General features: G+C 36.0%; 1 protein-coding gene across 1 annotated transcript; it reads right to left on the minus strand.

Annotated features, from left to right (window-relative positions):
- Positions 1-41,180: 41,180 nt before the first annotated feature.
- LOC112800962 (eukaryotic translation initiation factor 2 subunit gamma) lies at positions 41,181-46,367 on the minus strand. Its single transcript, XM_025843427.3, has 9 exons — positions 46,137-46,367; positions 44,670-44,839; positions 44,455-44,516; positions 43,860-43,972; positions 43,672-43,774; positions 43,217-43,444; positions 42,900-43,118; positions 42,127-42,387; positions 41,181-41,788 (listed from the first exon to the last, which is right to left on the minus strand). Exons 2-9 carry the CDS (start codon positions 44,773-44,775, stop codon positions 41,477-41,479), a joined length of 1,404 nt encoding a protein of 467 aa, XP_025699212.1. The 5' UTR covers positions 44,776-44,839; positions 46,137-46,367; the 3' UTR covers positions 41,181-41,476.
- Between the last annotated feature and the right edge of the window lie 25,722 nt (positions 46,368-72,089).

Genomic DNA, 72,089 nt, shown 5'->3' on the forward strand with positions numbered 1-72,089 from the left:
GAAGAGAGATTAACCTAAACCTAATCCTAATTCTAGAGAGAAGTGAGAGCTTCTCTCTCTAAAACTAACTCTAAACTAAACTATGACTAATGATAACTAACTTCTAATGTCTTCCCCTTAAACCCTCATCCTTTTATTCCTTTCTCCTAGCAATTGGCGCCAAAAATGGGTTCAGAAACCCTCTCAAATTGCCAGGCACGTGTTGCTTTAATGAAGTCATGTGCGGTCATCGACGCGTGCGCGCACGGTACGCGTGCGCGTCCCTGGTCGATTCTGCAATGTGCGCGCGAGCGCCTTGTGCGCGTGCACGTGCTTGGCCGAGATCAATTCTTTTGCCTTTTTGTGTTTCTCTCCATTTGCATGCTTCCTTCCTTGCTCCTTTGATCCATGCCTAGCCTATTTCAATCCTGGAATTACTAGCAAACACATCAAGGCATCTTATGGAATCAAGGAGAAATTAGAATTCATCAAAATAAGGCTTAAAAAGCATGTTTTTACATTTAAGCACAAATATGGGAGAGATAACAAAACCATGCTAATTCATAGGCTAAATGTGACAAAAGGTTATCAAAACACTCTAAATTCAATACAAGATAAACCTTAAAAATGGGGTTTATCAGCCAGCTGAGTAAGAAAGTCATTGAAACTCCCCCCAGTATTCTCCCAAGCAATACAGAAGAGAATCCAAAAGGAGAGTGCAAGGCCATTGATGTAATCAATATGGCCGAATGCACAAGGGAGGCGGAGGACGAAAATCCTAGTGAGAAAGACCTCCTAGGACGTCCCTCAAGCAAGAAGGAGTTTCCTATTAAGGATCCACAGGAATCTGAGGCTCATATAGAGACCATAGAGTTTCCATTAAATCTCCTTCTGCCATTCATGAACTCTGAAGACTATTCTTCCTCTGAAGAGGATGAAGATGTGACTGGAGAGCAAGTTGCTCAATATTTAGGAGCTATCATGAAGCTGAATGCCAAGTTGTTTGGTAATGAGACTTGGGAAAGTGAACCTCCCTTGCTCATTAGTGAACTGGATACCTGGATTCAGCAAATTTTACCTCAAAAGAAACAAGATCCTGACAAGTTTTTGATACCTTGTACCATAGGCTCCATGACCTTTGCAAAAGCTCTGTGTGATATGGGGTCAGGGATAAATCTTATGCCACTCTCTGTAATGGAGAAGCTGGGGATCATTGAGGTACAGCCTGCCTTGTTCTCATTACAATTGGCAGACAAGTCAGTAAGACAACCTTATGGATTAGTAGAGGACGTGTTAGTGAAGGTTGAAGGCCTTTACATCCCTGCTGATTTCATAATCTTAGACACTAGGAAGGAAGAGGATGAATGCATCATCCTTGGAAGACCTTTCCTAGCCACAGCAGGAGCTGTGATAGATGTCAACAGAGGTGAATTAGTCCTTCAATTGAATGAGGACTACCTTGTGTTTAAGGCACATGGTCATCCCTTTGTGACAAAAGAGAGTAAGCATGAAGAGCTTCTCTCAATTCAGAGTCAAGAAGAGCCCCACAGTCAAACTCTAATTTTGGTGTTGGGAGGCCATAATGAAACTCTAAGTTTGGTGTCAAGATCCCATATCCTAACTCTAAGTTTGGTGTTGGGACTATACAACATTGACCTGATCACCTTTGTGGCTCCATGAGAGCCACTGTCAAGCTATTGACACTAAAGAAGCGCTTGTTGGGGGGCAACCCAATTTTATTTATCTAATTTTTATTTTATTTTATTGTTATTTTGTGTTTTATTAGGTACATGATCATGTGGAGTCACGAAAAAAATAGAAAAATTAAAAACAGAATCAAAAACAGCAGAAGAAAAATCACACCTTGGAGGAAGCACAAGCTGGCGTTCAACGCCAGTAAGGAGCATCTGGCTGGCGTTCAACACCAGAATAGAGCATGAATCTGGCGTTCAACGCCAGAAACAAGCAACATTCTGGCGCTGAACGCCAGGAATGTGCCTAGAGGAAAAGCTGGCGCTGAACGCCAGCAACAAGCATGAAACTGGCGTTCAACGCCAGAAACATGTTACATGTGGGCGTTGAACGCCCATAATGTGCACCACTCGGCATTTAAACGCCAGAATGGTGTGCAAAGGCATTTTACATGCCTATTTGGTGAAGGGATGGAATTCCTTGACACCTCAGGATCTGTGGACCCCACAGGATCCCCACCTACTATATTCCCACCTTACCTCCTAATCCTATTTTACTCCTCCCCATGTCACACTTCCCAAAAACCCTTCACCAATCACCTCAATCTCTCTTCCCTATCACATATTCACCACTCACATCCATCCACTCTTCCCCATAAACCCCACCTACCTTCCAAATTCAAAAACATTTTCCCACCCAATCCCACCCTACATGGCCGAACCTACCCTCTCCCCTCTCCCTATATAAACCCCTCCATTCCACCCCATTTTCACATAACACTACCCCCTCTACTATACCTTGGCCGAATCCATCTCCCATCACTCTCCTCCATTTTCTTCTTCTTCTTCTTCTCTTCTTTCTTCTCTTGCTCGAGGGCGAGCAATATTTTAAGTTTGGTGTGGTAAAAGCATAAGCTTTTTGTGTTTCCATCACCATCAATGGCACCTAAGGCCAGAGAATCCTCTAGAAAAGGAAAAGGGAAGACAAAAGCTTCCACCTCCGAGTCATGGGAGATGGAAAGATTCATCTCCAAGAGCCATCAAGACCACTTCTATGATGTTGTGGAAAAGAAGAAGGTGATCCCTGAGGTCCCTTTCAAGCTCAAGAAAAATGAGTATCCGGAGATCCGACATGAAATCCGAAGAAGAGGTTGGGAAGTCCTAACCAACCCCATGCAACAAGTCAGAATCTTAATGGTTCAAGAGTTCTATGCCAATGCATGGATAACTAGGAACCATGATCAAAGTATGAACCCGAGTTCAAAGAATTATCTCACAATGGTTCGGGGGAAATTCTTAGATTTTAGTCCGGAAAATGTGAGGTTGGCGTTTCACTTGCCCATGATGCAAGAAGATGTACGCCCTTATACTAGAAGGGTCAACTTTAATTAAAGGTTGGACCAAGTCCTTATGGACATATGTGTGGAAGGAGCTCAATGGAAGAGAGACTCCAAAGGCAAGCCAGTCCAACTAAGAAGACTGGACCTCAAGCCTGTGGCTAGAGGATGGTTGGAGTTCATTCAACGCTCCATCATTCCCACTAGCAACCGATCTGAAGTTACTGTGGATCGGGCCATCATGATCCATAGCATCATGATTGGAGAGGAAGTAGAAGTTCATGAGGTCATCTCCAATGAATTCTACAAAATAGCCGAAAAGCCCTCCACCATGGCAAGGCTAGCTTTTCCTCACCTTGTTTGCCATCTATGTTACTCAACTGGAGTTATCATAGAAGGAGACATCCCCATTGAAGAGGATAAGCCCATCACCAAGAAGAGGATGGAGCAAGCAAGAGAGACCCCCCACGGGTCTCAAGAGATGCATGAGAAAGCTCATCATCAAGAAATCCCTGAGATGCCTCAAGGGATGCACTTTCCTCCCAACAACTATTAGGAACAACTCAACACTTCCTTAGAAGATTTGAGCCACAACGTGAAACAATTAAGGGTGGAACATCATGAGCACTCCATCATTCTCCATGAAATAAGAGAAGATCAAAGAGCAATGAGGGAGGAGCAACAAAGGCAAGGAAGGGACATAGAAGAGCTTAAGGACATTGTTGGTCCTTTAAGAAGAAGACGCCACTAAAGGTGGATTCATTCCTTGTTCTTATTTCTTTCTGTTTTTTGGTTTCTATGTTATGTTTATCTATATTTTGTGTCTCTACTTCATGATCATTAGTATGTAGTAACTATGTCTTAAAGCTATGAATAAATTCTATAAATCCTTCACCTTTCTTAAATGAAAAATGTTTTACTTCAAAAGAACAAGAAGTACATGAATTTCGAATTTATCCTTGAATTTGGTTTAATTATATTGATGTGGTGACAATACTTTTTGTTTTCTGAATGAATGCTTGAACAGTGCATATTTTTGATCTTGTTGTTTATGAATGTTAAAATTGTTGGCTCTTGAAAGAATGATGAACAAAGAGAAATGTTATTGATGATCTAAAAAATCATGAAATTGATTCTTGAAGCAAGAAAAAGCAGTGAAAAAGAAAGCTTGCAAAAAAAAATATGGCGAAAAAAAATAGAAAGAAAAAGAAAAAGCAAGCAGAAAAAGCCAATAGCCCTTAAAACCAAAAGGCAAGGGTAAAAAGGATCCAAGGCTTTGAGCATCAATGGATAGGAGGGCCCAAGAAAATAAAATCGAGGCCTAAGCGGCTAAATCAAGCTGTCCCTAACCATGTACTTGTGTCATGAAAGTCCAAGTGAAAAGCTTGAGAATGAGTGGTTAAAGTCATGATACAAAGTAAAAGAGTGTGCTTAAGAGCTCTGGACACCTCTAACTGGGGACTCTAGCAAAGCTGAGTCACAATCTGAAAAGGTTCACCCAGTCATGTGTCTGTGGCATTTATGTATCCGGTGGTAATACTGGAAAACAAAGTGCTTAGAGCCACGGCCAAGACTCATAAGTAGCTGTGTTCAAAAATCAACATACTTAACTAGGAAAGTCAATAACACTATCCGAAATTCTAAGTTCCTAGAGAAGCCAATCATTCTAAACTTTAAAAAAAAAAATGAGATGCCAAAACTGTTCAGAAGCAAAAAGCTACAAGTCCCGCTCATCTAATTATAATTAATATTCATTGATATTCTGGAATTTATAGTATATTCTCTTCTTTTTATCCTAATTGATTTTCAGTTGCTTGGGGACAAGCAACAAGTTAAGTTTGGTGTTGTGATGAGCGGATAATTTATACGCTTTTTGGCATTGTTTTTAGGTATTTTTTAGTAAGTTTAAGCTACTTTCAGGGATGTTTTCATTAGTTTTTATGTTAAATTCACATTTCTGGACTTTACTATTAGTTTGTGTGTTTTTCTGTGATTTCAGGTAATTTCTGGCTGAAATTGAGGGACTTGAGCAAAACTCTGATAGGAGGCTGACAAAGGACTGTTGATGCTGTTGGAATCTGACCTCCCTGCACTCAAAATGGATTTTCTGGAGCCACAGAACTCCAAATGGTGCGCTCTCGACAGCGTTGGAACGTAGATATCCAGAGCTTTCCAGCAATATATAATAGTCTATACTTTATTCGGGAATTGACGATGTAAAGTGGCGCTCAATGCCAAGTACATGCTGCTGTCTGGAGTTAAACGCCAGAAACACGTCACAACCCGGAGTTGAACGCCCAAAACACGTTATAACTTGGCGTTCAACTCCAAGAGAAGCCTCAGCTCGTGGATAGATCAAGCTCAGCCCAAACATACACCAAGTGGACCCCAGAAGTGAATTTATGCATCAATTACTTACTCATGTAAACCCTAGTAGCTAGTCTAGTATATATAGGACATTTAACTATTGTATTAGACATCTTTGATCACTTTAGATCTAAGGAACATCTGGGGGCGCATAGTCCTTAGGCCATGGGGGCTGGCCATTCGGCCATGCCTGAACCTCTCACTTATGTATTTTCAACGGTGGAGTTTCTGCACACCATAGATTAAGGGTGTGGAGCTCTGGTGTACCTCAAGTTTCAATACAATTATTATTACTTTCTATTCAATTCTCTTTTATTCTTATTCCAAGATATACGTTGCACAATACTTTGATGAATGTGATGATCCGTGACACTCATCATCATTCTCACCTATGAACGCGCGTGACTGACAACCATTTCCGTTCTACCTTAGGCCGGGCGCATATCTCTTAGATTCCCCAACAGAATCTTCGTGGTATAAGCTAGATAGATGGCGGCATTCATGGGGATCCGGAAAGTCTAACCTTGTCTGTGGTATTCCGAGTAGGATTCCGGGAATCTGGAAAGTCTAACCTTGTCTGTGGTATTCCGAGTAAGATTCCGGTATTGAATGACTGTGACGAGCTTCAAACTCCTGAAGGCTGGGCGTGATGACAAACGCAAAAGAATCAATGGATTCTACTCCAACCTGATTGAGAACCGACAGATGATTAGCCGTGCTGTGACAGAGCATTTGGACCATTTTCACTGAGAGGATGGGATGTAGCTATCAACAAGGGTGATGCCTCCAGACGATTAGCCGTGCAGTGACAGCGCATAGGACCATTTTCCCGAGAGGATTAAAAGTAGCCATTGATGATGGTGATGCCCTACATACAGCTTGCCATGGAAAGGAGTAAGAAGGATTGGATGAGAGCAATAAGAAAGTAGAGATTCGAAAGGATCCTAGCATCTCCACACGCCTATCTGAAATTCCCACTATTGATTTACATAAGTATTTCTATCCCTTTTTATTTTATTTATCTTTTAAATTATCTAATCCAATTACATTTGACCCTATGAATCCACTTAACTGAGATTTACAAGGTGACCATAGCTTGCTTCATACCAACAATCTCTGTGGGATCGACCCTTACTCACGTAAGGTATTACTTGGATGACCCAGTACACTTGCTGGTAAAGTTGAATGAAGTTGTGATCATAAATTCCAATGGAGCCAATTTTTAAATCTCATGCAAATACAAAGAGGATCACATTTTCGTCCACCAGTTTATAAAGGATTTTTCAAAAATTGCCAAACCTCTGAGCAACCTGCTAGTTGCTGACACGCCATTTGTCTTTGATAAGGAGTGTCTGCAGGCATTTGAGACTCTGAAAGCTAAATTGGTCACAGCACCAATCATTTCTGCACCAGACTGGACATTACCATTTGAACTAATGTGTGATGCCAGTGACCATGCCATTGGTGCAGTGTTGGGACAAAGGCATGACAAGCTTCTGCACGTTATTTACTATACCAGTCGTGTTCTAAATGATGCACAGAAGAACTACACAACCACAAAGAAAGAGTTACTTGCAGTGGTTTACGCCATTGACAAGTTTAGATCCTATTTAGTAGGATCAAAAGTGATTGTGTACACTGACCATGCTGCTCTTAGGTATCTACTCACAAAGCAGGATTCTAAACCCAGACTCATAAAATGGGTGTTGCTTCTGCAAGAGTTTGATATAGAAATAAGAGGCAGAAAAGGGACAGAGAATCAGGTAGCAGACCACCTGTCCCGAATAGAACCTGTAGAAGGGGCGTCCCTCCCTCTTACTGAAATCTCTAAAAACTTTCCAGATGAGCAACTCTTTGCCATTCAGGAAGTGCCATGGTTTGCAGACATTGCAGACATTGTTAATAGACAAAGAGTTAAACTTTATCTTGAAAGCAATTTTGAGCAAGAATGCTCAAAACTGAGACTTGATTAGAGCTCAGTAATAGTCCAGCTAAAGACAATAAAGAAGCGCTTGCTGGGAGGCAACCCAGCCATTTACAAAATTTAATTTCATTTGTTTTTGTTAATTTTTGCAGGTATGTGTCAAAGTATCTTCAAAAGGTAAAATAGCAATTGCTTGAATTCACAGAGTTACAGGGGAATTTGGAAGCTCACTGGCGTGAAAAAGCCAGTAAGAAACGTTTTGGGCGTTGAACGCCCAAAAGAAGCATCCACTGGGTGTTCAACGCCAGTAAGGATAGCCATCTGGGCGTTGAACGCCAGAAAGGAGCATCTTCTGGGCGTTAAACGCCAGAAAGAAGTTCCTTCTGGGCGGTTAACGCCAGAATTACAGCATCCTGGGCGTTTATAAAAACGCCAAGTGACAAAGGACTTCCTGGCGTTCAACGCCAAAAAGAAGCAACAGTTGGGTGTTGAACGCCCAGGAGAAGCAGCAATTGGGCGTTAAACGCCCAAAACATGCAGCATTTGGGCATTTAACGCCAGGATGGTGGGGAGGAGGTAAAATTCATTTTTCTTCACAAATTTTCTAAATTTTTATGTTTCAATTCATGATTTCTTGCATAAACATGTTTCAAAATGTCATCCTTTAAAAAAATTTTAATCCTAATTTCTAAAATCCCTTTTTCAAAAATATCAAATATATCTTAATCCATAAACACAAATCTTTTTCCAATCCAACTCTTTTTCAAATCTTTTTCAAACTCATCATATCTTTTGAATTTCGAAATTGCCTCTCCCTCTATTCCTCTCCTATCCTTTCTTTTGCTTGAGGACAAGCAAACCTCTAAGTTTGGTGTGATTTGCCATGATCACTGAGCTAAAACTCATCAAGATCATGGCACCTAAGGAAACAGGAAGAGCAAGGATGTGACTTGAAGGAACTGAAGCGTCAGAAATTATATCTTGAAGGACCAAGCACCCCACAGACTAGAGGAACATCCACTTAGAAGTTATATATTAGTAGTAGTAATTAGTATCTCTACTTTGATTTTAATTCCAATTAAGTTATAATTTATTTTTCTCATCATCATCAAACATGAATAAAATAGTAGATTTTTAGAATAAAGAGGCAATATTTTTTTCGAGTTCTTAATAAGAAAAATTCTAACTATTTATATGTGGTGGCAATACTTTTTGTCTTCTGAATGAATGCTTGAACAGTGCATATTTTTGATCTTGTTGTTTATGAATGTTAAAATTGTTGGCTCTTGAAAGAATGATGAAAAAGAGAAATGTTATTGATGATCTAAAAAATCAAAAGAAATTGATTCTTGAAGCAAGAAAAAGCAGTGAAAAAAAATTTTTGAAAAAAAAAAGAGAGAAAGAAAAAGTAAGCAAAAAAAGCCAATAGCCCTTAAAACCAAAAGGCAAGGGTAAAAAGGATCCAAGGCTTTGAGCATTAATGGATAGGAGGGCCCAAGGAAATAAATCCAGGCCTAAGCGGCTAAATCAAGCTGTCCCTAACCATGTGCTTGTGGCATGCAGGTCCAAGTGAAAAGCTTGAGACTGAGTGGTTAAAGTCGTGATCCAAAGGAAAAAGAGTGTGCTTAAGAACTCTGGACACCTCTAATTGGGGACTTTAGCAAAGCTAAGTCACAATCTGAAAAGGTTCACCCAGTTATGTGTCTGTGGCATTTATGTATCCGGTGGTAATACTGGAAAACAAAATGCTTAGGGCCACGGCCAAGACTCAATAAGTAGTTGTGTTCAAGAATCAACATACTAAACTAGGAGAGTCAATAATACTATCTGAATTCTGAGTTCCTATGGATGCCAACCATTCTGAATTTCAAAGGATAAAGTGAGATGCCAAAATTGTTCAGAAGTAAAAAGCTACAAGCCCCGCTCATCTAATAAGAATCTGAGCTTCACTTAAAACTCTGAGATATTATTGCTTCTTAATTTCTTTTCATCCTATTTTATTTATCTAGTTGCTTGAGGACAAGCAACAGTTTAAGTTTGGTGTTGTGATGAGCGGATATTTTATACGCTTTTTGGGTGTAATTTCATGTAGATTTTAGTATGTTTTAATTAGTTTTTAATATAATTTTATTAGTTTTTAAGCAAAAATCATATTTCTGGACTTTACTATGAGTTTGTGTATTTTTCTGTGATTTCAGATAATTTCTGGCTGAAATTGAGGGAGCTGAGCAAAAATCTGGTTTAGGCTAAAAAAGGACTGCTGATGCTGTTGGATTCTGACCTCCCTGCACTCGAAATGGATTGTCTAGAGCTACATGAGTCCAATTGGCACGTTCTCAACGGCGTTGGAAAGTAGACATTTAGGGCTTTCCAGCAATATATAATAGTCCATACTTTGCGTGATGATAGACGACGTAAACTTGCGTTCAACGCCAATATCATGCTGCTGTCTGGCGTCCAGCGCCAGAAACAGGTTACAAGTTAGAGTTCAACGCCCAAAACACGTCACAACCTGGCGTTCAACACCAAAAACAGCCCAAGCATGTGAGAAGCTTTAGTCTCAGCCCCAGTACACACCAGGTGGGCCCCAGAAGTGGATTTATGCACCAATTATCTTAGTTCGCTTAATTTGTGTAAACCTAGGTTACTAGTTTACTATTTAAACAACTTTTAGAGGATTATCTTGTACCTCATGACATTTTCAGATCTGAATTTTGTACACTTTGACGGCATGAGTCTCTAAACTCCATTGTTGGGGTGAGGAGCTCTGCAGCGTCTCGATGAATTAATGCAAGTGTTTCTATTCCTCCATTCAAACGTGTGTGTTCCTATCTAAGATGTTCATTCGCGCTTAATTATGAAGAAGGTGATGATCCGTGACACTCATCACCTTCCTCAACCCATGATAATGTGCCTGACAAACACCTCCGTTCTATATAAGATTGAATGAGCTTCTCTTAGATTCCTTAATCAGAATCTTTGTGGTATAAGCTAGAATTGATGGTGGCCACTCTTGAGGATCCGGAAAGTCTAAACCTTGTCTGTGGTATTCCAAGTAGGATTCAAGGATTGAATGGCTGTGACGAGCTTCAAACTCACGATTGCTGGGCGTGATGACAAACGCAAAAGGATCAATGGATCCTATTCCAACATGATCGAGAACCAACAGCTGATTAGCCGTGCTGTGACAGAGCATCTGGACCGTTTTCACTGAGAGGATGGGAGGTAGCCACTGACAATGGTGACACCCTACATACAGCTTGCCATGGAGGGAACTTTGCACTTTGCCATGAATGGAATATTACATTACAGAAATTCAGAAGACAAAGCATCTCCAAAACTCCAACATATTTTCCATTATTAAAGTAACAATTATTTATTTCACGCTCTTTTATTTATCTAATAATTCCTACTGATAATTTCAATTGAGATCCTGACTAAGAATAATAAAATAAACATAGCTTGCTTCAAACCAATAATCTCCGTGGGATCGACCCTTACTCACGTAAGGTATTACTTGGACGACCCAGTGCACTTGCTGGTTAGTTGTGCGGAATTGTCAAGAATTGTGATTTTCAATTTCATGCACCAATTATTAATTTGTGAGGGCGGAACAAATTATGGGTGAGTATGATGACAATGACTCCTCAAACACGGTGGTTCCACCCTTTTAAATTTTAGAATTAGCTTATTTTTATGAATTTGTTAACAAGTGATTTTTTTGGCATTTAAAAGGAGCATAAGTGTAAGTGTAGTAGTAGTCATGGGACAATTTTGCCGATGCAGCAGAGATTTGGTCCCATAAAGAAGTTGTAGAAGTTGCTGGTGTAAGCATCCCACTTTTCTTATCATGCTTAAGTATTCTTTTTAAGTTGTCTCTTCTTTAGAATACTTTTTCTCTTTTATGATTTTGTAAAAATCAATGCTATTTAAGCGAACTTGAATATGATGAACTTCATTTCCGACGTAGACATTGATCTTTAATCCAAAACTGTGATTGTTTGTATTATTATGTGTACAAGTTTATTCGCTAGTGCATTTAATTTAAAGTGGTTTGAGGCTAACAAAACATAATCTATTAGTGTTGATGTTGTTGGTGTGCTAACATTGGCAAATGCTTGCAAAAATCATAGTCTCCCAAGGATGAATTATGCCTTTAATGGAAATTTTAAGCATAACCAAATTCTAATGTTTCTTTCTACTCTAAAACCCAAGCCAAGGTGAGTTCTAAAAATTATAAAAATCTGGGTTAGATGATTAGATGTTCGATATATTTGGTGCATCAGGACTTGATTGATTTTTGTATGTCTTTGACCCTTTTAAAATTTGGTGTTAGGTTGAAGAGCTTATAAAGGATTACGATTTATGAAAATGTATGCACCCTCAAAATTCAATTTCCAATATCCTTTGAACTTAGCAATTCACTAATAGAGAGGCTCCTACTACTAATAGGTTTGGGCTGTGTTACAAAAGGAGAGATAATTAAAGGTCAAGTAGGAGTTGTTTTAGCTGACTGATAGATTGTTAGACCCTATTACTCACTGCCTATAAATAGCTAGGTTATAGTTAGTTTAGGGGGGATTATTCCATTATGAATTCTGTTAGAAGTTGGAGAGAATCTCTCTCTCTCTCTCTGAGTTGGTAGTTCCAACTGTGTAAAATCTTCTAGAGAGAGCTAATTGGCCATCCCTGTGTATCAATAAAGCTTGATCATTCTGCTATTTCTAGTACTATCAACTGGTATCTGAGCTTGAGGATCCCGTTGCTGAATGGTGCAATCGAGATCAAGGAAAATGGAGACACGATTTGACACAATCGAGTCGCACATTGAGGAGATGTTTCGATTGATGCAGGAGACGCTGTAGTGCTTCAATTCCCGAATGGATTCATTCAAAAATTGCATGCCTAATCAAAACGAACGTGGTTCACCGGGATCACACCTGGCCACAGGTTCGTCGACCGGAAGCCGTGGTGCACTAGAGCAATGGCGAAAGATGGAACTTCCAATCTTCTGTGGAGATGATGCGGTGGTTTGGGTTGAACGCATGGAGCAATTCTTCTTGTTGCGTGTAGTGCCAGAAGAGGAATGGCTCATGGTCGCCACCTTTGCAATAGAAAGAAGGGCACTCACGTGGTGGGAGGCGACGGTGCCAGTACTGCAGTGGCAGTTCCTCAGTGCAGCGCTGCTACGACATTTTCAACCGGAACAGCTGCAGAGCCCATATCAAGCGCTGCTGAAGCTAAAACAAATGAACTCGGTACGGGACTACGTTGACCAGTTCGTGCTTCCCGCGCGTCCCCTCCGTGGAATTGCACCAAAATTGATGATGGACCTCTTCCTAAATGGGCTGAAATCAGAAGTAGGGAAAGAATGCAAATTGTTCCCATACCAATTAGTGGATGAGCTAATGGAACTGGCACCGAAGGTAGAAAACCGTAATGCTGCCTTGCGCGGGGTATCGGAACGTAGTAAGCCACTTGCTCCCAACTTTGTCGCTACCAATTCAACCTCCCCCAAAGTGGTGCACGCCGCTACAGCGTCCAACTCAGTGGCAAGCAACGGTGCGGAGTTGATGACAGATCCTTTGCGACGGCACGGATTGAGGCATCTCAGCAACGAGGAGTATTAAGGGAAGCGCGCCAGGGGGGAATGCTTCCTCTGTGATGGACCATACACCGTAGATCACATTTGCAAGAACAAGGAGTTCAAGCTTTTAATCATGGAGCCAGACTTTAAAGCGGATTGGTTACAGCATGAGGCAGTTTTGGAAATAGAGGAGCAAGGACAATTGGAACTCAAATTCATGAACTTGAGTGGACATCACAAGTCAATCAAAGCCTGGGCAGAGATAAATGGCCGTCGTGTATGCATTCTCATAGATTGTGGAGCTTCGGACAACTTCATGACACCAGAGATCATCACCGAGTTAGGCCTAAGGATTGACAACACCCCTAGGTTCCAGGTCAAGGTAGCGGATAGTAGCAATAAAGGGGGATAAGGAAGGTGCTTGGGTGTTACTCTCCAATTCAAGGAAGTGGCGATCAAAGAAGACTTCTTTATCTTCCCAACTAACGAAGCGGAGTTTGTCTTGGGACTGGCATGGCTAGATAAGTTGGGAGACGTCATCGCAAACTTCAAAAAATCATGCCTTCGATTTCAAAATAAGGACAACATGGTCACTTTGCAAGGGGACTAGGAGCTGTGCTATGGTGGCATTCACCTTCAATCTGTAGTTTTGTCCATTCAAGAAGGGGGAGAGGGATTTATGGTCCAGCTGTGGGCCATGCTCTACAAACGGCTACTTTATCGCAGGTGCCGCCAGTGATCGATTCGGTGTTAGCTTCTCATGCTAAGGTGTTTCAGACACTACCAGGGCTACCACCGCATTATCGCCATGATCATGCCATTCCATTGAGTGAAGGAGCTTCAGTCGCAAATATAAGACCGTATCGTTACTCGCATCATCAGAAATTAGTGATTGAACAAATGGTGCGAGAAATGCTAGCCTCAGGGATAATTTGGCCAAGCTCCAGCCCCTACGCTAGCCCGATATTGTTGGTGAAGAAAAAAATGGCAGCTGGAGATTTTGTGTCAATTATAGGGCGTTAAACGGTATTACGGTGCCGGATAAATTTTCTATCCCTGTCGTTGATAAGATATTCGATGAATTGGCAGGAGCTGTAGTTATCTCTAAGTTGGATTTAAAATCGGGGTACCACCAAATTCAGATGAGGGATTAAGACATCCACAATACCGCCTTCCACACTCATGAGGGCCATTATGAGTTTCTAGTCATACTCTTCAGCAGTACCAATGCCCCTAGCTCCTTCCAAGCCTTGATGAATGACATTCTTAAGCCTCTATTGCAAAAATTCGTCTTTTTTTTTATGATATCCTCATCTATAGTCAGGATATGGCGAGCCATGCCCTTCACCTCTAACAAGTTTTCCAAATTTTAATGGAGAACCAACTGGTGTTGAATGAGAAGAAATGTACATTCGTATTGAGCTTGGTGGAATACTTGGGTCATGTTGTCTCGCCACAAGGAGTCTCGGCAGATCCTAACAAAACCGCAGCAATGCTAGAGTGGTTGGTGCCTATGGACCAGTGGGCTTTATGGGGATTCTTGGGCCTTACCGGCTATTATAGGCATTTTGTGCAAGGCTATGGGGTGATCGTTGTTAACGGAGTTGACAAAGCGAAATGCGTTTGAATGGAATGACAAGGCCCAAGAGGTTTTTGAGAGATTGAAGAGGCTGATGGCAGACCTACCGACTCTAGCAGTCCCGGATTTCAATTAAGACTTTATGTTGGAAATTGATGCATCGAGTGAGTGGTTAGGTGCGGTGCTGTCCCAACAAGTCAGACCAATAGCATTCCTAAGCCAAGCACTGTCTCCAAGGGTCCGGCAAAAATCTGCATATGAGAGGGAATTGATGGCCATTGTTTTCACTGTCCAAAAGTGGCAGCATTACTTGTTGGGTCTCCATTTTATTGTTCTCACATATCAGCAAAGTCTGAAGTTCTTCATGGACCAGTGACTCATGGACCCAGTTTACTTGAAGTGGACCACTAAACTGTTAGGCTTGAATTTTGAGATCTGATACTGGCCAGGCCTTGAGAATAAGGCAACAGATGCGTTGTCACGATAAATGATGGCAAGGACAATCTTGGTGGTGCACATGAACCTCTGGGAAATGGTGAAAGAGGAGATGGCTCATGACCAAGAGCTACAAAAGATCGTGGTCACCCTACAGCAGTGTTGGATGACTATCCGGGGTATTCCCTACACAAGGGTCAGCTGTTTTATCAAGGGAGAGCAGTGTTGCCTGCAAATTCTTCTTAGATCCCACTTTTGCTTGCTGAATCCCATGATAGTGGGGCAGGTGGACATTCAGGTTTCTTTTGAACCTATAAGAGGCTGGCAGCAGCGGTTCATTGGCACAGCATGAGGCAATGAGTCAGGGATCATGTTGCGGGCTTCCATACTTGCCAGCAAAACAAGCATGTAACGATGAAACCGGCAGGGCTGTTGCAGCCCCTACTAGTCCCGAAAAGAGTTTGGGAGCATGTTATGATGGATTTTGTGGCAGCATTGCCAAAATCCAAAGGCATGGACACTATCCTGGTGGTGGTCGATCGGTTAACCAAATACGCTCACTTCATCCCTTTAGCTGATCCATTTTCAGCCAAGGAGGTGGCACTAGCCTTTATTAAGGAGGTGGTTAAACTACACGGGTTCTCCAAGTCAATCATATCAGATAGGGATAGGGTGTTCATGAGTAAGTTTTGATCTGAACTATTCGAAGCTGCAGGGAAAAATTTAAGTGTAGCACGGCATTTCGTCCTTAAACCGATGGCCAAACCGAAGTGGTGAATCATTGTTTGGAGACTTATTTGCGGTGCTTTGTGGGGCGCTACCCGAAGAAATGGTTGGAATGGCTACCATGGGTGGAGTTTTGGTTTAACACCTCCTACAATGCCTCAGCCCAGACTACTCCATTTCAAGCACTTTATGGTGTGCTAGCACTTGTTCTTTTCCGTGGAAAGACGTGTTCATCGCTTGTTGAGGAGGTGGCAGCATTGACTGCAGCCAGGGATGCGGTGTTGGTAGAGCTAAAGATGCACTTAGTGCAGGCACAGCAGCGGATGAAACAAGCAGCAGATAAGCATCGAAGGTGTAACAACCCAACTCCCGATATGCCATGGTCATACAAGAAGCCAAGTGCTACCAACGTCTTTCCTAATTATTAACTATTATTTAATATATGAGCCTGTTCCTTGTTAGAACATAGCCAATTTACGAATAACTTTGTTTTTTTACTTAACTTATATCGTTACGAGTAATGGAGTAAAATAAATAAGCATACATTGACAGAAATAATAAGGAAGCATAAAGAAACATATAACACAGCTGATAATATACATCATGTACACTATAACAAAAGAGGTAGCATTTACAAAAGATCAAGTCAGTTTACATCCTCGTCAACCTACGTAGCTAATATGTACACGACACTCCCAGGGCCTGGCCCATACAAAAAGCCGCTAAACTGGTGCCCAGGCTAGCTTAACCACTCTATATCTCCTAGCTCTCGGGTGTACTAACACAAGTGAGAGACTAACCAAAAGTCAATGTCAGACTAGAGTATCATCAAAAGAATGCCCCTACCGCTGTCAGCCTATATCTACACGTGGTCGTTCGGTAGATCGTCATGAGGCTTGTACATCTCCTTATTCTGTTCTATCTCTATCTCCGAGTCCTCCTCTTTGTCGCCGTCAGCAGCTACAGCTATACCCTCAAAACCACCAAAAGCACTACTGTCACAATGTAGAAAACCATCAATATATAATAGTTTATACTTTATTCGAGATTAGATGATGCAAACTGGCGCTCAATGCCAGTTCCATTTTGCATTCTGGAGTCAAACGTCAGAAACACGTCACGAAGCAGAGTTGAACGCCAAAAATATGTTACAACGTGGCGTTCAACTCCAAGAGAAGCCTCTTCATGTGTAAAAGCTCAAGCTCAGCCCAAGCACACACCAAGTGGGCCCCGGAAGTGGATTTCTGCATCAATTACTTACTTCTGTAAACCCTAGTAGCTAGTCTAGTATAAATAGGACATTTTACTATTGTATTAGACATCTTGGTTTTCGTCTTTTATCTTAGATCCATCTTTGGACGTTTTATTCTTAGACTTTGGGGGCTGGCTACTCGGCCATGCCTGAACCTTGATCACTTATGTATTTTCAACGGTGGAGTTTCTGCACACCATAGATTAAGCGTGTGGAGCTCTGCTGTACCTCGAGTTTTAATGCAACTACTACTATTTTCTATTCAATTCAGTTTATTCCTATTCTAAGATATTCGTTGCACTTCACCATGACGAATGTGATGATCCGTGACACTCATCATCATTCTCACCTATGAACGCGTGACTGACAACCACTTCCGTTCTACCTTAGACCGGGCGCATATCTCTTGGATTCCTTAATCAGAATTTTCGTGGTATAAGCTAGAATTGATGGCGACATTCATGAGAATCTGGAAAGTCTAAACCTTGTCTGTGGTATTCCAAGTAGGATTCAGGGATTGAATGACTGTGACGAGCTTCAAACTCACGATTGTCGGGCATGATGACAAACACAAAAGAATCAATGGATTCTATTTCGACATGATTGAGAACCAACAGATGATTAGCCGTGCGATGACAGAGCATTTGGACTATTTTCACTGAGAGAATGGGATGTAGCCATTGACAACGGTGATGCCCTACATACACCTTGCCATGGAAAGGAGTAAGAAGGATTGAAGGAAGGCACTAGGAAAGCAGAGATCCAACCGGGACAAAGCATCTCCATACACTTATCTGAAATTCTCACCAATGATTTACATAAGTATTTCTATCTTTATTTTCTATTTATTTATTGTTGTTATTCGAAAACTCCATAACCATTTATTATCCGCCTAACTGAGATTTACAAGATGACCATAGCTTGCTTCATACCAGCAATCTCCATGGATCGACCCTTACTCACGTAAGGTTTATTACTTGGACGACCTAGTGCACTTGCTGGTTAGTTGTGCGAAGTTGTGAAGAAAGTGCTGAGTTAGTAAATGCGCATACCAAGTTGAATGCCATTGTTAGAGATCATAATTTCGTGCACCAAGTTTTTGGCGCCGTTGCCGAGGATTGTTCGAGTTTGGACAACTGACGGTTTATCTTGTTGCTCAAATTAAGTAATTTTCTTTTCAAAAAGTTTTCAAAAAATCTTTCAAAAAAATTTTTCCTTTTGTTTTCGAAAATTATTCTAAATTTTTAAGAATGAATTCTAGAGTTTCATAGTAACATGTTGAAGCATGGCTGGCTGTAAACCCATATCCAAATTCTTTTGGATTGAGGCTTCCACTTGTCAACATAAAAGGCATGTATATGGAGTTGGATGAAGTATCAACTGTTGCATGCCTAATTTATATCCCAAAGCTGGCTGGCTATTAAGCCATGTCCAACTCTTGGATCGAAGCTTTAGGCTAACATTGAAAGATTCCTGGAATTCTTATTAAAAATTTTGAATTTCTTATCCTCTTTTTCCTATAAAAATTTCGGAAAAAAAACTACAAAATTTTTTTATAAAATCATAAAAAAAACAAAAAAAAATATTTTTGTGTTTCTTGTTTGAGTCTTGAGTTAATTTTTAAGTTTGGTGTCAATTGCATATTTCTAAAAATTTATGCATTTTTTCAAAAATTCATGCATGATGTTCTTCATGATCTTCAAGTTGTTCTTGGTAAGTCTTCTTGTTTGATCTTGATGTTTTCTTGTTTTGTGTCTTTTGTTGTTTTTCATGTGCATTTTTGTATTCATATTGTCTAAGCATTAAAAATTTCTAAGTTTGGTGTCTTGCATGTTTTTCTTTTCTTGAAAATTTTTCAAAAATAAGTCTTGATGTTCATCTTGATCTTCAAAGTGTTCTTGGTGTTCATCTTGACATTCATAGTGTTCTTGCATACATCATGTGTTTTGATTCATAATTTTCATGTTGTGAGTTATTTTCATATTTTTCTCTCTCTTCATTAAAAATTCAAAAAAAAATCAAAAAATATCTTCTCCTTATTTTTCTCATAAATTTCGAAAATTTGAGTTGACTTAGTGGTGGGCGAAATCGTGATTCATTCTTTTCACTTCAACAATCCAAGGTAATGGCTCCAAAGACTTGGTGCACAGAACCATGGTCCAAAATTAACTTCACAGTCTCGCTCAACTAACCAGCAAGTGCACTGGGTCGTCCAAGTAATACCTTACGTGAGTAAGGGTCGATCCCACGGAGATTGTTGGTATGAAGCAAGCTATGGTCACCTTGTAAATCCCAGTCAGGTTAAATAACTAAATTAAGAGATTATAGGATTAAATTAAATAAACTGAAAATAAAGATAAAGTTACTCATGTAATCCAATGGTGGGAATTTTAGATAGGCGTATGGAGATGCTGTGCTCCTCTTGAATCTCTATTTTCCTATTACAGTCATCCAATCCTTCCTACTCCTTTCCATGGCAAGCTGTATGTAGGGCATCACCGTTGTCAATGGCTACATCCCATCCTCTCAGTGAAAATGTTCCTATGCTCTGTCACAGCACGGCTAATCATCTGTCGGTTCTCAATCAGGTTGGAATAGAATCCCTTAATTCTTTTGCGCTTGTCATCACGCCCAGCCTTCAGGAGTTTGAAGCTTGTCACAGTCATTCAATCCCAGAATCCTACTCTGAATACCACAGACAAGGTTTAGACTTTCCGGATCCTCATGAATGCCGCCATCTATCTAGCTTATACCACGAAGATTCTGTTGGGGAATCTAAGAGATATGCGCCCGGCCTAAGGTAGAACGGAAGTGGTTGTCAGTCACGCGCGTTCATGGGTGAGAATGATGATGAGTGTCACGGATCATCACATTCATCAAGTTGAAGTGCAACGTATATCTTGGAATAAGAATAAAAGAGAATTGAATAGGAAGTAATAGTAATTGTATTGAAACTTGAGGTACAGCAGAGGTCCACACCCTTAATCTATGGTGTGCAGAAACTCCACCGTTGAAAATACATAAGTGAAAGGTTCAGGCATGGCCGAATGGCCAGCCCCCAAAACGTGATCACAGGATTCAAAATACAATCCAGGATGATAATATGATAGTAAAAAGTTCTATTTATAATAAACTAGCTCCTCGGGTTTACATGAGTAAGTAATTGATGCATAAATCCACTTCCGGGGCCCACTTGGTGTATGTTTGGGCTGAGCGTGATCTATCCACGAGCTGAGGCTTCTCTTGGAGTTGAACTCCAAGTTATAACATGTTTTGGGCGTTCAACTCCGGATCATGACGTTTTTCTGGCGTTTAACTCCAGACAGCAGCATGTACTTGGCGTTCAACGCCAAGTTACGTCGTCAATTTCCGAATAAAGTATGGACTATTATATATTGCTGGAAAGCTCTGGATGTCTACTTTCCAACGTCGTTGAGAGCGCGCCAATTGGAGTTCTGTAGCTCCAGAAAATCCATTTCGAGTGCAGGGAGGTCAGATTCCAACAGCATCAGCAGTCCTTTTGTCAGCCTTTTTCAGAGTTTTGCTCAAGTCCCTCAATTTCAGCCAGAAATTACCTGAAATCACAGAAAAACACACAAACTCATAGTAAAGTCCAGAAATGTGAATTTAACATAAAAACTAATGAAAACATCCCTAAAAGTAGCTTGAACTTACTAAAAACTACCTAAAAACAATGCCAAAAAGCGTATAAATTATCCGCTCATCACTTAGTCAAAATTTTTTTAAAATAAGCTATTTCTTATAAGTCAAGCCAAATTTTCAAGTTTAAAATCTTATCTTTTTCAAAAACTTTTTCAAAAATCAAATCTTTTTCATTTTTTTATTTATTTTTGAAAATTTAAAAATATTTTTCAAAATCTTTTTCTTAATTTTATTTCAAATTTTTTGAAACTTAACCAACAAGTAATGTGATTGATTCAAAAATTTGAAGTGTTACTTTCTTGTTAAGAAATGTTCAATCTTTAAATTCTAGAATCATATCTTTTAGTTTCTCGTTAGTCAAGTAATCAATTTTAATTTTAAAAATAAAATATTTTTCAAAATATCTTTTTAATCATATCTTTTCAAATGATATCTTTTTCAAAAATTTGATTTCAAAATATCTTTTCTAACTTCTTATCTTTTTTTTAAAATTTATTTTTAAATCTTTTTTAACTAACTAATTGACTTTTTGTTTGTTTCTTATCTTTTTCAAAACCACCTAACTATTTTTTCCTCTCTAATTTTCGAAAATTTCTCCCTCCTTTTTAAAATTTTTTTTAAATTAATTAATTGTTTTAAATTTTAATTTTAATTTTATTTTTCCTTTAATTTTCGAAAATCACTAACTCTTTTTCAAAATTTATTTTTGAAATTCTCTCTCCCTCATCTTATTCTATTTATTTATTTATTTACTAACACTTCTTTTCATCTCAAGAATTCGAACTCTATCTTCACCCTTGTGTTTGGATTCTTACCTTTTCCTTCTTCTATTCCTTTCTTCTTCTAACATAAAGGAATCTCTCTACTGTGGTAAAGAGGATCCCTATTATTATTTTCTGTTCCCTTCTTTTTCATATGAGCAGGAGCAAGGACAAGAATATTCTTGTTGAGGCAGATCCTGAACCTAAAAGGACTCTAAAGAGAAAACTAAGAGAAGCTAAATTACAACAATCCAGAGACAACCTTACAGAAATTTTCGAAAAGGAAGAAGAGATGGAAGCCAAAAATAATAATGCAAGGAGGATGCTTGGTGATTATACCATACCTACTTCCAAGTTTGATGGAAGAAGCATCTCAATCCCTACCATTGGAGCAAACAATTTTGAGCTAAAACCTCAACTAGTTACTCTAATGCAACAGAACTGCAAGTTTCATGGACTTCCATCAGAAGATCCCTACCAGTTTTTAACTGAGTTCTTGCAGATCTGTGAGACTGTTAAGACCAATGGAGTAGATCCTGAAGTCTACAGGCTCATGCTTTTCCCTTTTGCTGTAAGAGACAGAGCTAGAACATGGTTGGACTCACAACCTAAAGATAGCCTGGACTCATGGGATAAGTTGGTCGCGGCCTTCTTGGCTAAGTTCTTTCCTCCTCAAAAGCTGAGCAAGCTTAGAGGAATTCTGTGAGTAATGGGATGCCTCAAAGGAATGGAGTTCTTGAAATTGCTGCTCTGAATGCCATATTGGCTCAGAACAAAATGTTGACTCAGCAAGTCAACATGATTTTTCAAAATCTGAATGGATGGCAAAATGCATCCAACAGTACTAAAGAGGCATCTTCTGGAGAAGAAACTTATGATCCTGAGAACCCTGCAATAGCAGAAGTAAATTATATGGGTGAACCTTATGGAAACACATATAATTCTTCATGGAGAAATCATCCAAATTTCTCATGGAAGGATCAACAAAAGCCTCAACAAGGCTTTAATAATGGTGGAAGAAATAGGCTCAGCAATAGCAAGCCTTTTCCATCATCTTCTCAGCAACAGACAGAGAATTCTGAGCAGAGCACCTCTAACTTAGCAAATATAGTTTCTGATCTGTCTAAGGCCACTTTAAGTTTCATGAGTGAAACAAGGTCCTCCATCAGAAATTTAGAGGCACAAGTGGGCCAGCTAAGTAAGAAAGTCACTGAAACCCCTCCTAGTACTCTCCCAAGTAATACTGAAGAGAATCCAAAAAGAGAGTGCAAGGCCATTAACATAATCAACATGGCTGAACCTAGAGAGGAAGGAGAGGACGTGAATCCCAATGAGGAAGACCTCATGGGACGTCTCTCAAGCAATAAGGAGTTCCTTATTGAGAACCCAAAGGAATCTAAAGGTCATATAGAGACCATAGAGATCCCATTAAACCTCCTTCTGCCATTCATGAGCTCTGAAGACTATTCTTCCTCTGAAGAGGATGAAGATGTAACTGGAGAGCAAGTTGCTCAATATCTAAGAGCCATCATGAAGTTGAATGCCAAGTTGTTTGGTAATGAGACTTGGGAAGGTGAACCTCCCTTGCTCATTGGTGAACTAGATACATGGGTTCAGCACACTTTACCTCAAAAGAGACAAGATCCTGGTAAATTCTCAATACCCTGCACCATAGGCACCATGACCTTTGAGAAGGCTCTGTGTGACCTGGGGTCAGGGATAAATCTTATGCCACTCTCTGTAATGGAGAAGCTGGGGATCATTGAGGTACAACCTGCCATATTCTCATTACAAATGACAGACAAATCAGTAAGACAAGCTTATGGATTAGTAGAGGACGTGTTAGTAAAGGTTGAAGGCCTTTACATCCCTGCTGATTTCATAATCTTAGACACTAGGAAGGAGGAGGATGAATGCATCATCCTTGGAAGACCTTTCCTAGCCACGGCAGAAGCAGTGATAGATGTTAACAGAGGCGAATTAGTCCTTCAATTGAATGGGGACTACCTTGTGTTTAAGACCCAAGGGTGTTCTTCTGTATACATGGAGAGGAAGCATGAAAAGCTTCTCTCAATACAGAGTCAAACAAAGCCCCCACAATCAAACTCTGAGTTTGGTGTTGGGAGGCCACAACTAAACTCTAAGTTTGGTGTTGAATCCCCACATCCAAACTCTAAGTTTGGTGTTTGGAGTCTACAACATTGACCTGATCACCTGTGAGGCTCCATGAGAGCCTACTGTCAAGCTAGTGACATTAAAGGAGCGCTTATTGGGAGGCAACCCAATTTTTATTTATCTAATCTTATTTTTATTTTATTTTTCCTTTATGTTTTATTAGGTTCATGATCATGTAGAGTCACAAAACAAATACTAAAATTAAAAACAGAATCAAAAACAGCAGAAGAAAAAGCACACCCTGGAGGAAGGGCTTACTGGCGTTTAAACGCCAGTAAGGAGCATCTGGCTGGAGTTCAATGCCAGAACAGAGCATGGATCTGGCGTTGAACGCCAGAAACAAGCAGCATCCTGGTGTTTAAACGCCAGAAATACACCCTGAGGAGAGCTGGCGCTGAACGCCAGAAACATGCTGCAAATGGGCGTTGAATGCCCAAAACAAGCATGAAGCTGGCGTTCAACGCCAGAAACAAGCATCAATTTGGTGTTGAACGCCAGGATGGCATGCAGAGGGCGTTTTACATGCCTCATTGGTGCAGGGATGATAATCCTTGCCACCTCAGGATCTGTGGACCCCACTAGATCATCTCAGGATCTGTGGACCCCACAGGATCCCCACCTACCTCAACCCACCTTCTCTCCTCTTCACACAATCCAATAACACTCTTCCCTAAAAAACCCTTCACCAATCACCTCAATCTCTCTTCCCCATCACCTCTTCACCACTCACATCCATCCACTCTTCCCCATAAATCCCACCTACCTTCAAAATTCAAAACCCCTTTGCCCACCCAACCCATCCAATATAGCCGAACCTTAACCCCTCTCCCTCCACTATATAAAGCCCTCCATTTTTATTCATTTTCACACAACACAACCTTCTCTTCTCCTCCTTGGCCGAAACACAACCCTCTCTTCCTCTCCTCTATATCTTCTTCTTCTTCATCTATTCTTTCTTCTTTTGCTTGAGGGCGAGCAATATGCTAAGTTTGGTGTGGTAAAAGCATAGCTTTTTTGTTTTTTCATAACCACCTATGGCACCTAAGGCCGGAGAAACCTCTAGAAAAGGGAAAGGGAAGACAAAAGCTTCCACCTCCGAGTCAAGGGAGATGGAGAGATTCATCTCTAAAGCCCATCAAGACCACTTCTATGAAGTTGTGGCCAAGAAGAAAGTGATCTCCGAGGTCCCTTTCAAACTCAAGAAAAATGAGTACCCAAAGATCCGACATGAGATCCAAAGAAGAGGTTGGGAAGTTCTGACCAACCTTATTCAACAAGTCGGAATCTTAATGGTTTAAGAGTTTTATGCCAATGCATGGATCACTAGGAACCATGATCAAAGTGTGAACCCGAATCCAAAGAATTATCTTACAATGGTTCGGGGGAAATACTTAGATTTTAGTCTGAAAAATGTGAGGTTGGCATTCAACTTGCCCATGATGCAAGGAGATGCACGCCCGTACACTACAACTTTGATCAAAGGTTGGACCAAGTCCTTATGGACATATGTGTGGAAGGAGCTCAATGGAAAAGAGACTCCAAAGGCAAGCCAGTTCAATTAAGAAAACTGGACCTCAAGCCTGTGGCTAGAGGATGGTTGGAGTTCATCCAACGCTCCATCATCCCCACTAGCAACCGATCTGAAGTTACTGTAGATCGGACCATCATGATTCATAGCATCATGAATGGAGAGGAAGTAGAAGTTCATGAAGTCATCTCCCTTGAATTCTACAAAATAGCCAAAAAGTCCTCCACCTTGGCAATGCTAGCTTTTCCTCATCTTATTTGCCATCTATGTTACTCAGCTGGAGTTATCATAGAAGGAGACATCCCCATTGAGGAGGATAAGCACATCACTAAGAAAAGGATGGAGCAAACAAGAGAGCCCACTCATCGATCCCAAGAGACGCATGAGGAAGCTCATAACCAAGAAATCCTGGAGATGCCTCAAGGGATGCACTTTCCTCCCAACAACTATTGGGAACAACTCAACACTTCTCTAGAAGACTTGAGTTACAATATGGATCAATTAAGGGTGGAACATCAAGAGCACTCCATCATTCTCCATGAAATTAGAGAAGATCAAAGAGCAATGAGGGAGGAGCAACAAAGGCAAGGAAGAGACATAGTAGAGCTCAAGGACATCATTGGTTCTTCAAGAAGAAAGCGCCACCATCACTAAGGTGGACTCATTCCTTGTTCTTATTTCTCTATTGTTTTTTTTCTTTTTCGGTTTTTATGCTATATGTTTGTTTATGTTTTGTGTCTCTACTTCATGATCATTAGTATTTAGTAACTATGTCTTAAGGCTATGAATAATTCCATAAATCCTTCATCTCTCTTAAATGAAAAATGTTTTAATACAAAAAGAACAAGAAGTACATGAGTTTTGAATTTATCCTTCAATTCAGTTTAATTATATTGATGTGGTGAAAATACTTTTTATTTTCCGAATGAATGCTTGAACAGTGCATATTTCTGATCTTGTTGTTTATGAATGTTAAAATTGTTGGCTCTTGAAGGAATGATGAACAAAGAGAAATGTTATTGATAATCTGAAAAATCATAAAATTGATTCTTGAAGCAAGAAAAAGCAGTGAATAGCAAAAGCTTGCGAAAAAAAAAAGAGAAAGAAAAAGAAAAAGCAAGCAGAAAAAGCCAATAGCCCTTAAAACCAAAAGGCAACGGTAAAAAGGGTCCAAGGCTTTGAGCATCAATGGATAGGAGGGCCCAAGGAAATAAAATCCAGGCCTAAGCAGCTAAATTAAGCTGTCCCTAACCATGTGCTTGTGGCATGAAGGTCCAAGTGAAACACTTGAGACTGAGTGGTTAAAGTCGTGATCCAAAGCAAAAAGAGTGTACTTAAGAACTCTGGACACCTCTAACTGGGGACTTTAGCAAAGCTGAGTCACAATCTGAAAAGGTTCACCCAGTTATGTGTCTGTGGCATTTATATATCTGGTGGTAATACTGGAAAACAAAATGCTTAGGGCCACGGCCAATACTCATAAAAGTAGCTGTGTTCAAGAATCAACATACTTAACTAGGAGAATCAATAACACTATTTGAAATTCTAAGTTCCCATAGATGCCAATCATTCTAAACTTCAAAGGATAAAATGAGATGCCAAAACTATTTAGAAGCAAAAAGCTACAAGTCCCGCTCGTCTAATTAGAACAAATATTCATTAATATTTTGGGATTTATAGTATATTCTCTTCTTTTTATCCTATTTTATTTTCAGTTGCTTGGGGACAAGCAACAATTTAAGTTTGGTGTTGTGATGAGCGGATAATTTAAACTCTTTTTGGCATTGTTTTTAGGTAGTTTTAGTAGGATCTAGCTAATTTTAGGGATGTTTTCATTAGTTTTTATGCTAAATTCACATTTCTAGAATTTACTATGAGTTTGTGTATTTTTCTGTGATTTCAGGTATTTTCTGGCTAGAATTGAGGGACCTGAGCAAAACTCTGATAAAAGGCTGACAAAGGACTGCTGATGCTGTTGGATTCTGACCTCCCTGCACTCGAAATGGATTTTCTAGAGCTCAAGAACTCCAAATGGCGCACTCTGAATGGCGTTGGAAAATAGACATCCAAAGCTTTCCAGCAATATATAATAGTTTATACTTTATTCGAGATTAGACGACGCAAACTGGCGCTCAACGCCAGTTCCATGTTGCATTCTGGAGTCAAATGCCAGAAACACGTCACGAACCAGAGTTGAACGCCAAAAATACGTTACAACGTGGTGTTCAACTCCAAGAGAAGCCTCTGCACATGTAAAAGCTCAAGCTCAGCCCAAGCACACACCAAGTGGGCCCCAAAAGTGGATTTTTGCATCAATTACTTACTTCTGTAAACGCTAGTAGCTAGTCTAGTATAAATAGGACATTTTACTATTGTATTAGACATCTTGGTTTTTGTCTTTTATCTTAGATCCATCTTTGGACATTTGGTTCTTAGACTTTGGGGGCTGGCCATTCGGCCATGCCTGAACCTTGATCACTTATGTATTTTCAACGGTGGAGTTTCTGCACACCATAGATTAAGGGTGTGAAGCTCTACTGTACCTCGAGTTTTAATGCAACTACTACTATTTTCTATTCAATTCGGTTTATTCCTGTTCTAAGATATTCGTTGCACTTCACCATGATGAATGTGATGATCCGTGACACTCATCATCATTCTCACCTATGAACGCGTGACTGACAACCACTTCCGTTCTACCTTAGACCGGGCGCATATCTCTTGGATTCCTTAATCAGAATCTCCGTGGTATAAGCTAGAATTGATGGCGGCATTCATGAGAATCCGGAAATTCTAAACCTTGTCTGTGGTATTCCGAGTAGGATTCAGGGATTGAATGACTGTGACGAGCTTCAAACTCGCGATTGTTGGGCGTGATGACAAACGCAAAAGAATCAATGGATTCTATTCCGACATAATCGAGAACCGACAGATGATTAGTTGTGCTGTGACAGAGCATTTGGACCATTTTCACTGAGAGGATGGGATGTAGCCATTGACAACAGTGATGCCCTACATACAGCTTGCCATGGAAATGAGTAAGAAGGATTGAAGGAAGGCAGTAGGAAAGCAGAGATCCAACAGGGACAAAGCATCTCTATACACTTATCTGAAATTCTCACCAATGATTTACATAACTATATCTATCTTTATTTTCTGTTTATTTATTGTTATTATTCGAAAATTCCATAACCATTTATTATCCACCTAACTGAGATTTACAAGATGACCATAGCTTACTTCATACCAACAATCTCCGTGGGATCGACCCTTACTCACGTAAGGTTTATTACTTGGATGACTCAGTGCACTTGCTGGTTAGTTGTGCGAAGTTGTGAAGAAAGTGCTGAGTTAGTAAATGCGCATACCAAGTTGAATGCCATTGTTAGAGATCACAATTTCGTACACCAATTAGCAGACGAATAATAGAATACAGCAAAGCAGTAAATAGAAGATAAAGATAGATAGAGAAAATAGAGAAAATAGAAAGCAGAATATGAACAGAAGAATATAAAAAATAAAACATAGATATAGCATATAAGCAGACAAACGTAGAGAAATAGATCACACACAAAAAGGAATGCAACATATATAGAATGATGCGCAGACAAGAATGATGTATGTCTAGCCCTAGTATAGGTCATGAGCTCATGTGTCGGTTGGTTCCCCTCGATCCCAACATTTATCCGGTCATGAGTAGTCCACGGTTTCCCAGATATGATTTTTTGTTCCTAATTAAATGCGCAAATAATATACAGAAGCTTTGGGTTGCCTTAAGCAACTAATATACATACAAATATCTCTCTATTATATTACTCTTCTCTTTTTATCTCTTTACTCTTTTCTGGTTACTCTTTTCTCTGTATCTCTTTACTCTGCTCTGGTTACTATGTTCTCTGTATCTCTTTGCTCTACTTTGGTTACTTTGTTCTGTATCTCTTTACTTTGCTCTGATTGCTCTTTTCTCTATATCTATATTACTCTTTTTCTCTTTATCTCTTTACTCTGCTCTGATTTCTCTGCTTAATGTATGTATTTAAAGCTTATGTAAACTATGGTATGAATTAAGTCTATACTGGAACAGTTTAACTTTTCATATAATACCTGACCCTAGCTGCAACTCAAGAACTAATCTCTGTCTATTTTTTTGTCATTAAAACTTTACAGACTTTTTCTTTGATTTTTATCTTTTCTTTAAATTTTTATATTTCATTTATCTTTACCTCACTAACATGTTATTACTACTCCCTAAGTGTTTTATGAAGGTAATTATGAGATTCTACGCTTAAAATTATCATTCTAAAGAAAAACTGCCTTTTTCGCATTATTTTATTATTTTTTAATAAAATATTATTTTTAATTAAATATTTTTATTTAATATTTTATTATTTTATTAATATATTTTTGAGATTTACCTTTTCTTACCCTAAAAGTTATCTAAATTCATTTTTTACCACGCGTAACTTCTAATATTTCTACTTTAACCACCCTAACTTTCAGAAATTACAAAATAACCCCCAAACACCAAAAATTTTACTTCCTTGGCCTTTTTAAGATCTAAAGCCTGTTCTTCATTGTTCTCCACCACATTCAAAGTGTTCTTCGTGTTCTTCGTAAATTCTTCAGATTCTTTCTCTGTTTTCACCTGTTTTTCAATCTTTTCAGTAACTGATTATCATAATTTATAATAAATTCCCAGCCACTAAAATCCTATATTTTTCACATGATTTCAACACAAATTGAACACCAATTTAATGCCTAGGGTTTTGGTTTTCAGCTACAGTCAAGAACAAAAATTCATAGCTTGAATTTCATCAAATTTTATCAAATTTTCATCAAATTTTCAACAAGAATCACTCATATAAATCATCGATTTCAAGCACAGCCAAATCATATATAATCACACAAATCAAACACAATTAGTCAAGATTTATTTCACCAAGCCCTACCTTGTTTTGCTGCTCCAAATTCGGCTATGCTCTTAGGTGGCCCTTAAGCACTTTTTCCTCCTAAATCACATCAAGAACAACTTTAAATCCACAACCCTCAACTGACCGAATCTCACTCAGCATGTTAGGAAGGGATTTCTCACCTTAAACTTGCTGGAAATTAATGTTTCTTGGCCCTCAACTCAAGTTAAGCATGATTCCTTAACATCAAGAAAACACATGCTTAAGCATGTTCACTTGAAACCGAAGCAAAAGGGAGGTGGTGCAGCCAACTCACCTTGATTCCAGCCTAGATAAGTGATGCGTTAGCATCTTCTCTATCTATTCCTAGTGAATTTGCATTCAAATTATTGATTTTGATCAAGATTTAATTATCTTTAGCCATTATGAATGCTACTTTAAGTTGTTTGAAATTTCTGTTTATTTCAGGTAGCATTCGAATGGATTTGATGAAGTTTTGTAGCAGAAAAGGAAGAAAGCGAATGATGCTGTCAACCCCGACCACCTTGCACTCAAACAGAAATATCTTGAGCTAAAGAGGTCCAATTGACGTGATTTCAGCGACACTAGTAAGATAACTTTCAGAGCTTTTCAACAATATATAATAGTATACCCTTTTCTTCCATTTAGTATGGACCACTTCATGCCAAACCTGAGGAAGCTCAAGTTTGGCACCGCCAATGAAGGAAAGCCCAAGGAACTCTCTGCCACCTGCACGCCGAACTTGAGTTTACTCAAGTTCGGCGCTAACTCAAAGGAAGCCAAGGGAATATGTGCTACCTAGTCCACGCCAAACTTGGATTATTCCATGTTCGGCGCCAACCTTCAACGCAAGAGTGGTCCCTATTCACTCACACAAAGCTGCACGAATTAGTCAATGATTTTTTGAATTAAACTTTTATTATTAAAATTAGGAAAAGATATTATTTAGTTTTTAGGAAATATATTTTACATTAATTAGGATTGGATATAAAAGGAAAAAGAATTAGCCCTTTGGGCTCATCTCTTCTCTTCTATCTCATTCCGCAAATTATAGTTTTTCAAAATCCTAGTTTTCTCTCTGAACCATGAGCAACTAAACCTCCACTGTTAAGGTTAGGAGCTCTGTCTATTGTATGAATCGATTCTATTATTTTTCTATTTTAATTCATGTACTAATTTATAATTCAAGAATTGTTTTTGTTCTTTATCTTATGAATCTGGATGGAATGGAAGTATGACCTTGGTTCTAATTGAGTTCTTTTATAACTTGGAAAAGCTCTTTACTTGAACAACAGCTTGAAAATAATTTCTCCTAAATCACTAATTATCTGGACTTAACGGGATATGTGACATATAATCCTCTTATACTTGGGTAATTAGGGTTCTGTGGCATATAAACTAGAATTGAACTTCACCCTCTAATTGGAATTAAGTAACCAAGGAATTGGTGGTTGATGAAAGTTAGAGGAGACTAAAACGGTATAAGGAATTAGGGTTTAGTCACATATAGTTTATTATGAATTGAATCTTGCATGATTAAAATAGTTAGTAAGAAAAGTCACTCTGGAAGATAGATATCTCTGAAGCCTTAACTGTTTTCTCCATATATATTTCACTTCAATTTACTGCTTGCTTCTGATTCTCTAAATTACTGTTTAATGCAATTGAGCTGTCAAAACATCATTTTCTGTTTGTCTGATTAAGTAAATCACTTAACCGTTGTTGCTTAATTCATTAATCATCGTGGGATCGACCCTCATTCACTTGAGGTACTACTTGGTACGACCCGGTGCACTTGCCAGTTAGTTTGTGGTTATAAATTTCGCACCAAGTTTTTGGCGCCGTTGCTGGGGATTGACTGTGATTGACAACTACTGGTTGTTTGATTTCTTAGATTATGCATTTTTGCTTTAATTTCGTTTAACTTATTTCTTTAATTTTAAAAAAATTATTTATATTTATTTTATTTAAATTTTTTCTCTTAATTTATAAAATTAAGTTTGGTGTCCCCTTAGTTCTTTTATTCTTCCTAGTTATTTTACTTATTGAGTTTGAATTTTATACTCTTTTTTGCTTATTAGTTATTTTATTTTCTTAATTATTCAGTTTATTTTCTTTATTTTATTTTTCTTTTATTTTTGTTTTCTTTTATATTTTATTTTATCTTTCTTTATGTTCTTTCTTCTTTGCTTGCCTGTTTACCATATGGTGCATTTAATTCTGTTTGGTGTTTTATGCTAAGAAAAAATGATGAAGAGAGATCACATGGGTTACTACTCACACCCAAGGAGTGATTGTTATTATTGTGGATGGAGAAACTATCCAAATTTTGGTTGGCAAAGTCAAAACCAAAGAAACTTCAGTGCTCCATGTTTCAACTATCAAGAGCCGCCATCTCCATACTCATACCAAGAACCACCACCTCTCTATCCATATCAAGAACCATAATCTTTCTACCCATATCAAGAACCATCTCCCTATCCATACCAAGAACCATCCTCTTTTTACTCTTATCAAGAACCATCATCTCCTTCTTATTCATATCAAGAGCCACTATCTCCTTATTCATATCAAGAACCATCAGCTCTTGAGCTTCTCATGAAAAAATGCATACATGATATGAGGATGAGTGTCAAAAATGTAGAAAAATATGTGGAGTTAATTATTAAGCCCCAGAAAGAGGAACAAGAAAATTCCTTCCCAAGAGATATAATGCAAGATCCTATAGAAGAAAGTGAGGAAATCAATCTAAGGAGTTCATACTCCAATGAATTAGAGAACTTTCCACCCTCACACATGGAAGAAGAGGAAGATGCACAAACAAAGAAGGAAGATGCACAAACAAAGGAGGTTGTAAGGGATGAAAACAATTATGGGAATCTATACTCCAATGAAGCAGAGAGTGGCATAGAGGGTGAGTTTATTGAACCACCAATTCAAGAAGTTCTTGATGAAGGGTACACTCCAACCATCACACAACACCCAAATTTTGAAATCAAAGAAGTGAAGGCAACCAAGGAAAGCACTAAAAAGGGGATTGTGACCAAGAAACAAAAGATAATACCCATGAAAAAGAGAAGGTCAACAAAAAAAATCCAACCTCTACCTCAACAAGCAAGGTGAATCAAGCTAATAACCATAAAAGAAAGCTTGTTAGGAGAAATTCAAGTCCAAGGGCACTAATTTTCATCTCTCCCCCCTTGGAGACATTTCTTTTAACCAACTGGAAAAAGAGGAAGAAAATTCAACAATCAAGTGTCAAGCTAGTGATATTAAAGAAGCGCTTGTTGGGAGGCAACCCAACTACTAGTATCCTTGGTTTTGCAGTTACTTTGGTTTTAATTTTATAGTTATTTTGATTTTAGCATTATAGTTATTTTAGTTCTAGTTTTAAATTACTTTATCTCAACAGCCACCAGCATAACTGAGGAGGTTGAGTTCCTTTCATTCTATTTCTCCTTCCGTTCTTATTTTGTTGTCTTCTGTTTTCTGTTACTTTGATTGTTTTCATGATCTTTAGTACTTTTAGTTCTTAGATTTAGTTTCATTATGTTATTTTCAAGTAGTTTAAAAAAATTGTCTCATGTACCGCTCACTGAGCTTGAATCTAAAAAGAAAAAGAAAAAGATGTACTGCATGAGAAATAGAGTTTATAACAAAGAATAATCTTATTTACTTAAATGTGGTGGTGTTCTCTGTGATTCTGAATGCATGACATGAACTGTGCATAATTGAATTTGAATCAGAAGATGTTGATGTATAAGGAACAAAAATTTAGAAAACTATTATGAATCCTCTGAAGTTATTGAAAGCTCAATCCTTGAAGCAAAAGAAAAATAAAAAGCAAGGTCTAAGACTCTGAGCATCAATGACTAGGGAGATCAGACATACTTAAAAGCTCAAAGAGTTGTTTTCCTAGTCATATGCTTGTGGTGTTCTTGTGTCAAGTAATCCTTGAGACAGAACATTTAGAGTCGAGATCAAATGTATTTAGCAGAGTATGCCAAAGGCTTTGAGCACCACTGTCTGAGAGTAGTTGAAAGAAAAATCAGAACTTCAAGAGAGTTCCCCAGTTAAGTGCTTGTGGTATTCTTATGTCAATTAACCCTTGAGACAGAACATTTAAAGTCACGGCTAGGCTTTAGGTGCAAAGCACCAATTACTTGAGAATTAGAGAATATCTGCTGTGTTCAAGGATTAAACTGAAGTATAAAGATCAGAAAATTCATAATATTATCCAGATTCTAATTTTGAATGACAATGACATTACTCTGATTCAAAGGAGAGTGAGATGCCAAAAATATTCATTATTGTAATAGATAAACCCCACTTCAAGAAGAGACATGAGCCTAATTGAACTCTCACTTCTCTTGCAAATTCACATCTTAATCATTTATTAGTTTTGGTTGCTTAAGGACAAGCAACAATTCAAGTTTGGTATTGTTATGCGTGAGTATTTTCTCTATCTTTTCCAAGTGAATTTGCATTCAAATTGTTGAGTTTAATCAAGATTTAATTACCTTTAGCCACTATGAATGCTAATTTGAGTTGTTTGCAATTTCTATTTATTTTAGGTAGCATTCGGATGGATTTGATGGAGTTTTGTAGCAGAAAAGGAAGAAAGCGAATGATGCTATCAACCCCGACCTCCTTGCACTCAAACAGAAATAACTTAAGCTAAAGAGATCTAATTGACGCGATTCTAACAGCATTGGAAAGATAACTTCCAGAGCTTTCCAACGATATATAATAGTATACCCTTTTTTTCTATTTCGTACGGACCACTTCACGCCAAACTTGAGGACGCCGCCAATGAAGGAAAGCCCAAGGAACTCTCTGCCACCTCCACGCCTTCATTCCTAAGATTGTATTGCTTAGATAAAGTGTATACTCTTTTTTTGCTGGTCCTATCATTCACACAACTTCATCCCTAAAATGACAAGATCAGATAAAGTGGCTAAAGTATCATTATATCTTGTAAGTTATTTTATGGTCATTGTATTGCTTATTTATTTATTTATTATTATTTATGTTGACTCATATTATGCTTGTAATTATAAATAGGTTCCATACATCCCAAATAAAAATCTGATATATTTGTATTGCTTGAATATTCATCCAACAAGCCTATTAAAACAAAGAAGGTCACTAGATTTGAGTTGAACAAGAGACTTAGGCACAAAGAACAACAGAAAAAAGAAGCTGAAGCTAGGAAGTTGGGGGAATTGTCAAAAGAAATTGACAGGTAGTATGATCAATTTCTGTGTTTTCAAACACGACAAAGCGTGATATTTTGTCTAGAGGCAACTAGTTAGATTTACATAATTGATTCCATTTACAATGCTAAGATTCTAAGGAACACAAAATCCCAGTTATTGTATATACTGTCTTGCTGGAATATAGATGGTTGGCATTGTGTAGATGGGTGCACTATTCTAAATTTGAGGTTAGTTTAAACTTATTTTTCTGCCTTCATCTTTCTCAGCTACTTCGATCTTGCTTTTGATGAATCTTTCATAAAGAAATTGTAATACCTTAGACATCTTTATGTATCTTACTGTTAGGTGTATAAGTTTGTTGTGCAAACAGTTGTGAAAAATATTATGTGGTCGCGGTAATTATTGTTCAAGGAATTTATTACATTATTGCATTGCTATATGTTCAAGTTCTTGTGTATAATTGAAAAATCCTATTTACCATGTACTTCTTTCTGTTCGAACTATGCGTTATAAAACTAGTGAGCTAGTACAATAAAGAAGTATGATTGCATTAAAATATGTAATTGCTTTAATTGATTATTTAATGGTTTAATAATTCTCACTTTGTTAGCTGTTTATGTCTATTTTCAACATGTCCATTGACCATACTCAATTATATTTTGATGCGTTAATTTGTTTTGTATAATAAAAAAAATGAAAAAGAAACAAGTGTTGAGAGATGTTGAGAACTATGTCTTTTCCTAAGATGGCAATGTTGTCTCTGTTTGTTGTTGTCATTGGGAATTTTTTGGGTTGAGATTCTGTGATTGAAGCTCTCTATCTCAGCACTTGTGTGATTTTGCTATGCCATTATTGAAATTTCTTATTGTGTTTCAACTTTCAAACTTGTCAAAATTAGTGAAGTCAATTTTTTTTGTTGTTTTTCATTAAAATTACATTCAGATTTGGTAGTTATAACGTTGAAAGAAGCACCCTTTTGGAATATGGATAATATTTTTTGTAGGTAGAGCAAGAGCTTTAATTTTTAGTAAGAGCAAGAGCCTCTTTTCTCTCTATCAATCTTGCATTGCCTTCTCGTGCGCTGCTACCTCCAAACCTCCAAATCCTAAACAAAAACGCTGCTTCTCTTGTTATTCTTTCCCGGTAATCGCAACTGATCTTGTTATTCTTCCTCTCCAATGTCTTCTTCTTTATTGTTTTTTATCTCTCTATATTTGTTGCTGAAATCGATTTCTTCTTTCTTGTTTAGCATTCTCTCTATCACTCTTGCTTTCTTGTCCCCCCCCCCCACAAAAAAACTCTTGCTTTCTTGTCCCCCCCCCCCCCCACAAAAAAAAAAGAATAGAGTTAACTGATGCAAAAATATATAGTGATACCAAAGGCATTATTTTGTTCCTTTTTTGGTGTTTATGACATGCACTCAACATTTTTGTAGGACAGAGAAGTATGGAAGTACTTTAACTTCAGTGTGTACTTGAATTCAATTTGTATTAATGCAAACTATGATAAATTGACTCAGACATGCAAAGGTACTGGTGGATTAGAAAAACAGGTGGTCTAGAGGATTTACCATTTGTTTCTCACCTTTCTTTTGAAAAAATCTCATGTAAAAATTGCAGTGGTTCAAAAATATTTTTAAAACCCGCATAGAAATTGTGGCGGTTACAAATTGCTACAATCTTTTCATAAGTTAGAAAAGGAAATAGCAGCGGTTTAGCAACCGCCGCAAAATTTAATCCCCGTGCCACAAACCACGTCGCTTGCTATAACCGCTGGTATGTGGTTTTATGGCGGTTTAAAACCGCCACTGCTACCAAAATTAACCACCGCAATTTACCGTGTGCCTTGTAGTGATTATTGTCCTAGTCATTTCTATTAAATACAATTTTTCCTTTTTGATACACTGTTCTGTTGAGGTGTACCAAACATTGTGTATTGAACACATATACCATATTTTTTAATAAAGATGATAAAATATTTTTCTTTATTGAAAGAGTTTACGTCAAAGGGTCCACATATATCAATATGTATAATTTCAAAAAGTTAGAAATTTCTTGTGGCTCCTTTCTTTGTATGCTTTGTTTGCTTTCCTTTAATACAATTCACAAAAATATTAAGATCAATGAAATTAAAATTTGGAAGGATGCCATTCTTTATCAACTTGTCCATTCTTTCTTTGAAAATGTGACTTAAACGTTTATGCCACAAGCAGAACATTCATTCAATAAACCATGTTTAGTGCCAACTTTATAATGCAAAGTCATAAGTGATTCAACATATAAATTATTAAGATTAAATTTATATAAATTATCAGAAAGTATGTCAGATCCAATCATATAGTTGTGTTTAAACAAACTAAAACAACTATTACCGAAATTAAAAGAGTATCCAACAACATCAAGTTGGTTAAACTAAATTCCTAGAAATACTTGGTACATAAAAAGTATCTAGTAAATATAAATGGAGTCGAGTGTCAAGCGATAAGTCCTAACAGTTTCTACTGGAGCTTTATATTTATTTTCCATGTAGACAAATTTTTCATTTGACCTTATGGTTTGGGTGATAAAGAATCCCTGCATCGGTTTAGAAGTATGAGTTGTACCTCCAGACTCAATCCACCATGTATTACGAGAAACTTCAATTAAGTTTGATTCAATACATACATAAGCATAATTAAGCTTATTATCTTTATTTCAAACCCATCCTTCCTCTTTGGACAATTATTTTGGAAGTGTTCAGGTTTCTTGCAGAAATGACACTTGATTGTCATCTAGATTTTGGAAGAGGACTTAGTAGGTTAATGGCCCTTTTTTTCCTTTCCATGCTTCTTTTCAACTTTCTTCCCAACTTCTTGATGGTTCAGGTAATGGATGGAATGATTTCTTTAATTCTTAAGTCTGATTTCCTTTTGAAATAACATGTTATACAACTCATGCACGTTCCATTTGTTCTTCATAGTATTATAGTTCATTTGGAAAGGACAACACTCAGACAGTAATGAGTTCAAAATGAACTGCACAAGAAAATTTTCATCCACCTTTATTCCCAAGGACTTAAGTCTTACTTCAATATTTGTCATTTCAATGACATTCTCATGCATAGTACGAGAACCATCAAATTTCATGATGATCAAAGTATCCATTAATATCCCAGCCAGAGACTTATCAGCAGTTTGAAAGCGCTCTTCCACAAGTTTCACAAATTATTTAGCATTATCAGTCTTGGAAAGAGCTTACTTGATGCTGTTTGCTATGCTCATCTATATAAAGATAAGACTAAGTTTGTTTAACTTTTTTCAAGCTTTATAATGAGCTTTTTCTTTATTGTTGGTGAAATTGGACTTGTTCATATCAATAAAAAAATTTAACCCATTGAATATTGGAACGGATGTAGCATACAAATGCAATATGACAAGAAGAATTATTGCTGCAATTAATACATACTTAATATTAACACTTTGAGTTATAAGATAACATATTAATCATATTCAAAGAGCATTCTTAGAAACATTTAAAGTATATTAATATTCTTCTTTCGATGATATATCAATATACAAGAACACAATGATGCTAATAAATGTATCTTTATTTAGCAAAGATACATGCACCAACTAAAAATATTTAAATTCTTTGGATATTTAAATACTAGTACTAGTATACATATATGCTTACAATTATGTTCATTAATTATAAGATCAATTAATCAACTTTTGGGTGATCTTTAAATGTCTTGTAACAATAAATTTCAATTAACATATAAATAATTAGAGTGAATATCCAATCCGGCTTTCGAAGGACTATGAAATCTCTAAACAAAAAAGTACTCTTTTCGACTCTTGATATTTAATTTCGTGAGACTAATTAGCCCATTTGTCAATGATCTCTCTTTAAAACATACTTATGTGACACATTAATCACTAATATATCTTTCATTTAATTTTTATAAATAAAAATAATTTAAAAATTACTAATATTTCTTAGTTTTACACAGTAAATTTAGTTAATGCATTTAAAAAAAGTAATACAAAAATAAAAATAAAAAACTAAACGGCCTTGATAATTATTCTTAAAAGACAACGAGACTCCCAACAAAAAAAAATTTGTTAATCCTAGTTGATTCTCAATGGATAAATCAACAATTTAACATGTCATGTACGCTTATTCCATTCATGCAGATAAAAAATATTAATAAAGGGACTAATCAGTCTTATAAAAGTAAAGATCAGGGGTTGAAAAGGATTTTTTTTTTTTTGGTTGAGCGCTTCATTGCCTTTCGAGATAATTGTCAGGGACCCGTTTAGAGTTTTTTCTCAAATAATTATCATTTAACATCTATTTTATATGTAATTGACATAAAATTATAAACATGAAATTAACCAAAACTTTTAAATTTGACCACTTTGGTAATTAATAAATTTCAAAATTTCTGTAAAAAATTTTCTTTTATTGTTACGAAAATAAGGGACAAAAATCATATCGAATATACATTCATTTACTAAATATATGATTACTAAAGAAAGTTGTTTTGGCCTAGCCCACTAATGACCCGGGTCGGACACGAATAGACGACTCGACGGGTCCTTTGATCAGAACCAGGGAGTGACTTATGTGTCACTTTCCGCCTTTCTACGTGACTTGCAGAAGCTTTCAGGCAGGTGGGCCTACCTACTTAGGGCCCACCCAAGTACAGATTATAAAAGGGAAGGGACCTACCCCTCCCTTCAAGTATGTCACCTATTCTAACCCTAATCGTCACTTTTTTATACGGATACTGACTTGAGTGTCGGAGTCCTTGCAAGTAGCCCCACCACATCGCCTTTCTATGGATCCAGCACGCAACCCCTCCTGACCCGCAACCCGCGTCGAGGTCCCAACCCTTTGGAACCTCTTCTCCAGCACCAGTTTGTCCCGATCCGAGCAGACGAACAAAAGCAAAATCTAATCTTCATAATGGTCAATTATGTATGCAAACAGGGTATGCAAGCATAATATTAAACTAATATGCCATGCCTTGACCATTTAATTCATATAACATTCATCATGTATATGTGCAAACGTTGTAATCTATTATAATCATATAAATATCTTGCAATAAACAATTATGCACGAAAACATGTAAACTGAAAATATAGTTACAAATTCCTATAACTACAGATTTCAAGCAACATTAATTTTGCAGTAAAAATTTTATTTTTTATGGACAATCCCAAATTTCATAACCCAGAAGCTCTAATACCCCATATAAATTTAATATATATTTTTTAGGGTACATCATAAAATAATCATTCATATAACAAAGGATTTTGAAATTCATGATTATTACAAATAAAAATGAGAGGAGTTATTAACTTTGATATATGTGATAATAGCATTAGAAAGAATTTACTTTGTCTATTTCTTTGCATTCTTAATTCTTTCTTCAATTAAGTTATTAATGGTGAGTAAAAAAAATTTCATTGGTAAAAAGAGAAAATTAAATTCTGATTTTCTTTTCATAAAAATTAACTTTCATTAAGTTGGTTACATTTTTTAAATAACCATACAATTTTTTATTTTATTATTTAATTAAATATTTATTAAACCAATAAAATAAGATACATCACACACATGAGACATAATATAATATAATTTCTTACATGTGTGTGCTATTAGCTAACTCAGATCTGATTTTACCTTTTTGATGAAATGTGTTTTACTTTTCAAAGGATAATTAACATTTTATCATATAAATAATTACACATCCTATAAATACCTATCTATATAGAACTTTTATCTTCCTTCCACTTTTTCAAGTTCAATTGCACGCTAAACTAAACGTCTTAAATTCATCCTCTTATCAAAACTCGAAACGGGGTTGACTGCCCTAGTTATTCTATCATTGCATGTCCAAAAAGAATTGTCTCCTAGATAAGAAGATAACTATCGTTTAGAAAATAAAGTGCTCGAGGTACATCATTATTAGCTTTCAAGCCAACCACCAACGTCTGATCCTAAGTGTATCATATATTAAAAGGCCGGCCAATTATATGGTATAAAAATGATCAAATCATTCTAATTAATCACGGAACTATTTCATGTTTCTCCGTCCATTATCCAATAGTCTTAGACTCAACCAGAAAATGAGATACAACTTCAATAATAGGTACAAGACAAGAGAGAACAAAAAAATGCAGAAAGAAACAAAAATTGACAATCCAATTCTTTTCCACCTCCAAAAAAAAAAAATGGTTCCTAACAAGTGTATTCCTCGCACATATCTAAATTCCTCTCAAGCTTTTATAACAAGGTGTGTCTAGTAACCTGTCTCTTGTACACATGTCGTCTCACTTCAACTCAGTTGGGGCGGCAGGGACGTCAAGAGTGATTCCGGCTTGGATTTGACCCCACCCGATTAGACGCCAATGCTTCTCAACACGTCGGCTAAGTGCGATCTTCTCACCCTTGTTAGTGCACACAGGGGAGGTAAGTTGCAACTTCGCCAGATCATTCTTCACGGCAACAACTCTCGCACCCGTCGACATTGATCCTATGTTCAACATTAGCATCTCTGCTTTAGCCAGCTTAGATACCTTTCCCTGTCTCTCTGAGCCCTTGGTCCGAACACCGAGAAGCCGTCGAAGCAAGAAGAAATTTACCTGCAAAACCATAAAGCAAAAGGAATTCCATCATAAGCAAGTACTTTCTGGCACAGCTAGAGAACTGATTGACTGATTGTGATCCTTCAAGAGTCATGACATCAACCTTTAACGCAAGCAAGGTAGAAATACATAAAAATCTAGTTAGTTTTTAATGTTTTGACTTTAGAGCAGTTCACATCTTGACAACACCTAATGCAAAGCAAGAGGAAAGCGAAAATACAAAGATAAGCTAGACAACTCCATTGAATTGCAGAGCTTAGCAAGCTGATTCAACAACCTAAATTTCATGGAGCGCATGCATAAACTGAAAAGTAGTAGTAGATACAGTCACCTACCTCAAGTTCAACAAAGACCTCCGGCAGTGATCCAACCTCTCCTAGAACTTGCCCGACCAACCTGTCAGCACGGGTCAAAGTGGGATCCATTGTTGTTCCAACACCAATTAAACCTCCTGGCACAGCAAATTGAAGCTCATTTTGCTCGGCAAATAATGAAACTATTCTAGAGTATATGGGTGTGCATCTGATATTTCCACTCTCATCTTTCACAACTATCCCAGGTCGAACTTCAATGAATTGGTTGACCCTCAAAACACCCTGCAGGAATAAATTTTCAGACATGTTCAGCAAGATTGTCATGGTATGCTATGAAGCATGCACAATTTAGCTTCCGTGTCCACATGTCAACATATTTCAAACACAACACTAATCCAAGATTTTGTTTGACCCGTGTCTTTCATGTCCAACTGTCTTAATAAAAAACAAAAAATGTTTTGCCGGACACGCATGGACACCCAAATATCATCATATGTTGGCATGTCCAACTTTATTCTTGACCTATATTCTTGAATCTTGAAATGCATTTAGAAATAGTATAGATTATTGTTTATTAAAAAAGTTAACTTTAATGCTTTATAGAATTTAGAAAAAAACATTAAAAACATTTTTTAACAATTAGTTTGTACTTTGATATCAATAAATATCAAGATATTACTACAATTTATCTAAGAAGACACCGCGTGTCTCGTGTCATGTCATGTCTCGTGTCGTGATTCATACGGTATATGCTAGCATTCATGTACAGTATTGGAATATTTTCCAAGACTTACCCTCAGGATACTTCCACCAGCTACACCTCCTTTTATTTCGTCAACCTCAAACCCAGGTTTATTAACGTCAAATGACCGAATAACAATCATATTGGGTGGCGAAGTAAAATTCCTTTCTGGGATTGGGATCTTTTTCACAATATACTCACACACAACATCAATATTATACTTCAGTTGTGCTGAAATAGGTACCACTGGTGCACTATCAGCTACAGTTCCCTATATCAGGCCAGTAAACCACCAAAAGACAGGGGAGTACATTAGTTATTGAAGAGAGAATAACTTGTATAGCATAAACCTTTTCATAGAAAACTTACTTCAATGAACTTTTTAATTGTATCATGCTGATTCATTGCCACATTCTCTTGAATCAGATCAACCTTGTTCTGAAGAATTATTATGTGCTGTAGACGCATAATTTCCACAGCAGCTAAATGTTCAGAGGTTTGTGGTTGCGGGCAACTCTCATTAGCAGCTATGAGTAGTAAAGCTCCATCCATGATTGCAGCTCCATTAAGCATTGTGGCCATAAGAATATCATGTCCCTACAGAAATTGGAGAAGTAATATTGAACTCAACATGATGATTGACCGTTAGCTGGCAATACAACGTGCCTTGAAAAAAGATAGCCCAACCAACATGAATATTGAAATTCCAGACAGCGTCGTAATATTAGGAAGGGAGAAAAAAAATAAAATTATTGCAGAAACAGCACTGAATAAAATTATTGCAGAAACAGCACTGAATAGCAAATTAAAGTTTAGAACTTTACTGGGCAATCCACAAAAGAAACATGTCTCAGCAACTTCATCTTGGAGTTTTCAAACCCTGGTACATCACACATTGGACTATCTTCCTTTCCACTTCCATAAGCCCTTTAAAAGAAAACAGATCATGCCACTAGTCCCAAAAGACCTTGATAAATGATAATATAAGAACAACTGCAAAATAACTACCTACTTGTAGCACATAGGCCTTGGACACCTATCATCTTCACACTTATATATCTTTGCATTTGCATAGCCAAGCTTGATTGTGATGTTTCTCTCCAACTCATTTTTAAAACGCACGGTCTAGACATTCATAGGAAACCACAGCAGTTAACACTTCATATATCCAAGGCTCAAGGGAAGCCTATAAAACCATTGACAAACTAAAACTGAAAATGTAACAAAAAAAAAAAAGATTAAAAAAGGTATTTTTAAAAATTTAAATGAAATATAAGTCGTCAAACCAGTTACTAAATCGCTCTAAGAATTGAAAGCTGTTCAGAAGGGCATCCAGAAAACTTGGCTCAAGTGAGTAAATATAACTGGATAATTTATCATATATGACAAATGAAAATCCAATGATTATGGGTTAGGGGAAGCCGACTTTATAGTTCTATACAAACATGTTTCACAAGGATATAAATACATGCCGATGTAAATCGTGCAAAACATCTGTTCTAAGCAAAAATCCTTACAATTCATGAGATTATGACAATGAGTTACCTTCTTCCCCAAAAAAAAAAAAAAGAAAAATCAAGAGAGAAATATTAAAAGCCAAGGAATACCTGAACACCTGATATTGCTTTCACAACAGTTGATTTGCCATGTGCCACATGCCCTATGGTGCCTGTCAGCAGACAATCCATCAGCATTAACAGCATCAATATGAAAGCAGCACATAATTTTTTATTTAATGATAAAGTATTCTAAATTCAAATATGGCTGTAGACTGTAGTGGATTTCACATTACTGGAACCAAAGATTTGAGAAAAACTGTTACCAATATTAATTGTAGCCTGCCGAGATATGACTTCCGGAGAAAGTGGATGCAATTTTGTCACGTCCAACTTACTCAGGTCCTGTTCCATCAAACCCTTCCTCGACATCTTGGCTTTTTCGATGGAAACTTCAGTTAAGTGAATAACTTGACAATATTTGATGCTGAAATATCTGCATGCATCACAGAACAAGAAATCTGCCTTAGAATATTCACAATTTTCTGTTTAATACCATACATGAGTATATGACACACAAATCATCTATGGAGCCCATCAATTAATGCTAAATACAGATTCATTATTTCTCTGAAAATGGAAAAAAAACCCTACAATTTCCGAAAATAACTTTTTGTAAGCTGTACATAAACCTTTCAGAAATTAGGAACTCTGTAAATATACTCAATTACTCATAAACCAACAAATTTTAAAAGTTTGCACAAATGGCTAGGTACTTGGATAACTCTACAACTAATTAATCAATGGGGACATCGATAGCAGAAAGGTTTAAATTGAGAGTGGTGGTGATGTTGAATCGACTACCAGATATCCACAAAAGCTGCTAATAAAATCTTTTCAAACTCAAGGATTATCAATGTACTATCTCCAATCATAATTACAGTTTCCAACAACAATTCCAAAACTCAACACAATTGTTTTTGGGGGGGGGGGGGGGGGGGGGGAGAGAAAAAATAAAAGCCAATAATTGATTTTATATTTTGGTGAAACCATCATGCGAACTGCCAAGCATGAGGTGTGGCTTTAAAAAGTGCTACCGATGCACACATAATAGAAGAAAGATATAATAGTATAATACATTAAAATGTTAGGTAAGAATCTTTTGGCCAAATTACTTAGCAACTGGTAAAACCCTTTACAATATACAAACATTGATCCTATTCTTACAAGAAACAACACATATTAACTCTCCACCGCTATCCCTTATCTAGTTCCTTATTGATAACTTTTGGGTACCAATTAAGTCGCAACATTTTCTTACTTATCTCTTCAGCACGATAACACCACTCTAAGCGGAGTGTAAAAAGAAAAAGAGAAAGAAAAAGAGAGGATTAAAATAATATAAAATAAAATAAAATAGAATAAAAAAGAAATGGCAATTGCTAGCTATTACAAGAAGATTCGAATGTGTCATGATCCTCTCCAAAAAAACTATATACATGGGAAAAGAAGAAATGATAAGTAAATTCTCCAAAGAACAAATTAAGCTCTTCAAGATTCTTAACAATCCATACATCCAAATCCCGAACGATCAAGGTTTATTGCAGCTGCTCCAAAAAGCCGCAAGTTCAAAAGTAATCAAATCAAACACTCCCACTAAACGAATAACTCAAACACCGAATTACATAACCAAAAGCACAAGTGATGGCACACCGATACCCCTCAACAGAGAGAGAGAGAGAGAGAGAGAGAGAGAGAGAGAGAGAGAAATATATATTATATATATATAATACCTGGAAGGAGCTAAAGCGCAGAATGGATTCAGTAGTTGCTCCGCCGGTGAATACGACGGATAACAGCAACCCAACAACGAAGTATGCGGCGGAGTCAGTAGTGAGTGAGGAGTGAAGATTGAAGCTGGGGTAAGGACTAAGGAGTGCAGTGAGGGGTGTATAGCGGCTTATGGCTTTGGTAGAAGGTGACAACTTACGAGAATTAACTAACCCTAGTTGGGGATGAAAATTGGGAAATGATTTTTTTCTAAAACACTATTAGGTAGCGTTTGGTGGAGAGACAGAGACAGAAAGACTGAGACTGAGAAACAGAGACTGAGAGATAGGGATTGAAACAAATCTCAGTATTCTGTTTGGTGCAAAATGGGAGACAGGAATTGAAACAAGAATGAAACTCTAATTTAATTTGCACAAAGGGTAAAATTGGAATTAATTAATTGAAATGAAAGTATTTAAGGTATAAAATGTTATTAAAGTTTCAGTTTCCATCTCTAAAAATTTTAGTCCTCTGTGTCCCTATTTTTTGGAGGTACTGAAATACTGAAATTTTAGAGACAGAGACAGAAATTTTAGTACTAGTCTCTGAACTAACAAACACAATACTGAGTCTCAGTCTCTCAGTCTCTGTCTCAGTACCTGAAAACAAACGCTACCTTATATATTATTACTTTTACAATTAAAATATATTATAAAATAGTCTTTTAATATTATTAAAATTAAAATCTTTCTTTTTAAAATAAAAAAGTCTCCTTCGACTAATTTATTTTAATATTAGATGGTATCATGCACAACACTAGTCTCCTCTTAATTTTATATATAGATTATATGTAAATTTTAATTTAATCTTTTTAAAATTTATTTTAATTTTATTTTATTATATAAATATTTTTGGTCTTTTTTAAATATTTTATCTAACTCGGTCTCTAATTATTATAATACATTTGTGTATTTTTTATCTATTAATATATATAATATAATAAAAGAATAGTAGTAAGTCTAACGCTTGACAAATATATAAACTAATTGATCAACAAGTATTTTTATTTAAATAGTTGACAAGTGTCTTGCTAATAAACAGAAAAGCAATTTTTTCACACAACTCTCATCTGCAAAAGATTAAAAGTAAATCTGTAAATATAAATCAGTTGCATGTTGAGCGTGTTTTTTCCTTTTTAAGATTTTAGAATTTAGTTCGGAGAGATTTTGGGGCTGTGGGTTTGTGCGGAACGGTGCTAATTGTGGTGTTACGAGCCTTACATAAATCGGCCAAGATATGGTTTCGGTTTCTCGTAACTAAAATATAATGTGTCGTGAAAACTTAGGCTAATTAACTATAAGATAGAATTGAAATGTTGTTGTTGTTGATGATTGTGATAGATTGATCTGCACAATGATTAGTGAGTTTGAGGTTGTTGTTGGTGCCATATTAGTTGTGGTGTTAGTATTGTGTTTAATAGAGATAATTGATGATGAATATGATACTGATAATGATGATGATGTATATTAAACTTGAATGGTTGGATATGATAATGATGTATATTGTTGTATATTGTATCAGATTAAATATGGAATGGTTGAGTTTGTTATCATTTGGCATGAGGAAGTTGATAGTGTTAGTGACTATATATATCTGTGTTGTTGATATAGATTATATTGTTGTTGAAAATGAATTATTGTGTGAGAGTGATTATATATGTGAAATTGGTGTCATATGGAGTAAAATTGGTGTGTTGAGGAGTGTTTGGAATTGGTTTGATATGGTTGGGTAAGTTTTAAAAAGGGTTGAAATGGAATTGTTGTGAAAATTGATGTTTAGAAATCTTTGAGAATTTTGTGAAAAGTTGATTTTTGGCCAAACTTCGATGAGGCATAACTTGGCTTCCGGAACCTCAATTTTCCTCAAATTTATTTTATATGAAAATTGGGTCCGTGAGATTTATGCCGTTTGAAGAACGAATGAAAAATATTTTAAAACAAGGTAGTTTCTGTGTAAAGCTAAAATTTTGCAGCATTCAAGATTTTTGCCAACCCTGCATAACTCGTGTACGCGAGCCTCCCAAGCGGCACGGAAGTTCGTTTCGGGCTGGCTATCCCGCGTACGCGAGAGGTGGCGTGCGTACGCGAGTAGGGAAAAACGTAGCTATGCGTATGTGTGACCGACGCGTACGCAGAATTGACGCGTACGTGGGACCTCTATTTTCAGCAAAGTAAATTTTATGTTTTAAAACCTAATTTTGATCTTCTAAACCTCTATTTTTATTCTCCAGTGTCCTAAACTTAATTTTAATTATATGGAGGGAGTTGAACATTGAGAGGGTAATAACTTGCAAGTGAAGAAAGATTGTGAAGGGATGATGTAAGTTGAAAAGTTTAGCAAAAATGCTGGTTTGTAAATAAATATGATTGTGGCCCCGGATAGTAGGTAGTGGCGATGTTCACTTGCCCCGGGTATGAGATGGGGAAGAAGAATTATGAAAAATGAGTTTAATTATGGAATTTTGAATGAATGTATGGTTGTGATACCTGGGCAGTAGCAAGGATTGTGGTTCATCCCGCTTGCTCCAGGTTAGTGTTTGAGATTTGATAATAATGATGATTGATTTAGACTGAATAAATGTATGTTTGAGATCTTGGGCAGTAGCAAGGATTGTTGTAACACCCTACTACACAGAATCTTATGCTTAAGTCATAAGATAGGGGTGGTGAGGTATTACGATCTCTAAACATAAAATACTTATATATATAATATAGTTTGAAAAAGATTTGTAGTTAGGAGCCTTTGAAGAAAAGTTTAAAACAAAGGGCGCAACGCTTATGTAAACGAAAAACTTGCGTACGAAGAAATGTAAGATATATGTATATACAACAAGAGTAGAGGATCAAGGATGCGTATAGCAAGGCTTCTGACTCGGCTCGCGAAGCTAGAACCGGCCAAAGCAAATACATACATACATACATACATATATATATATATATATATATATATATATATATATATATATATATATATATATATATATATATATAACCCAAAAGAGTAACCCTAAATATATGACAAAACACCTGTTTCTCCAAGTCAACCTCTAAGAGGGACAAAATACAAAAAAACAAGGTGGAGAATCTACATACATATATAAATATAAACAAAATACGTCCCTGAGCCCCAAGAGTTCTTCGCTTCATCCGAGCTTCTAGAATACAGAGTGGTGCTTCTCAACCTGCATCTGAAAAATAACAATATTGTATGGGATGAGAACCGGGGTTCTCAGCATGGTTAAGGTTCCCACATATATAATAAATAAGGTCCCGGGAAAGCCAGAAGCAATCCTAGAATACCGACACTTAGATTATAAATCTTAAAGAACTAAAGTTGAAACTATAAATGAGGGTAGGTCTCTAAGGTTCTAAACTTGATCAACATCTAATCAAAACCCTCAATCCTCCGTCTGCCTCCAATCCTCCAACTCCGGTGAATTTACATATACAAATAAATAGACAATGGCAAACACAAATAGAAAACAAGTAATACAAATAGTAAGTATAACAATAGCATATTAAAATCATTTAGGCAATCCCAATTAATGCACAAGCAATCAAAACACATAAATGCATATGATGCATGCCTATCCTATGGTATGATGATATCATCTGTCGGTTATATAGCCAACCCGACACGTCTTGGTAACTAACCATGGACTGAAACACCCATTGCAGAGCAAGTGGGTTTGAGCTACAATGCCTTTGCTACTACCCGCTTAACCCAGCGCCAGTGGAATAACAACTACTATGGCTACTACCCAGGCAGGTGTTTAAAAGCTCAACCTGCAGCAAGTGAGACGAACCACAACCCTTGCTACTGCCCTAGCATCACAATCTCTGACCTGGAGTAAGCGGGACGAACCACCATTCTTGCTACTTCCTAGGGTCTCAAACATACATTCATTCAGTTTAAATCAAGCATCATCGTTATCAAATCTCAAACATTAACCTGGAACAAGCGGAACGAACCACCATCCTTGCTACTACCTAGGTATCACAAACATACATTCATTTATTAATCCATAATTAAATTTATTTTTTCATACTCTTCTTTCCTAGCTCATATCCGGAGCAAGTGGACATCTCCACTGCCTACTACCCGGGGCCATAATCACATTTACATACTTCTTATTCATAATTCACTACCTCTCAAACTTTCTTCATCTCCAAGTTACTACTTCTTCCTACCTTCTACTCACCATTTAACATACAACTGAAGTTTAGGGGCTAAAAGAGTGAAAATAGAGGTTTAGAGGTTCAAAATTTAGCTTCAAAATACAAAACTTGGGTTTGCTAAAAAGGGACCATGCGTACGCGTGGGAGTGCGTTATTGAGACGTCACGCATACGCATGGGCGTACATTTTTCCTTCCTCGTGTATGCAAGCTCCTTGCTCACGTACGCGAGATGTCCAACCCGAATAGGTTGGTCACGTCGCGTATAGTGGTCGCGTATGCAAGCTATGCAGAACAGCAAAAATGCTTAATGTTGCAAAATTTTCAATTTTGCACTCTGAACTTCCAACACGCATAACTTTTTCATTTTAAAATATTTTCTATCCGTTCTTCAAACAACGTAAACTTCATGAACTCAATTTTTATACGAGATAAGTTTGAAAAGGTTTGAGGGTCCGAAAGCCGAGTTATGGCTCGCCGAAGTTTGGCTAAAAATCATATTTTCACAAAGTTTACCAAACCTCTATTTTCACCAATCTCATAACTCAATACCAAAACTCTAAGCTTTTTGACAACATCTAAACATACCGATTCACATTTCAATGTTCAATTCATTCTATAGTACCCTAATACACAACTCCAATAAGCATAGCATCTTCAACTCATAATTAATCAAACTCAACCTCAAAATCTCATATTCAATTCACAATCATATACTCAACTATCATCATCATGGTTCATCATTATCAACAATTTACAGATTTCCATATCATCAATCCATTCCCAAATCAACAATATAATTCAAAAAATACCATAACATCTATAACACAAGTCCTAATTATCATCAATCATCATTACATGTTATAACAAGTTCAACCTTTCACTAAAGCCACTGACATTTATCAATTTCACCATGTTCAGCTTATCCTAAGTCATCTAGCCTAAGTTTTCACGACACCGTACATATTATATTCGAGAAACCAAAATTATACCTTGGTCGATTTCTCCCCTAAGTCAAAAACACCCAAATTGGCATGGTCACAAGCCTCCGACACCGAAACCTCAGCACCCAAGGCTTAAACAAGCATCCAATCTCTTCAATTGAGTTCCAATCTCACATATACACTATCTAACACATATTATCACATTCACATGCACCAACTTAATTCCTATTCATAATTAACCAAGGGATTCACTAGGGTTTGAGGATCCTTACCTTGTATGTACCTTAACCAAACAAGAGGCTGCTAATTCTCCAAGCTAGATTGTCCTTAGAACATTAAATTCACCAAAATCTCAACCTCTAAGCTACTAAATTTTGAAATTAAGAAGGGAAAAATTGAGGAAGAAAATGTGACTTTCTTATGTTACAACGTATTGGGCTTTGTAGAGCTCGACATTGCGGTCGCGTGGCCGCAAATGGTGTGGCGATCGGAGCTCGAAGTAGGAAGTTACCTTGATTTGAAATTGGAGTTAGGGTTTGAACTCCATTTCAGTCCCTCCCCTCTTGATTCAGCGGTCCTCATGGAATGAGAAAGAAAGATGTCTGAGCTTGTTGTATATATGATGGGCCATGGGGCCATTTCGGGTCCGGTTTACCCGGTTCGGCCCGTTCGGCTCAATCTTAGGACAAATTCGTTAAAATTAGTGTCAAAATTCCTATTTTAATTTTCTCTACTCCATTAAACTATAAAATTTTATTTTCTAATTTTTTTATTAATAATTATTTTATTGACTAATTATTTACTAATTTCTCAGGTTTTACAATTATGGTTTGTCCCACTTGCTCCAGGTCAATGATTATGACGCCTAAGTAGTAGCAGCAGTAGTGGTTATTCCACTTGCTCTAGGTTGAGCACTTAAACACCCATCTGGGTAGTAGCAATAGTAGTGGTTATTCCACTTGCTCTAGGTTAAGCGGGTAATAGCAAGGGGGTTGTAGCTCAAACCCACTTGCTCCGCAATAGGTGTTTCTGTCCATGGTTAGCTAGTAGGACGTGTCGGATTGGCTATATTGACAGATGATATCATTAGCCATAGGACATGCATACATCATATACATATTTTTTTTGTATGGGTGTGCATTAATTAGGGTTGCCTATGTGATTATTATGCTTACTTGCTAAATTTGCTACCTGCTGTAATTGTATTCTACTTGTGTTTGCTTTTCCTGTATTTTGCTTGTCTGTGTGGTTCCGCCGGAGTTGGAGGATTTGGAAAAAGGTATATTATGGAGGGTTTGGATAGAGTTTTGGTTAAGTTTAGAAACCTTAGAGAACCTCCCTTGTTTATGGCTTATTTATGGTTGTAAAGAATAATTTTAAGCTTGTAATCTATAGTCGATCGTTCTAGGATCGCCTTTGACTTTCCTGGTACTTTATATGTTAGTTATGTAGGCACTGTTACCATGCTGAAAACCTTTGGTTTTCACCCCATACATATTTTGTGGTTTTCAAATGCAGGACGTGAGACACCTTGCCGAGGCATGCTGGGAGCTTTCTAAAGCAAAGAATTGTTCTTTTGGGAGTTATATTTTGGTAGAGTTGTTATATATTTGTATCTCCACTGTATATATGTATTATGTTTGTCCCCTTAGAGGTTGACTTGGAGAAACAAGTTGTCACTTTTTTGTTTTGGTTACTTTGGGGTATACATATATATATATATATATATATATATATATATATATATATATATATATATATATATATATTATCTTTTCTGTTTAATCTTATCCACCTTTCTACTTTTATCCGATCGTGAGTGTTGCGTTGTTCTACTTGTATTTCGGTTAGTAACTTTTCTTTAAGGCTCCTAGATAAATCTCCTTTTCAACTATATTATATATATGATTTTATTTTTAGAGGTCGTAATACCTCGCCATCTCTATTTTATGACTTAAGCATAAAACTCTGTGTGATAGGATGCTACATTTTACATGTGTATAGAAGGAAATAGCAAACACATACCTCAAATGCATTAACGGTGAGTAGGAAGAACCGACTCTTTTCATCTTTATCATTGCAAGATTTAATAGATACTATGGTATAAAGTAGTAAATAAATGGACTATGAAAATTGGATAGAGTAAATGTAGTACCAGAAGTATTACATTTACTACTACAGTTAAAACTGCTCTATAATAAATAATGGAACAACCAACTTCATGCAATTAAATAAATTGCATTGGAGAATGAAAGAAGATACTGGATTAGAATAAAATAACCGAGTGTTTGATAAGTGAATAAGTGAACACAGTTATTTAATGAAGAAGACTGACATGATTATTTATAGTTGGATTGTTGTTTATGTAGTATGAAAAATGAATGAAACAGTAATTCCAGAAGACCAAACAGAAGATTGACTTAAGAAAAAAATTGAAATATTATGTAGACTAACTATTGAATAGAGTTAATTATTTCCTGCAATATAACAGGTTCACATAAATCAAAGTAAAAATAATATGGAGACATTGGAAAGATAAGTGTTAGCGTATATGAATGAATACTTTTGAAAATTTACGGTGACACTCAATCTCAATTAATTGGTGGTAGGATTATTAAGTATGCATATATGAACTATTAAAATGATGAGATATAATGATACCACAAATTATCAGAATTAAGCACAGTAGCAAGTTAGATAACAACAAAAAATTCCAATTGGCTTATTTGAATGCACGATGAATAAAATAAATAGACGGCAACTTTATAATGATGGTATATACATAAAAAAAATAAAAACAATATTTTTAATAATAAAAAAATATTGTTTCTTGCATATAGAAAAAATATTGTTAATAATTATTTTAATATTGTTAACACTATATGAAGTTAGACAACCAGACACATTTTTAATTCTTTAACTCTGTTCATAAATAAAAGATCAATACAAAATTATACATATAAACTAAATAATTTTTTCCATGCCAGTGTTTTGCCATCCAAAATTAAACAGATAAAAAATTTTATAAACTATAAATAAGACATAAATATTTTAACTTTATGACTATTCTATTATTAAAAATTTAAAGAACCACCTAGAAATTGAAACATATAGTAATAGATACCCGAAACTATTTTGTGTTGGATAGATTGTTAAATTCGTTGACCTCCCATGATTATTTTCATAAGTGATATAAAAAGTATCCAGAGGTACTCTAGTGAATTGAAAAGAAATGAGCTAAACACAGTGGATATAAAAAAACACTCAAATAAAAAAGATTGCTAAAGTGATTTTATTGGTAAAAAAAGATTTAGAGTCCATTTGAATGCAGAGTTGATTTTTTTTATTTAATTAGTAACCTATATATAATTATAACTAATTAAAAATAACTAATACGTTGACTTTATTATAATAATATGGTAGATTTCGGTAGAATTTATAAGTTGATTGTTTCATTGTTTAAAAGGAAAAATTAATAAAAAGTTTTAAACGATACATAAATCCATGTCATAATTGCTTGATGTATGTTTTACAATAAAAATATGCAAAGTAACATAAATAACATTTCAATTAGAATTCGAATACATTTGGTAGAAATTAAACTGCATTATATCACAAATGTTGAAACATGGCTTAAATATAAGCATGAAAAGATATTACATAATTATAAATGGCATGATTAACATAAGAGCAGTAAAACTACATAAGACAAATATTTTAACATAAGATAAAACTATGTTCTACAACTTCATGATTTTTACATGCAAGGTGGACTCATCATCAGGAGATACAGAGAACTTCAATAAAGTGCCATCTCTAAAACTTTGCTCATTACAAAATTCTTTCTACCCGTACTCAAGAACAACTATTTTTTTCTTGTCTTTATTCCATCTTAATCCCATTGGATAAGAACAACTATCCTCTAAAACAACATTTAATTACAGTGTTGTTCCTGTTTGAAAATGCATTTTGTGCAAATCTCAAAGGAATAATCTGCATAATTAAATATTTTTAACAAAAATAATATAAGAAAGAATGTAAAGTTTAATACACTAATTAATAAAAAAAATGCACATAACAAAAAAAAACTAAAATTTAAAAAACTCACCAAAGCATTACTATCAATTATTTTAGACATCAAGATTTTCATGCAAGTGAATACATTTGTATTGAAAGTGGAGAGATTTAGGTAAGTTGGAAATTCAATCTTAGATGGCTGAATAGTATCAAGCTTATGACAGAATGATGTAGTTGCGAATCGGAATCCATCTTTAAAATTTCTAATGCCATGGTTATGGTAATCTGGCATAATGGAATAAGGTGGAAGAAAATTGCCAATTATTGGATGGTTAGTAACAGTAGATAAGGGCATCAAACCTGGGTTATTAATTTCTGAAGTAGTAGCAAAATGATCGTAAGTTATAACTGATAAATGATTATAGTCACACCATTATAGAAAATGACACTTGAATCACTCTGTCTATAAACAATTGCAACATCACAACTTTGATTAGAAGAAAGGACTTTAGAAAAAGTTGCAATTGGATATTAAGGGATCTCTTGAGAAATGCAACAGTGATCAATTGACATATTAATTTGTGTTCCTATCAAAGGAATTGCTACTTGAAGTGTTGTGGGTACAGGTTTAATAGTCTGTAGCTAATGGATTGATTGAGCAGGATTATTGTAATTTAGAAAAAACTTGGATGAAGGGTATGGTAGCTGATTTTTGCATGGCTTTGAAAATCAAATCAGACCAGTCAGTCAAACCAATCAAATTGGGAACCAACGATAAAAATGGTCCGGTCCTATGAGTAAAATCACTAAGTTGAAAACCGTCCAAAAACTGTTGAACTGACCAAGAACCGGATCAGAAATCGGCCGGGTCTTTCTAACCGACATCGTTTTGCATATTTTTTTTGAAAAAAAACAACGCCCCCTTCCCCCCAACCCTCCCTCCTTCTTCAAAGTTCAAAAAGACAAAAACCCAAAACCAAAACCCTAGCTTCTTCAATGGTTCCACTGCCGCTATCCGTGGTTGTCGGCGCCTCCACGGCTTCCCTCTTCGCCATGGTTCTGAGACCAAACCCTCTGTTCTAGCTCTGCTTGGTGTCCATCCTCCCGTGGCTTCTTTATTTGAGTTGCTCATCGTTGTGTCGCTGTTTGCCGTCTTGTTGTCGTCCTGCTCTTTGTCGCGCTCTATCGCTGTCGAAGGTTAGTGACAGTGCTTACATGGTTTTTCCTTTTATGCTCTATTTTGATTACAGGGATTTTTTGTTGAAATTATTGATGAAAATGGCTTTGTTATGATTTCTGATTTCTAATTCCTGATTTTAATATCATTGTTGATGAAAATTTCTTTGTTATGATTTCTGATTTCTTATTTCAATATTATTGTTGAAATTATTGATGAAAATGGCTTTGTTATGCTGCTGCTGTTGTTTTTAAATTCCAATTTTCCAAATGCATGCCATTTATATTCCTTTGTTTTTGTTAAAAGCCCCCTTGAAGTTCATCATTTTATCGGATTAGGGTTTTTGAAGTTTTTAATTTGGGTAATTTTCTTCTGGACCATTAGGAAAGTAAGGAGCTTAAAGGTGTTCTAGAAAGGAAAATCTTGAAGATTAAGGTACAACCTCCCTTTTAAGTGTTTCATGAGAGAAAGCTTGAGTGTTCAGGAAAGATATCTTAGATTTCTTGCTATAGTGGCACTTATATTCAATACTAGGAAGAGAAGACATGATTACTGCAGTTTGACTTGAGAAATAGCTAATAGTTGTTTGGACTACCAGTGATGTTTTACACTCGTGCAGATTGCATATTAGTATTCTTTTTTGTATTAAAACTATTGATATAATTACATAGACTTTCACATCATCAAAATAAAATTTGTGTTATCTATCTACTCTAAAGTAACAATATATGCCAAAACAGGATATACTTTCTGGTGCCAGTGAACATTATCAGGCAAGGATGGAACTGTGATAATCTTTTCATCTTCCGGTCTCTGTTTTCTAGCTTAGCAATTGCATTGTCTGTTGATTTTAATATGAACATGCTACTACTATTTATAGTAATGTTGTTTGATACCCTATGGTACTTTCATTCTAACCCACAAATGCTGATGAACTGACCTATATATTTCTTGTATGGATTTTTTTCTTGAATTATTTTCTGGGGGTTGATTCCTTTTATGAGTATCTACTTAAAGCTCATATCCTTTTATAGAAGGAGGACTTTTTGGAGAATTTTTCATTCTGCTTATGTTGCTGTGCATAAGTATTTCAGACATGGTCCTTAAGTTGTTTGGCTGGGATATGATAATTTATCATTATTTTTTATTTTTATTTTTTTTCTTGAGTGGTTAATTGTAATGACAATCTTTAAGATTTGAGACTATGTTGATTATTAATTTGGAAGATAACCTTTTATGTAGTATTTTAAATTTGGAAGATATTTTAAGATTTATATTAGACTATAATTATATTTTAAGATGTTTATTTATAATTTTTTTAATATTTTATTCTAAAACAGTTTTTTTTTGTTGAACCAATAAACTAGTGAACCAGTGACTAGAGCGGTTCGATGACTGATCTGGTTCTCAAAACCTTAGTTTTTTTTATCATGTTGTTGTCTCTAACCTTGAGAACACAAAAATGTCCTCACCAACATAAACCAATTTCAGCCATCCAACTTCTTCCAGTCCATATAAAGTTACCAGATTGTGAAATCCATCAAGTATGTATCCAGAAACATTTCTTTTTTTGATCATCAACTCTAATTGGTTCTCATTGGCATCAATGAACTGTATTCTATTACCCAACATATCCTTATAGTTACTATAGAAAAGGGAAGAAAACTCGTGAAGAAACTACAAAAAATTGAACAAACTAATAAAAAATCTCAAACTATGGCACATTTAATTTATTAATATAAACTAATAGAATGAAAATTAAATAACATCACACTTCATTACCGATTTAGGTCAATCTTCATGTAGAATAATCATTCATCTCGAATTTCATAGGCATCAATAACTTATTGTCCATTTTGGTTACAAATATGAGTGACAAAGAAGAAAGAATGCAGGAAAATATGATCTTATATGAAAAAAAGATAGAAAATAGGGTGCCTTGAAGATATATCTAGGACTATGAAGATGAGTAGAATAGATTTAAAATACAAAGCTTAAGGAAAATGGTGCTGATATATAAAGAAGAAATATGGACAAATAAAGTAATGTGTGAGAGAACTCATAATGTCTATGAAAAAAAAGGAAAAAAAGAGTACTTTAAAACTAACGTGCTTCATACGTGACTCTGTGAAGTAGCATGCGGTAACAAAAATGATGTCAACTGAATTTCATATAATAATTATTATTTTTGAATAAAGACTGAAAAATTGCATGAAAAGGTGTTAAGCAGATGCAGGTGACCAGGCATGTATTTTGGGATATGGAATAATTGTAGGAATTATCTTTTGATTTATACATGACCAACTTAAGAGACATAAAATTTACTGTTAAAAAAAGCTTAGATTTTAATTTAACTTTTCAAGGGTGTACATGTTGCCACTAAAATTAGAAAGGTAGTTATGTTATTTATTTAGTGATATTAATTATACGATGTCTGAAAATTTTATAATAAAATAATAGTTCAACTAAGTAGATTTTACATATCATAAAATATAAAAAAAACTAAAAAATTGAAAAATACAAATTAAAAAGTATATAATGTATATAATAAATTAAATACTTCAAAAAATATATAAGTAGATGAGAATGGTATTCTGATTAAAGAAAGGAATTAATCAAACCAAACATGCTAACGAACTACTAATTATTAGTTATCGATAAATAAATCTTTAAATTATAATACAGAATTTGGCAAGTACACATTTTTTTGAGATAAATATTATATATGCTAAAACTCAAATTTATAATATATGAACGCATTGATAATAATTTAATTTGACTTAAATGTACCTAATACATAGCAAATAAATTTATTTGATAAATATGACAATACAAAATATTATAAACTAATCACGTTTTTCATAATACAATATCTTATTATAACTCTAGAAATATAGAAACGCATTATGTAGATCATAAATCCTACATAATGTTAGTACATAGGAATTTAATATTAGTGGGAATACATGACCATAAAACAAAGGACAACAACATGATAATATATAATTAACCAAGATAATAAAAGCACTCTACAGAGACTGGTTTAAGCTATAAACCAAGTCGTCATTTTAATTTAAAGCAAACATTATATTAAACACATTCTTCAGACCATACTTCAAACCTTTTGGCAATATGACCAACTCCTTTAAACTTATAACTTCACTAATCTTGGTGAAGTTTTTCAACATTTTTCTCATCATCAATAATGATTTTTCTACACTTCGACGACGAAGTAATAACAGAATCAGGATAAAGATCAACCAACTTCTTAGACCATCCAGTAGTAATTAATTCCCTCTTTGATATTGAGAAAGTGTTAGTATTGTCATCACCTAAGATCTCAATAGAGGGAGAACCTAACCTCTGATTAAAAAAATTGAAACAAAAAGATAACTTATTTAATAACATAATCTTCGTGTAATGTTAATAAATAAAATAAAAATTCATGCACCTTAATAGTATCAACATAATCGGTCTGAATGCCAAAAAGTTTAAAATCTTCACCACCCAAGTTTTGCTATTAGATAAATTTATTAGTAGGTTAGACAAATAAAAATGATGAAAAAAGAGAGGTGAATGAAATTAACTCGCGCTATAAATGTTATGCTTGTCTACATAAGCAGAAATGACAGAAATCTCTCTACATACCTTGATAACTATTATCTTGCATGGTTAAAAAGAGTTAATGTCTTCCATTTTAACAGAAATTTTGAATAAGAGCTTCTTATTCCTAAAAGAATCTAACTCAATGAGATACTCCTCATTCATGCCATTTACATATAAAAAAATTAAATGTTAGTAAAAATATGTTGAATTAGCATCCAAAATGTTTGTAGCAGTATATGGGGCCCATTAGAGCATACAAAGTTAAATAGTACCTTGGTTAACTGAGTAAGCCTAAGTTCAGAAGCAATAGTGCCAAAAAAATTTATAGCTTCTTTGTCGTATAAAATAAATGATACAGTGTCAGTGTTATCAGTAACTCTTAAGTTAAAACTATACCTAATTAAAAAAAAGATACAAATACATGCTAATTAGCTAATGTATATGATAGAATGAAATAATGAATATGATATAGTTCTTATAAACTGGTTACCTAGGAGTATGAGAGGATGAAAATGTATCACATGTAGTACAATCATATGATGTATCACTTTCCTTCAGAGAATGGAAACATTGTTTGCATCCTTTGTACCACTAACCATTCTTTGAATTGATAGCAAGAATAGTTCCAATGGTAACATAAGAACCATTCTAGAATTAAAAAAAAAATTGAAATGTCATAAATAATAAGTCTTGATTATTTATATAAGATGGAATCAAACCTCAATTAACTCCTTAAGCTCGCATATAGGTTTATAAGTAGATCGATTTAGAAGATCATCTTCCAGGTTATATGTAGGATCTACACCAGTTTGAGTGAGTTGATTAGCATGAGGGACTCCAGATATTATAATTCTGTAATAAAAATATTATACTGTTAGTACCATAAGAAACAAACACTTAGATGAGAATGTAAGAAAAAAATGATAATATAAAAATTAAATAGAGTCACCTCTACTTGAAATCCTTAACCTCCTGAAAGTCAAAGTTAATGTACAGAATTGAATTATACTTTGTGTTGGATATACCCATAGCTCCTATAAAATGATTGTTGATTAATGATTAAAAAACTCTTAATTATATACTTGAATAGTTATATATTTGTAATAAGGCACCTTTGAACATATTGAATTTGGCAAACTGGATAATAATAATATACTCAAAAGTAGGTTGTCTCTTAATACGTTCACTATAAAAAAATATGGTTAAAATGGCGGGTTTTTTAGGTATTTACGGTGGTTTGAACTGTCATTATTACCAAAAACGGCAGTGTTAGAAAATGACGTAATTCTGAGCGCCATTCTGGTTATTACGACGATTTTCAAAAAACTACCACAATTCACTGGGTTAAAACGGCGGTTTTTGGATATGTTAAAATGGCAGTTCAAACTGCCATTATTTCCAAATAAAAGGGCAGTTTTTGGTTAGTTAAAATGGCGGTTAAAACCGCCGTTATTTCCAGGATAAAAATGGCATTTTTGATTGGTTAAACGGCAGTTTGAACCGCCGTTATTTTTAAGGTAAAAATGGCATTTTCAATTGGTTAAAACGGCGGTTCAAACCACCGTTATTTCCAAGGTAAAAATGGCGCTTTTGATTGGTTAAAACAACATTTATGAACCGCCATTTTTACACTGACAGAGTAAAATTTTGATCGGTTAAAACGACGTTTGAAACCGCCATTTTTACTAGGTTAAAATAGCTTTTTTAATTGGTTAAAATGACGTTTTTGAACTGCGATTTTTACCCTGACATTGGCATTTTTGTTGGCTAAAATAGCATTTGAAATAATTGTTTTTACCGGGTTAAAATATAATTTCATATTGTTTAAAATGGCAGTTACAAACCGCCATTTTTACCAGATAAAAGCAACATTTTTTAATCGTTTAAAAAGATAATTTAACCATTATTTTTATCGCGTTAAACATAATTTTTTGATTAAAATTTCTCAATAATAAAAAATCAATACTCATCAACAAAATATTATTTAACTCAAACAAGGTATTAAACATAATATATGATTTTTTAGTATTAAAAATCAAAAGTAATAATCCCTATACAAATAAAATATCTAACATAACTTGATTTTTTAATTATAAATCTCTTTAACATGTAACTCTTAATGCATAAAATTTTTTATCAAAAAAATATTACACTGCTCTGTTGCTCGCTCCAGAGTACTTCTGATTCCATATATCTGCTTCCACACTATAGGACCTGTGAAGTACCTCTGGTGCAACATAATATGCACTCCCAGCAATGTCATCTAGTCGTTTGTCTACAGTCAATACACATTAATGAAAAATTAAGAGATCCCATTATTATTCCATTAATCTCTTATCCCATTATTATATTTCTATGGCAGGACATGCAGGTGAAGTTCTCTTATGCTTTGATCCCCAACCCCAACAAATATCTAACTTCACAATTTTCTTTTTCACCCCTAAAATCCCTCGACAATTTGGGGCACCACATTGGTATTTTACCTCAGGTCTAAATTGCACAAATCTGATATGTCAATAAGAAATGTTAATCTCTGATCACGTAGATAAATTCACAATTTATTTCCTATATGTTATTCTTAACATACCCAGAAAAGATATGAGAATACCTACTAAGTAGAAAATAGAAAATGAAGAAAGAAAAAGCAGAAAATACCTGTAATCATATGTCAAGGGATCTCCCATTTCTATTGTATGGGAAGCAAATACACCAACTCGCGTTTCACCATCTACTTGCTTGCAAGAAACAGCAAAAACTAATATGGATACACAACAAGGCACCTGCCATGGAATAGACAAACTCTTTCCCCTTTTTGTGTAGTAATATTTGGTATATATCTCACTACTTGTTACATGTTTTAAGAACAAGTACATTCTGCAACTAAATGCCCATCAATTTAACTCTTTCTATTAAAATCTTTGTTAAATGTATGTATGGGTATTAAATCTTGATAGCAGTTAGCAGAACTTTGGTATAATAGTATTATTATAGTCATATCAAAGAATTCCAATTTCGAGTTACACTAGTACAACAATGAATTAATGAAGCCAATGAAAAGAAGATTTGGCACTAACCACTTCTCGAGAACACAATTAGGATCACAACCATGGTTTAAGAAGCAAGCCATATTTCCTTTGAAGGTTGCATCTATAGTAAAATCTTTACGAATCTCACATATGTAAAAATTCTGTACAGCCCCATATTTCATGTCCCAAAGCCTTTTTTCATATAAAGCGTCATCAATTACTGCAATAGAAAACATTTCAGTTAATGGTAGAAAGGCTCACTTGAAAGATAAAAAAGGTTTTTAACAATATAAGCCAAAAGAACTGAGAGCTACCTTCTCCAATATGCTCAATTATGAATTCGCCTTTGTTGATGGTTTCAGCTGCCTTTACACCCCATCCATAATGTTCAGTTTGAATCAGAAGCACATGGTTGCAAAAATTTAGAATTTTTCACCCCAAACAAAATTCAATCCCGAATATACACATTGAGATTAAAGGAGAAACAGATGTTTCTCAAATCTCGTTTCAGGACAAAAAATTAATAAAATCTAAAGGCCATATAGATAAGCTACAAGCTTTCAACCTAATAATTCATAAATTATAGATCAAAAAATAAAAGAACAGAATGTACTTGCCATTATTTATCACGACTTTAGAAATCACTTTATCACTGATGTGCCTTTGCACTTTGGCTCTCATGCTTCAAAGGGGTAAACATGAAATTTCCTGAAAATAATGCTTCTTTATCATCCAATTAAAAAGATTCACATCTTGGTTAAAATTAAAAATTAAAACTCAAAAAGAAATATAAATATCTCCACCAGATCCTTAGAATGCTTCCAAAATCATTTCTTTCTTGGTTTCAAGCATTCTAACAGTACGAAGACATGTATGGCTTTTTTCACAAGCGGCACAAAGGGAGCATTGGGTAAATATTTAATGACTTGATTGAGATTCTATTTAGTTTATAATTCATATCATTGCAGACTCAAGGAAGAGATTGGTGTATGACTATATCTTGGAAGTATTTTAGTGAAAAAAGGGACTGGTACTAAGTATAAGGAAAAGAACTGATAAGAAGTTTAAAATATATAGATAAGTAGGATATCCTGCATATATATATATATATATATATATATATATATATATATATATATATATATATATATATATATATATATATAGCGAGAGATACATTTGCAAAGTGATAGGGAGCACTTCAACTCACTATAGTTTACAACGTAGTTAGTATATAGTGCACAACAATAATTAAACTAAAGAAAATTCCATGCTAAGATCAACAAAGTATTAATTAGAGGAAACTGGATTTTAGTTTCAACATGTAGCAACCACGTTATACACTCTAAGTTAGATATATAAGCTTTTATAATCTATGCTCTAGCATCATATTCAACAAAAATTCATCCCAAACTACTCAGACTGATTTAAATTATAAAATAAGTTACAACCCAATGAATTATGGGATTCAATTTCAGCCATGAATAGTAAATGTTTTACATTTTTGCCTTAATGACCAAGACCATCAAAGATATTGCAAGAAAAATTTGGATCAATCAAGATAAGCCATAAACAAGAGCTGACGTTTTCTTGAGAGGAAGAATTGATGAAGTCTTGGTCAATTTCTCAACAAGAAGACTCATCCTAAATATCATATGAGAGTACAGTCAAACTATCTAAAGTTCTAAACATCGAGGAACAGAAATAAGTTACATGGTAAAGAATCATAAGTATCAAAAGAATGATCCCAACTGCCATTGCGCTGCTATAATAAAATGCTAACGATTTGCTTAAGAAGGATGCCAGTATTGAGCTAGCAGTCCTTATATCTAAGAGCTTGTGGTCAAAAGGAGACATAGATCGAACCCAAGAACCCTTGGTAACTTTTTCCCGCTAGCCTTGTGAGCACATTCCTATAGCAAGAGATGCATTCCCGAACAAGACGCACAAAATTGCCCTAATAAATTAGATATACCATTTTACAAATCCTAGTTTAATTTAATACACGAAAATTGTGAGTTATAAAGGGAATAATATTGCATAATCAAATTGAGACTTGAGGTATAAGCCCAGTCCTAGAGAAAATGGTGTTCACCATGTTCACTCAACAAGATAACAGATCACTAGAACTAACCTCATTGATCAAATACATATTCATGCCGTGCACAAAGAGATTCTTCAAAAGCAGATAGGCTTCACAAATACACACATATGGAAACAGATATCTATTTGGAATGCGAACATTTGGATCTACAGGCAACACCTTCACTTTCATGGAGTGCGCAAATTTACTCAGGTTTCTAAACCTTGACAGTCCGCGTATCCTAACTCTTTCGACAACCACAGCAACACCAGGCTTAGAACCAAAAGATTTCCCCACAGGAAAGCCACGTGATAGTTGTAGTATCGAATTCTGGTTAAGACCTGCAAAAAGAATAAGCCAAATTTCAGGTTAGATATCTTTTGATTTCCTTTGAAGGCATGAGGTCCTTATGCATCCATCTAGATTGCTGAAAGGCTTTATGTTATAGCTCTCTGCAGCATCATCTTTCGCTTTCTACCTTTTGCATCTCTCCCTTCAACATCTTTTCTTCTCCACCAGTTATTTGAGCTTATTGACCGTTCTGAGCAGCTCCCTTATTATATTTAATGGCATCACCCACCACAGAGGCTCTATCCATCTGTTAAAAGCAGACTCAACCTATTATTTTGATTTTTACAAATTTCTAAACAAGTTTATAAGTGTTATATACCTTTGTGGGGCTTGGGATAACACTCCTCAGGATTTTGTATTTGCCATTCAGTTGCTCTCTTCTTTGTTTTTCTCACTTGCTATGGTTCAAGATGAAAATCAAGATGTAACTGAGTGCAAAATAAAAAGAGAGAATAAATAAAAAGCGCAACAAGCTACTGAGAAACTATCCATAAATATCCGATAGCGAAATCAACGCTTACAAGTGAACAAAAAATGAATAATGAAAATTACATTATTGTACTTATTTTCCTTCCCCTACCAAAATAAGAAGATTATAGTGCCACTTTAAAAGTCTCAGACTTCATCTAATTGGCTTGGCTAAAAGAGATTAGAATAGAACCAATAGGAACATATGTGACATGTAACAATGAATCAAAGAAAAATTCTCCCTATAATTTATATTTACATTGCATTTGAAGAGGCATAGCTTTCTAGTGATAAGGATTAATCCCCTCACCAAAGACTAATAAAAGCCTTTCTAATTTTATACCTGAATAAAAGATCAATTTTATACCTGATTGACATAAATCGCCACAGGTAAAGGATAATTATCTTACTCTCCTTCTTGATTTCTTTTGATAGTTGTTAACAGAGAAGAGCTTCTTCAAGACCTTCATATTCACCACCATGCTAGGCCTATTGATATTCTTAGTTGCTGGAACTAGTGCATCATTATTATTGTTATTATTGGCAAATCTTGATGAAGCTAGAGTAGCACATCTGAAATCAACAAATCTTCTATTATCATAAAAAAGTAATAATACTTTATCAAAAGCCTAGAAACCAAGGAATAATACTATCGAACGGAGAACAAATTCATTAAAACAAATTAGTATAAAATAAGTGTCAAAATAGTGATTGAGCTTTTTTATGTGTAAAATGAATGAGAAATCACTGAAACTAATTCAATACTTTGAAGTAACAACTAAATATATAATTGTGATCAATACTACAAAAATTATATATGACATGAAAGTGTGAAATTGTGTTTAAGAATATAAATTTGAGTTATCATAGCAAGTTCAATATTAATGGATATATATGGTTTGGGTGCATTGAGTTATAATAAGGTTTAATTACTCTGTTGATCCTATAGTTTTACCAAATTTTTAATCAGGTTCCTATACTTTTTTTCCTTTCAATTGGGTCCTTACACTGTTCTTAATTTTGTAATTACTTCCTTTTCATGTTAAAAATATTAAAATTAACATAATATTTTTACCAAAATACATGCCTCAAAGATTTAATTAAATTTTTAATTATAAATACCTTTAATTTGCAAAGAAATACTCAGTTAATTTTAATATTTTTTACACTAGGAAGGACTTAATTACAAAATTAAAGCAGTGTAGGGACCCAATTGAAAAGAAAAAAAGTATAAGGACCTAATTAAAAATTTGGTAAAACTATAGGGACCAATAGAGTAATTAAACCTTATAATAACTCGCTTTATATTTAGGCATACATGATGATACATCTATACAAATAGTTATGTATTTATTGAAGAAACTTAATAGAAACATATTATAAGGATTATATGATTTTTCAGTAGTATATAAATTACCGTTACATACGATATAAGAGAAATTTTGAAGCTGGTGAGGACTAAACTGACTTGATTACATGAGTTTAACCCGGTAATTGAAAGAACTTCTTTGATTGGGTCAGTATTTGGTTAATATGAAATAGCGTCAAAAAATAGTTCAGTATTATTCTTAAAGCTAGAATCTAATTCAGAAGAAATATTGATTTGAATATCATCAATATCCTTGAATATATTGTCCGAAAAAAAATGGTGAAAATCTGGAACTTGTACCGAACATGTTTGGGAAAAGAATGTATTTGGAGATTTCATGTAAGAATCAGAAATTGGAGAGTTTAACATGGGTATAATAAAATGATTATTTTGCTCTGCATCTTTACAAAGGTCTATAACATCTTCAACAATAATAGTAGGTTTTATGTACAGAGGAAGCTTAACCAGGAGAAAACATGGCTACTTCTCCAACGTGTTATAGTCTCTTACTTCAAGGATAAGGAACTTTTTCATACTAACATAACAAACCCTCAACCAACCACCTTCGCCCAGACCATACAGAGTAGTAAAACTATTGTAGCTGTTGACAATAATGGTAGTACGATGTCCCTTCTTGTAATACCCGGTCTAACCGAAATTAATTAAATAATGAGTTAAGTAGGAGCGAATATGGTTGGAATATTTGGCAATTGGAATTTGATGATTTAAATATGATTTTTGGATTCAGTGAATTTTTCCGAGTCGGAAGACATAGCTTTCTGCGTAAAAGCGCGCAGTGGAATTTTGACCGGCAGTACCGGCTGAGACCTGTCTGGTACTGCAGCTGAGAAAATTGATTATGAGTAAATAAGATTAAGAAATGAGGGATTATAATTAGGGGAGGTAGAAATATTTGAAGTGCGATTTGGAGCGCTAATCTTAAAGGTTTTGGCCCAAAATTGGGCCAACGGACAAAAATAAGTGAACCGGGCCTAAGTGGGCCCAAGACCCAACATATATAAACATTAGTTATGAGCATTTCAGCTCATTTTGCCCTAAAGAAGGTGTGTGGGGCGCTGAATTGAGAAGAGAGAAGAGAAGAGAGAAAACCTAACTCTCTTTAATCTTCAAACCACCATAACTTGAGCTACGGAGCTCCGATTGATGAGCCGTTTGCGGCCACGCGTCGCTCTTCTCATCCTCTACAATTCTATCTGAGTTTTGTGGTGAGTATTCCATTCATCTCTGCCCAGTTTTCGAAATTCCCACTGTTACACGTTTTTGGAAAGTTAGTGTTGAAATCTTGTGATTTTGGGTGTTTAGGGATACTCCAACATGGATTCTAAGTGGGTTCTATCCCTACTTCATATGGGTTGAGGTACGAAGTGCTCAAACCCTTGTGATTTATCATCTTTATGAGCCCTAGGTTGATGTATGTATGTAATATTGGTTATGTTAGTGCATTTGATGGTTTTGGTGCACGATTGGGAGATTGGTGTTGCTTGAGGAGCTTTGGTGAGGCTTGGAGCTAAGGTTGGTGGAGACTCCCAAAGAAGAGGCTCAATTGATTTGGCTACAAGAGGTACGGTTTAAGTTTCATTTAAGTACCGTGTGGTGTGATGAGAATTCCTAGGCTAGATGCCCCTAGGATTAAGTTTGGATTGTGTAAATGGTTGGTGCTAATATGCATAGTTGGTATGTAATGTGAATTAATGATTGGGTTGAGAATTGTGTGGCCTTGTATGTTTGGTGTATTGAGAATTGAATGTATGGGGTAATGAGTATTGACTTGTGGTTTATGAATTTAAATTGTGAAATTGGGCCAGAGGCCGTAAATTTTGGGCCGGAGGCCAGTAAGAGGTAAGGAAGGTAAGTTGATGTGTGCATTGTATGATGACACAAGTGATTGTATGGATTTTAGATAATGAATATATGAATGATTGGGTTGGTTATTGCATAATGAGGTTTGAGGAGTTGAAGTATGGAAATTGGTAATTTTGGGTAAAATTGTATAGATGAGGTATGTTTGGTTTTGGTTGAGGTATGTTATGTGGTCATATATGTGATCATGATTATTGATGCCTTGATGGTATGATGATGCATAAGAGATATGTATGTTGTGGTATATACTTGAGAAATGATTAAGGTTGATTTGTGGGTGAAATCATGTGACAGTGAGTATAATATTGATTATGTGTAATGATGATTGATTGGAAATAGTATTGTTGGAAATTGGGATGAGGAAAGATGTATGACATGTTAATGTGTTTGTAATTTAGCCATTTGTTTGAGATGGGTAAAAATGGTTATATGGCGGTTTTGTGAATTGTGGTAATGTGTCAATGTGTGAGTTGAGGAGGCTTGACGTTGAATTTGATACATTTCAATTGATTTCAAAGAAAAGGGATGAAATTGGCATGTTTTGATTGATTTTGAAAAGGGTTGGAAATGGTTTGTTTTGAAATGGCACTTTGTGGTTTTTATGAAAAATATGGTTTTTGGGCATACTTTGGTGAGACATAACTTGGACTACGGATCTCTGTTTTGCGCCAAATCTGTTTAGAAACAAAATGGGATCCGGGATGTCCATGCCGTTCAAAGAACGGATGAAAAATGATTTAAAATGAGGAAGTTATGTCCATTGGAAGATTGGGGTCTAAATCTGTGAATTCTGCAGTTTTTAACTTAGAAAATTTTTAGCAGAATAACCCCTTGCGCGTGGGCGCACTTGGCGCGTACGCGCCGATCTTCCAGAAAGCGCCATCCACGCGTGCGCGTGATGTGCGCGGGCGCGCCGATAGTGCTGCACCCCAATGCCCAGCCATTTTCCAGAGAGTTGTGCCAGAACTGTGCCAGCTTTGTGCCTGGGGCATGAGAGTATCCACGCGTACGCGTGGTTGACGCGTGCGCGTCGATTTGGCAAATTTTTAATCCACGCGTTAGCGTGCATGACGCTTGCGCGTCGATGAGTTTTTAAGGCCATCCACGCGTGCGCGTGGAGTACGCGTACGCGTGGCATTGTTTTCATGCCAAAGTTGATATTTGAGTTTTAAAAGCCAAATCTCATACTTCTAAGCCTCCGATCTCACCCTTTATGTATTAAATCATTATGATATGCCTAGCAATGAGAAAGGAGCTAGGGGATGTGGTAACTTGCGAGTGAGGCAAGGGGAAAAGTTATGATCAATGATGATCAACGATGATTATATGAGATATGGAGGATGACGGTGGGAGTACCGTGTATGCCATGAGCCGAAGGGCTATATTTATTGATAAATGGCTGGTTCTTGATTGGACCATGAGCCGGATGGCTGAGTTATTGCCGGGTCACGACAAAGCCATTATTGATTATGGCTGAGAATAATTGCATATATGATTAATGAATGAATGTGTTAAATGGATAATAATGGAAGATGTTGAAATGTGATGTGTAACCCCGGGTAGTAGGCAGTGGCGTTGTCTACTTGCTCCAGGTATGAGGCGGAAAATGATGTTTATGATAAATGAGTTAATTATGGAGTGTTGAATGAATGTAACGCTGACACCTGGGTAGTAGTAAGGGTTGGGGTCCGTCCCACTTGCTCCAGCTTAATGTTTGAGTTTTGATAACAATAAGGATTGATAATATGAATTGAGATGGAATGAATATATGCTTAAGATACCTGGGCAGTAGCAAGGGTTGTGGTTCGTCCCGCTTGCTCCGGGTTAATGCTTAAGATACCTGGGTAGTAGCAAGGGTTGTGGTTCATCCCGCTTGCTCCGGGTTAATGCTTAAGATACCTGGGTAGTAGCAAGAGTTGTGGTTCGTCCCGCTTGCTCCGGGTTAATGCTTAAGATACCTGGGTAGTAGCAAGAGTTGTGGTTCGTCCCGCTTGCTTCGGGTTAATGCTTAAGATACCTGGGTAGTAGCAAGAGTTGTGGTTCGTCCCGCTTGCTCCGGGTTAATGCTTAAGATACCTGGGTAGTAGCAAGGGTTGTGGTTCGTCCCGCTTGCTCCGGGTTAATGCTTAAGATACCTGGGTAGTAGCAAGGGTTGTGGTTCGTCCCACTTGCTCCAGGTCAGAGATTGTGACGCCTGGGTAGTAGCCGCAGTAGTGGTTGTTCCACTGGCTCCAGGTTGAGCTGTTAAACACCCGCCTGGGTAGTAGCCGCAGTAGTGGTTGTTCCACTGGCTCTGGGCTGAGCGGGTAGTAGCAAGGGGGTTGTAGCTCAAACCTACTTGCTCCGCAAGGGGTGTTTCTGTCCATGGTTAGCTACCAGGACGTGTCGGGTTGGCTATATAACCGACACATGATATCATCAGCCATAGGGCAGGCATACATCATTTGCATATGTTTGAATTGTTTGGGTTTGCCTATTTGTTTTGGATTTCTATATCATACATGCTATGTTACCTGATTACGTGCTACTTGTTCTATTTGTACCTTATTTGTGTATTACTTGTCTGTATTGCTTGTGTTTGTACAACTGAGAGATCCCTCATGTTGGTGTCGGTGGATGTTGGTGGCTGTCCTTGATGAGATGAATTGATAATGCGATTGCATGATGATGATGATTTTTAAATGAGATAATTTGAGTCCCCTGGGTAGACGCAGTGATGTGATTTCACTAGCTCCAGGCGAGGGTATGATGTATTGATATAGAGTTGCTGAGACAGAACAACTGGTGATGGTTTTGCTTATGATTCTGAGTCTGATTC

This window comes from Arachis hypogaea, chromosome 5 (genome assembly GCF_003086295.3).
Source record: "Arachis hypogaea cultivar Tifrunner chromosome 5, arahy.Tifrunner.gnm2.J5K5, whole genome shotgun sequence".
Taxonomy (NCBI): Eukaryota; Viridiplantae; Streptophyta; class Magnoliopsida; order Fabales; family Fabaceae; genus Arachis; species Arachis hypogaea.

Excerpts from the sequence above, each read along its gene's own strand:
- LOC112800962 (XM_025843427.3), bottom strand. The coding sequence starts at position 44,775 with ATGTCGAGGAAGGGTTTGATGGAACAGGACCTGAGTAAGTTGGACGTG. Across the intron at positions 43,775-43,859 it reads CCAAGGCCTATGTGCTACAA|GGCTTATGGAAGTGGAAAGG; the intron begins GTAGGTAGTTAT and ends TTTCTTTTAAAG. Across the intron at positions 43,119-43,216 it reads CAATTAAAAAGTTCATTGAA|GGAACTGTAGCTGATAGTGC; the intron begins GTAAGTTTTCTA and ends GGCCTGATATAG.